General features: G+C 36.3%; 1 protein-coding gene across 1 annotated transcript; it reads left to right on the forward strand.

The window, feature by feature from the left end:
- The first annotated feature begins 32,134 nt into the window (after positions 1-32,134).
- LOC149779879 (uncharacterized) lies at positions 32,135-39,896 on the forward strand. Its single transcript, XM_089936563.1, has 7 exons — positions 32,135-32,270; positions 32,533-32,790; positions 33,212-33,392; positions 34,789-34,839; positions 35,429-35,470; positions 36,909-36,959; positions 39,447-39,896. The coding sequence occupies exons 2-7, from the start codon at positions 32,533-32,535 to the stop codon at positions 39,458-39,460; spliced, it is 597 nt and encodes a 198-aa protein (XP_089792689.1). The 5' UTR covers positions 32,135-32,270; the 3' UTR covers positions 39,461-39,896.
- The last annotated feature ends 17,324 nt before the right edge of the window (positions 39,897-57,220 follow it).

Consider the following 57,220-nt stretch of genomic DNA (forward strand, 5'->3'; position numbering starts at 1 on the left):
GAACAAAACGGCTGATGAAGGACGAGAAACTTCAGGTCACCTAACGCTTGTTTCGCCAGTGTGCAGACTCAGATCCAGCACCTATTGGAACGGAACTCCCTCCCTGCCTTCTGTACGTCTGACATCTGAAAAGTTATTAAAACGTTCTGGTCAATGTAAACGGAAGTTAATATCAGCAAACACTGTAGCAATGTAATGGTGCAGGATGATCCAGTTATGCAACAATGAGAGCACTCTATAAAGGCAATGCAAATAGTAATAGGTAATCACCAACATGCCAAACATTACTCTATACAACTGGGCAATATAACAAAGTAACGCGTAATTCCAACTGTACCTATCTTAAATAACAGCTATTCAAACTATTGACCAATACCGGAAAAAGCAATGACAATAAAAGCAGGTAAATGTTCAAATAAATAATCATAGATCTTCATTTGCCTCTATGTCGGTTTTTATGTTATCTTTTGGGTGCCTTCCGTTCTTTCCGTATTACCAAACCACAAAATTCAAACGCAATTGGTTCATTTGGTTTCTGGTCCTTATGGTTTCCATGGTTATATAACGACGTGTAGTGAACTTTCGGGAGTACTGTCCTTGACCAACCATCCACGAATATCTCAAAACCACCAGTTGTCCATAAATTTACCAGTTGTGTTACTGTCCGGTCCCTGGATCGTTACAAGATAACCACAGCTCCAGAGTTTTACCAGTATTATAGGTTATTACTATTGATTCCCATTTGGAATCACGTCACAATTAATACTTCCAGTTCAGTACCCACAAATGTAGTTCTAGTCTATTTTTAGAACAATTTTTCCTCTCTCATTTTGGTGGTGATAGAAGAGTTTTATTTATGCATTTTTGGTAGGGATTTAAAGGTAACTGTTTATTCTTGATAATATGAGCTCAGGGTCTTGATGTCTATGTATATTTTGGCGACAGTGCACAGTGAGTAATAAGGCCTTGGTGATGATCCCGAAGTGAAATTTGTGTCCTGTTTACATGCTGCTATGTTGACAGTCCAGCATCTCAAAAAAAGAGCAAGTCAACCTTTGACAAGAACTTCACCGTGAAGTCATCTTTGAAGGTATTTTAGATTAACATATGATTTGCATTGACTGTCACACAGTGGAAAGGTCAGTACTGAGAAACAAATGTAGAGAACATATAGTAAAATTAATTGTGTTCTATGGCCATTTAGCGTTACGATCGTATGCTTTTCAGGGGAGATAACCTGACTAAAATTGTAGCTACAAAAAAAGCTCCAGTTTCTGCCCTTTCCATCCATATTTACTTAAATATTAAATGAAGTGGCCACAATATTCACTCTTTTTAACAAGTTTTAAGCACAATACTATTAAGGGTGTGTTGTGTCTTACTTTTCCACTATCTGCCTGACTGTCTGTCTACACGCCTTTCTCAAAATACCTTGTCATTTCAGGTAATTTGATACAGTAACTGTAATTATTTATTCATTAACTTCTTACTTGTTAACTATTTAATAAAGTTATTTGTTTAGTTATCTGAACTGCAATTTATAAGGAATAATAGATTCATTTTCTTCTCTCCACTTTAATCGCATGCACCAATTTGCACTCACAAATTTATATTTGACATTCCATTTCCTTCCTTTCTTCTATCGCTTTCTTCAAGGAGACTAGAAATCAAAATTTTCCTTTTACGTATGTAATTCTCTACAGATTTTAATTCGACTGCAATGTTTATAAATTAAATATCGTAAGCGGGTAGTGATTATATTGCGTGGAAGATACCACGATTCCGTAAATTGCCGAGTTTTTCCGAGTTTTGATAAGACGACAGATCACGTGGTACCGTGACGCTATACTAGCCAGTCCTCGAATACAAACATAAACATTGGCGAGCGAGGCAGACAGGAGACCACATTTGGGTTGCACATTCAAAAGTTGGAACTGCAGTTTGATATAATAGTTTATGTACTGTACTGGTAAGTGCTAAAAGAAATTTGTTAGGCACAGGCCCCGGGCTGGTGACTTAAATAAACTAAAGTCCTGAATGAAATTCCACAAGCCCGGACAGTTCATGCATGTCAATTCTCAAGCCGGGAGAAAAACCTCCCGATTTTGGGGGTATTTCCTCATCTATATCCCGATGTCGTAATATCTCTCAATTTTGCGCAGCGAAGTCCCGATTATTACATTATGTCTGTCAATTTTCATTTGTCAGAAGAAAAAACCCCACCCCAAACCATTTTTAAATATAACGTATGCAATCCACAGTCTAAACTGCCACACTGCTGGCATAGTAGCGATATGACTGAAAATATGTTAAAGCTACGTTAAAAATTCAAATCACACGCACACACGTCTAAACCCGGCACTGGACGAAATAATTAATATCATACAACAGTTTTTTTCTTCTTTTTTTCTTCTTCAGTAAATAGAACGTGAAGATTAAACATTATTCAAGTAAATTTCAGATTTTTTAAACAACTACAACAGTACTATAGTAAAAAAAAAATAATTAAAAGAATAAAATTGTCACCAATTAGCTTAAATGAATGATCACGTTAAAATTTTCTCTGCAGACAAAATCGCATCTCCATTTCCGCCAAAGAAACTCGGCCAGTTAACACCTGACATTCCTCTACCGTATATGAAAAGTTTAATTACCATGATTAAATTGCAAGGAATAAAACAAAATATACCATGCAGTATATGTGGCCCTAAAGAACTAATTCTGAATAAATATTTTATTCAGCAAACAGTGTTACATGCATTAAGACTTAAACCAAAGGAAATAAGGTGGGGCATAAAACTTGAGAAAAACAGTTGCCACATGTACGGTAACTTGTGACTGCAGATTTGAACTGTTAAAATGAAGTCCTTGGCATCGTAAGTAACAACAAAATAGGCATCGTTTATTTGGTAATCTATTGCTGGTACTTACACGTACACACACTGTCGAACATGGTTTCTTTGAAGTATGTCCGAAGGGCAGTCCTTTTCACAAGATCAATGCAAGGATAAGGATTCTGTTCATTAGTCACACCGGCTTTATTGTTTGCGTACTTAAATCAAAACTTAAAGGAGACTAGAAATCAAAATTTTCCTTTTACGTATGTAATTCTCTACAGATTTTAATTCGACTGCAATGTTTATAAATTAAATATCGTAAGTGGGTAGTGATTATATTGCGTGGAAGATACCACGATTCCGTAAATTGCCGAGTTTTTCCGAGTTTTGATAAGACGACAGATCACGTGGTACCGTGACGCTATACTAGCCAGTCCTCGAATACAAACATAAACATTGGCGAGCGAGGCAGACAGGAGACCACATTTGGGTTGCACATTCAAAAGTTGAATCTGCAGTCTGATATAATAGTTTATGTACTGTACTGGTAAGTGCTAAAAGAAATTTGTTAGGCACAGGCCCGGGCTGGTGACTTAAATAAACTAAAGTCCTGAATGAAATTCCACAAGCCTGGACAGTTCATACCTGTCAACTCTCAAGCCGAGAGAAAAACCTCCCGATTTTGGGGGTATTTCCTCATTTACATCCCGATCTCGTAATATCTCTCAATTTTGCGCAGCGAAGTCCCGATTATTACATTATGTCTGTCAATTTTCATTTGTCAGAAGAAAAAAACCCAACCCCAAACCATTTTTAAATATAACGTATGCAATCCACAGTCTAAACTGCCACACTGCTGACATCGTAGCGATATGACTGAAAAATTGTTAAAGCTACGTTAAAAATTCAAATCACACGCACACACGTCTAAACCCGGCACTGGACGAAATAATTAATATCATACAACAGTTTTTTTCTTCTTCTTTTCTTCTTCAGTAAATAGAACGTGAAGATTAAACATTATTCAAGTAAATTTCAGATTTTTTAAAGAACTACAACAGTACTATAGTAAAAAAAATAATTAAAAGAATAAAATTGTCACCAATTAGCTTAAATGAATGATCACGTTGAAATTTTCTCTGCAAACAAAATCGCATCTCCATTTCCGCCAAAAAAACTCGGCCAGGGAACACCCGACATTCCTCTACCGTATATGAAAAGTTTAATTACCATGATTAAATTACAAGGAATAAAACAAAATATACCATGCAATATATGTGGCCCTAAAGAACTAATTCTGATTAAATATTTTATTCAGCAAACAGTGTTACATGCATTAAGACTTAAACCAAAGGAAAAAAGGTGGGGCATAAAACTGAGAAAAACAGTTGCCACATGTACGGTAACTTGTGACTGCAAATTTGAACTGTTAAAATGAAGTCCATGGCATCGTAAGTAACAACAAAATAGGCATCGTTTATTTAGTATTGCTGATTGCTGATGCTTACACATACACACACTGTCGAACATGGTTTCTTTGAAGTATGTCCGATCACAAGATCAATGCAAGGATAAGGAGTATGTTCATTAGTCACACCGGCTGTATTGTTTGCGTACTTAAATTAAAACTTTAGCTATTTTGCAATTTAGCCAGAACTGACCAGAATATGTAAAAGGGGCTTGTCATGGGGGAATAATAAGGCGTATCACAGCGAGAAAAGGCACGTCAAATGGGCGGTCGCACATTGGGGCAACGGGGGGGGGGGGTCAATAGCCCCCCCCCCCCGTTCTATTGTCAGACAGTTAATTTGAAACTTTGACCTTTTTTTTTTTAATCGCTGCTTTTTAAACTGCCCAAGGAATAGTTTTATATCAGTTCCAATTAATACAGATTACCGTTTATGCAAACTACATGTATACAATGCATTTTTTTTAACAATTATTTTTTATAAGATTACTGAAAATTGTGTTTTCTCGAAACACGACAGATTTAGAATCTTATTTTTAGCAAAGCTTCCATTTGATTAAAATCAAATCTAAATTTCACCTAGGACAGTGGTGATTTGATTTAGATTGTGCCGTGTTAAGGCATGTATGTCAACATCTTGAAAATACATTTACTCATTTCACCAGCGCGATCAAAGTTTCCTCAGGCAAACAATTTTTGTTTCGACAAGCCTGACGGGCACCTCACTTTGAATACAGGATGGGCCGGAACTAAAACCAGAAGGGGCCCAGGGTGTCGGGCTATCAGATTTGTTTTTAGTACTGCTGTTTTAGATAAAAGATATGTGGATTGATTGTTGCATTTTGTGGTCACTTACTCGTCCTTCTGCCTATTTTCGTAACTCACACGTTTAACTCTTTTCCCAGGATTTAAAATGTCCAAAGGTATGTCTGGAACAGCGCCAACTTTTAGTCTAGGCCTAGCATTTACGTATCTTTGAGCTGCTATTTTTTCATGATCCCTCTCGTAACATTCCTTTGAGAAATGTAACGAGCACATAGTGCTGTATGGTGTTGCTTTGAAATCGACTCGTTTGTAATAATGCACCTATTCTTTCATGATGCCTTTATCTTTCGAAAAAGAAAAAAAAAATATATGTCCACAGGCTTTTCTTAATGTTCCATTACACCCGTAAGCAACGTAAAACGGTATTGTCTTTTACTCTGGCAACTCCCACTTGAGCTGCTGGAGTCGCTACTATGACGTCACATCCCGAAAGTAACCGAATAGGCGCGGAAATTTTGCATACGAGGTCACGGAAATTCAGCTCCTAGAAGATAGGCCAATATTTAAATATTGGCATTACGGTCGCAGATGATACTTCAGAATAAGGTTTTATGCTATAGTACTTTTATTATTATTCTATATTTCCATTGGTTTCTGGTCTCCTTTAAGCTATTTTGCAATTTAGCCAGAACTGACCAGAATATGCAAAAGGGGCTTGTCATGGGGGAATAATAAGGCGTATCACAGCGAGAAAAGGCACGTCAAATGGGCGGTCGCACATTGGGGCAAGGGGTGTGTGTGTGTGTCAATAGTCCCCCCCCCCCTTTTATTGTCAGACAGTTAATGTGAAGCTTTGACCTTTTTTTTTAATCGCTGCTTTTTAAACTGCCCAAGGAATAGTTTTATATCAGTTCCAATTAATACAGATTACCGTTTATGCATACTACATGTAAACAATGCATTTTTTTTAAAAAAAATTAATTTTTTAAGATTACTGAAAATTGTGTTTTCTCGAAACACGACAGGTTCAGAATCTTATTTTTAGCAAAGCTTCCATTTGATTAAAATCAAATCTAAATTTCACCTAGGACAGTGGTGATTTGATTTAGATTGTGCCGTGTTAAGGCATGTATGTCAACATCTTGAAAATACATTTACTCATTTCACCAGCGCGATCAAAGTTTCCTCAGGCAAACAATTTTTGTTTCGACAAGCCTGACGAGCACCTCACTTTGAATGCAGGATGGGCCAGAACTAAAACCAGAAGGGGCCCAGGGTGTCGGGCTATCAGATTTGTTTTTAGCACTGCTGTTTTAGATAAAAGGTATGTGGATTGATTGTTGCATTTTGTGGTCACTTACTTGTCCTTCTGCGTATTTTCGTAACTCACACGTTTAACTCTTTTCCCAGGATTTAAAATGTCTAAAGGTATGTCTGGAACAGAGCAACTTTTAGTCTAGGCCTAGCATTTGCGTATCTTTGAGCTGCTATGTTTTTCATGATCCCTCTCGTAACATTCCTTTGAGAAATGTAACGAGCACATAGTGCTATATGGTGTTGCTTTGAAATCGACTCGTTTGTAATAATGTACCCATTCTTTCATGATGCCTTTATCTTTCGAAAAAGAAAAAAAAAATATATGTCCACAGGCTTTTCTTAATGTTCTATTACACCCGTAAGCAACGCAAAACGGTATTGTCTTTTACTCTGGCAACTCCCACTTGGGTTGCTGGAGTCGCTACTATGACGTCACATCCCGAAAGTAACCGAATAGGCGCGGAAATTTTGCATACGAGGTCACGGAAATTCAGCTCCTAGAAGATAGGCCAATATTTAAATATTGGCATTACGGTCGCAGATGATACTTCATAATAAGGTTTTCTGCTATAGTACTTTTATTATTATTCTATATTTCCATTGGTTTCTGGTCTCCTTTAAGCTTGTCAACATTCGCCGTATTACACAAAACTCGACATTTAAATGAGAATTCGGAACATAAACTTGGATGTGGAGTTGTTGTTTCCAAATAAGTATCAGCTCGGTCAGACTTTCCATAAAATAATCAAAATGAAACGATTGCACCTCAACCACATTACAAACTTTGTGGCAGCTGTGGAAAATAATTATAGAATTAAAGAGTTCAACACTGCCAAGCAGACCAAGTCCAAATCGGAAAAATGGTTTCCGGCGATATTCTAGTATAATTCCATGATGGTCAAGTATGAGGATGTGTTTCCGTTGGGGATACAACTTCCTGTCCTGGCTTATCCCATATGATTACAGTAGGTTCTAAGAGGGGAGAAGTGGTTCTACGGATAAAGAACCATGCAATCTGCACTTCTTACGGAATAAAACGCAAAAACACTTGGATGAAATCGAGGCCATACAGACACATTATTACAGGAGGAGGAATGGATACACTTGCGCAAAATATCCCGAGGGGGGCAGGGTCAACAATGAAAGCTAAAGAGAGCAGCAGGTCAGGACAAACGTTCCTGACCCTTAGTCTTAAATAGAGAGGCATGCAGCTTAGGAGCTGGTGTGGAGAATACAAGTCTGACTATTCAATCTTGATTTTGAGAACAAGATGCCGGCTTTACCAGGTGACCCGTCGCACAGGGAAAAAAAAAAAACGAGGGCATACCAGATCCGGAAAGCAACCTACAGCCTATGCTGATTCAACGAATTTGAAGGACTACATTTTGACATGAATTTTGAAATAAATAAATGTGATGAAATGTAAAAGCCATAGAATTAGTTTCAAGACTGAGGGACACAGCACACATAAATCTCATCGATATATGACCAGAACTGCTTCGAAGCTTTCTACATATTATATCAGCTGTTACGTTAATAGCTAGGTTTGATCGCATAAACCAATCAGACTTGTATAGAGCCCAGATGAAGAATAGAGTACGACAAAAGGCTGAATCCCTTTCTAAACTAGCTCATGATATGAAGAAACCGCATGGGCTACACGACAGCACCCATTGCGGTTCGAGAACAACTATCTAGAGACATGCTATGTTGATGCATTAAATGGAAAACAGTTGCATTGGACAGTCTACCAGGATAAACCCAGAAACACCGGTGATGCTCTACAGCTGGGTTAGAATTCGAGGCTTTTCAGAGGGGCATGGATAGACGCACTACAGCGCCTAGTTGTTGTTATTGTTTAGGGTGTAACGCCATTTTTCAGCACACGATAGGCTATACATGGCGGCCAGTAATAATGTTGGAGGAAGAACCCGGGAAAGAACCGCCGACCCTCGAGAAGCTACTGGCAAGCTTTCTCACATACCCACACTGGCCGAATCCGAGATTCGAACCCACGCAGACAGAGGTGAGATGGCAGTGATCCGTAACGGAGAGCACTTCGGACCATTTTGCCACTCGATGCCCCTACAGCACCTAGAAGGTTAAGAATGTAACACGAATTAGTAGAAGAGGCAAGTTTAATTAATGAGTAGAATTGCTCTGAATATGATATTATTGTACGACTGGCCACTGTTGTGGAGAATGGGTGTTAGAAAATCAGACCAATACCGAGACAAGTTATCAAAAGCAAAGGAAGTTGCCATTACTGTACGAAGTATGGACACTCGAAGAGAATATCCCTAAATATAGAAGTATTTAACAGAAATGAATATATCTGGTATTGAAGGTATTGTACAAAAAAATCTAAGCAGGAATATAATTTTCTTTAAAACTGTGGATCCAGTTTTAGCTGGGGATGTTGATCAATAAACTCGGAAGAGTCTCTGATATGAAACAATCTCCTATCTAATCATAACGGGCTTTTCTTAAAAGCAAGCTTAAATATCGGTGTCTATTGCCTTGTTGACACTGGTCCACAACTGCAGTGTTACATCCAAATATATATTATCGTATAAACACGTCATTGAGATTTCAACTCGAAAAGACTTTGAAGACTTGGAAATTTTCGTAACCTCATTTGGAAGTATAAATATGATCATAAAATACATGGTAGATGCTACCTACACCGCATGGTGGTTGCAAAAGTGCGAGAACCACTTTTAATTGGCTATTGTTTTATCTGAAAGAGTAAGTGTCAAAAAGATATGGGAAAAGGCAAACTTACAGATGGGCAGTGAATAAAATGCCAGCTGGAAAGTAAATTGATATATGTTATTAGAGTTGCGCTTAAAACTTCTGCATTCCACCTCGTACATGAATGAATGTAAATAAAACTTGTAAGTTTAGAAACTTAAACAGTCCTCACAAGACCAGGTTTACAGGGACGGGAATTCTAGTTGCCAAATTGGAAGTGGACCCTAACTAGTGTTATGTCCCATTAAGACTTGTTAGCAAAAAAGATTCGTTACAGCGTCTGTATACTCACAATAACGTCGCAGTAGGGAAACCCAGTGGAAGTTACCTCAGAAAAACAGACTAAGCCTTCGTGACGTTTAAAAAGAAGCAGAATAAGTAAAATTTGCTAAAACAAGGGATAGACTGCCAGAGCATTTGCAAGTATTACTAACCTCGTGTAGTGTTAACTTATGCGATTCACAATTAAGAAATTAACTGGAATTGGATGAGCATACCATTTCAGTCGGGAACAAAATTATCTAGGCCAGACGGACAGGAACTAGCATACGTAAATACTGGTAAAGTGCCGTTAAAACCAAACCATCCTTTGTACATACTTTTTTAAAAATAATTTACGCATCTCATTTTTACACCATTTGCGTTCATGTGAACATCATTTACACCGCAAATCTGAAGAAATTATACACATCCGTTTTCTGAACATATATATATTGCTTTGCCTTAAAAGTGTAAAGCAGCGAACAGAAAATACACAGGTAAAACTAGTTTAGTTTATTTTATTGTGTGTTACTATGTTACTATCTGAGGCCCACTGAGAACCACCTCATTCTCTCTACCCGCCACTAGATAATAAAAGTAGATCGACTTGTTTAAAATTCTTCCAGCAATATAAAGCTTTGCACACGTATCCGCAATTGTCGTAGTAGCACATAATTATTGAATTAATAAAGGAATCAATCATCCTATGCATTTCTATTATATGAGCAGATGCAAACAGAGCAAAATTGTCATCTAGGTTGTTAAAGTCTCAGTCACTAAACCTTTTTCCGTCAATCTTTTATTCAAGTAATTCACTGTCTTGGCTCTCTTTTCATTTACTCTGCATGTTTACTCTTTCTCCCGATGTGTATCATGTCTAACTCTTAACTGATCAGCACCATGCGGGTCACATACCTTGCAAATTTATCTACTTCCTGTATTAGCTCCAATAATTGCTCATGCAGGTACCATGCAGATACCATTTATTGCGCATGAAACTGCACATAAATGGCTATTCTCTTTTCATGTCATTTCAGGCTACGCATGCTACCCCAATATTAGACGATAGTATATGTTGGTCTTTATCAGAGTGGACAGCTCCAGCTTCCTCACGTAAATCCAACTTGTGCGCAATTCATGATATTATCCCAAAACCTTCAAGTCTTGTTGTCATGGGTGAGCACACTGGTGGACAGTACATTCGCAGATAGAACCGTTCAAGTTGGTAGAGAATTGGTCAGATTCAATATCCGGCTACATACATTTATGGAGTGGCCGAAGAAAAGAAGAACGACGCGAATTTGGTGTTGAGTTGCCCATCAAATCGAAGATAGCAAGTTTACAAATCTTGCAACTTGTGTAAATGACTTAATAATGCATATGTCTGGACGGAAAAAGCACATAAAACTATCATCAGCGACTATGCACCTACCATAACCAACCAAGACGAGATTACACGGTAATGTGTGGTAGTTCAGATTCATCAGTCTGCAAATAAAACTGAAGGTAAGCAAAACTGACCCTGCTCTATGCATAAGTAACGTGGACAAAGTACAGACGCCATAATAAAACGCCGAACCATTCATACGTGGATTGCTTGAGAAAACTGATAAAGATAAAATGGCAGGACAGGGTTCTTGACATTCCAAGCGTCCACACTCTGCTGATGAAATCAGAGAAGATCGACAGGACATATCTTCATTATGCCATACAAGCAACTACCAACGAAAATCTCTTACAGTGAACTAAAATCATCCTTAAACTATTTCAGAATTTACCGCGCGCTTTGGTAAGATCTCACACGTGATCATTCGACCTGGTTATGGCTCGTCCATACTGGGAATACAGACGATGAGTTGGGAACTGCAGAGACAGTACATCAGCGCGAGCACCCGAAATGGAGCCGCAGATATCCCAAGCGGAATCTCCTATCCAGGTTGTCAAAGATTGTTCATAGCACAAACAGGCCTGGTCAATCACTTAATTCCCCACATAAAACAAATCAGTTAGTGATAACATGGTCAACACACCAGCTATGTTTTGTTGTTTATATATGTCGATAAAGACTATATTATTTAAGAGTGACACATTTTATACGAACTGTTTAATATCTTGATGCAAGTGGTCCCTCTTTGTGTTTCATTCCAAAAATACCAATTATTAAGATATTCTTCTTTTGTAGATTGTTTCACGAGATTCCTCAGTACTATAATGATGAAATTCGTTCCCTACAGATTTTTTTATCATCTAATGAAAAAGTCACACGTTGGTTGTTTAACTCTAATCCAATATAAATATCAACATCAATGTTAAAATAACTGTCTAGTATCAATATACAAGTTGACAAATCTGTACACAACTCATGTTTCATTAACTGAATGATATATTAATCTACTAATTTATTCACACACACGTGATGAAACTGGGTTAAGTTCGCAACTGTTAACTAACGATTTTGTTGTCGTTTCATTCTTTAATCAACTCATACCAATTAGATGTCCTCTATGTACCTCAACCTATATGACATTCTCGGTATGTATGTATGTATGTATGTATATATATATATATATATATATATATATATATATATATATATATATATATATATATATATATATATATATAGAGAGAGAGAGAGAGAGAGAGAGAGAGAGAGAGAGATTTACATCTGTATATGCCTCTTGTGACATTTAAATGTCTTACTTAGTTTTGTATAATATGTAAAATATATTTATGAATTCTCTGGCAGTGTAAAATCAGTTAAGAATCAAAGACTTCTAATGCACATACACACTCATTTATTATTATTATTATTATTATTATCATTATTATTATTATTGTACATAAGAGTTCAAAAGCTATGTTACATAAGAGGCAAATGGCTTGTGTAGGGAAGTTTAATGCAGATGTGCAGTCTGTTTAACGTGATTTGCAGTCGGTTAGCAACGACTGCGTCTACATGTGGGTGTGTCTCTACGCACGTATGCCAATGCCAGCATCATTTTTGCATATTTTGCATTTTTGTGATTTGCACACACACACACACACACACACACACACATATATATATATATATATATATATATATATATATATATATATATATATATATATATATATATATATATATATATATAAAGAGATAGAGAGTGTTTGTATGTAGGTAGAAAAGTGCGTAGGTTTCTATGTCCGTTCACCAGTACTTATGCATGCATTCGTATATTTCGTGACTCAAATGTCCTAAATTATTTTGTGTGGGTACTTTTCTCCCAAGTTACATAATTTTGTTCGTTTCTGACTGTATAGTGAGATTGTAGATTTGCAAAGTAATGATCTTACTACTGTGATCAACCTGCAAAATGTATTGCCAAACGATTATAAAAGTGTCTGAGTATTGTTATTGTGTGTGTGTGTGTGTATTAAACTGTCTGCTTTCCAGTTAAACATTTACACGCAAAATTCGGCATTCTTCTCTTAAGAGATGTTTGTTTGCAAAATACATATACAACATTTTTGAGGGAAGAGTCATAGTATAATTTTTAAAAGAAAAATTTACGTTTCAGTGTCTGAATACTGTTTTGGTAGAAGATAAACAGTTGATGTGAATTACTGATAAAGTACATATTGCACTGGTTACTGGTGACTCTAAAAGTCGCATCTGTCAATCGCCACCTACCTTTAGCTTCATGTTTTGGAAGAGAAGCACGTTGCTGCAGTTATCAGTCACCAACAATCTTGACAAAACTTCCGTCATTCAGAATAAGGAAGCACGAGAACAAAGTGTGTCCGATAAGATCATTTGAAAATGTAGGATGGTGTTTAGGTAACTTCAAAAGGTTCAAGTCGATAAAATCTGTTTTCATTATCCGCATTGATAGCCATGTTGATGCATAATTCATTGTTACCTCATTGGTTGTTGTTTGTGGTTGTAAAAAGATCCAAGACTTTTGACGAATATACAGCTTTACTAGCATATCTGAGGAAAACAACGTGATAATAAGCTGTGCAAAACAAACTGGTACTGAAAACGATACATTTCTAGATGCGAGAAAATTTTTGTATTGTTTTTTTATTTTACATATTTTACATAGTTTCATACAATGCATTGATCATCATAATAAAGACCCATGTGTTGAGAAAACGGAATAGGTTTAACCCCAAAAAATCATATGTTTATTGGTTTTACAGTCGGATAGACAACATTCATACGCGTGCATGTTCATAAAGATGCCTGTGTTTATCTCCAATTTTCACACAGAATCAATTATCGAAATATAACTCTAAAGTATATTGTTTTCTTTTTGCTTGTTTTTAAAAATCATTTTCAAACTTTGTTTTATAAAAAGAAGTTTATAAAAGATGAAATGTGTTTACACTTTATAACCCTGTGTACACAGAAAACTCCCTCGATTGTAGAAATATATTGAAAGAATGTAATAAATTCCTACCAATTTTTTCTGTCAAAAGTAAGCCTGACTCGAAAAATCACCTCGTACATTTCGTACATATATTGTGTGCATATATCTTCACGATTAGAGAAACACAGTTTAGATGTTAAAAAAGAAGCAAATCTAAAAACTTTTTTGATTTCAAAATAATGTATCAACTAACATCTTCTTCAATGCTTAATCTAAAAGCATGCTTTAAAAACAATAATTACATTCCCATATCAAACAACCGTAGTTTAATGTTAACCATTTTCCATTGTTTACCAATAGTTTATTTCCGAAAATTTATCTACTTTAATATAAGTTAAAAATTGCTGGTAAATAATATAAACCCTGACTATTTATGAATTTGTAAAGTATATTAGTGAACCTCTTTTTATTTTATTTTATTATATATTTGGTTCCTGACATAATTTAAAGTGAGCACATTAATAAGAAATGAGACACATAATACTGAAGTACCTTTTTAACCCACCTTTGATTAATAACAAGTGAATAATAAGTGATCCCCTTCCGAGACAACCATCAGAACAAAATCGAACAACTAAATACTTTTTCCACGGAGCAATGCTTCTTTGGCACTTAAATAAAATGGTGATATAGATATTTCGTTTCTTCATTTACGTGTGTGACATAGTTTATTTATTTATAAAGAACATAGCTTTCTGATAAATCTAAGGATTTCCAGTACATGTACACACGTTTATCAGCAACCCCCTTCCTGTTTACAAATTTAAACCCATCCTCCTCCCCTAACGCTACCACTACTCGGTGGAAAGTAAATTGATCTATCCAATAAAAGTGCGTTCTGTTTCATGCAATAAAGTCCCATATTTTATAGTATTTTCATAAAGCGTCTTATTTTTGTTGTGATGGAAATGCAGCATAACCTAAACTTAATTAGTTTTGAGCAAGAAAGAAAGCAAACAATCTCGCTTAACTCTCGTATTATAATTTTAAAATTTTGACATAAGCGAACACATACATAGCTAGGTTAAAATTACAAGTGATTTCCATTCCAATCTTAAACTTATGCGCTTACATTTTCATGATAAAAAAATGTTAAAAGAGAAAAATTATTACTTCCTAAGAAACAACAGTGAAACATTTTGCAAAATTAAACATCACAACCATTAAAGAATGATGGGAAGAAAAGGGATCCCGGCGGAGAATATAACATCTAATTAAACTTTAGTTACTATTATTGCGACAAAAACAAACAATGAAAGGCGTCAATGTGGTACGCGCAACGGTAAACAACCCACCTACGATCAGCTCTAGTGTTGGCAAATGTAAGCGTAGAGCACGTGTTTTCGCTAATTAGATTTCATTTGATCAGGCGATTCGTGCCTTACTAACACCTGTACTGCACATGAAAAATTGAAAAAGACCAAACAAATTTGAAAAAATACCAAAAGGGCATGGGTACTTCGCCTGCAGCTTTTCTGAGGGCTCCAAGTGTGTACATCCTATGATCTGCATTATTAGATGTATCTATGATAAACGTCATTGTTGGACCAGCTGATCTCGCGTAATCATCACTGTATTTAGCGAGTCCAAGAATCATCATGGCAATGTCAACATTATTGAGAAATACTGCGATTCCTTTTCCATCGATGGAATAGCGTAAGCTGTTAAACAACTTCAAAATACCATTGTTGACAAATCCAGATTGTACACTGGCACTGTAATCAGTATTACCATTTTGTATAAGTTTCCACTCCATTTCTAAGAAGGCCTCGCACGGGGAAAAAGCTCAGACGTGTCATGTACCTGTAATTCTATTTTGTTTTGTTGAACAAGGACCATAGACGGCTATAAATGACATTGAAATATTGAATATCTCCTTTGCTCTATTCACCAACTCACGCGCGTCCATGTCAAGTGTGGGATCTGGTGTATTTTTAACTGATCCATTATTTATAAGTTTTTTGATTTTGTCTAATACGTTTCAAATAGGCTTTATATTAACGTATTTGCAATCGCTGAATCACCTATCTGCGGTTGAGCGGTTACCGAATCTGACAGTCCTTGCTGAGCGGAATAATAATTTTACGGACTGGTGCTGTACCAGACGACAAAGTCACAAGTACCATTGGTTCCCCCGCAAACAATCCACGAATAACATCACCAAGACCAGTTCCATAATATGACTGCAAACGTGTTTACAAAAAGGTTAACAACATGCATTGGTATTACACGTCCATGTACAAAATTCCTTATCTGGTTAATCTCTATTGAGCAAATGTACTGATAATATTTCACCGCAAAGATCTATAATGTGCCTGATATGATCAGCAATGATGAATCTTACATGTGTCAACCGATTACTATGACATGAAAGGTACACCGGTGACCCGGTTGTAATGGACATCAAATCAGACGTTCCAACACTTAGTGAAAATCCAAATAATATATAATTCTGAACAGCTGTGTCTGTCGTTGCAGACACGCTTTCATAATTGCCACTGATGACATCGCAGATTAAATTGATTTGAATCGTTTAAGTGATTCTGACAATGTGAGGAGGCGCTATATTATATCTCATGCGTAATCGTTTGTCATCTGGAATCTCGGCAGGCCAGCCTTAGACTGACTTGATTTACGATCGCTTCTGTGAGATTCATCAGCGGTAAATGTCACATTAAACTCAGATTTATTTGATGAGATTCTGGTCATCAAGGTTGTTTTTAAAACACGTTTCATCGTAACATAAATTTCAAAACACAAACCGTCTTAGAATTCATTATCGGTTTCGTAATATACGTCATTGACGTGTTTAATGAGTTCATGTATCAATGCGCGAAATGTTTCCCGGTCCATGATATTGTTAGTGAGCAAACGGTAATTAATATATATGACCACATTAATGATTTTTGGTGCACTATTGCCAACGCGAACTGATCCCACAAGTATTTCCAATCGATTAGCAGGGTCGTTATGGTCACATTGTCCGCCAAGACATTCTTTCGTTTCGAAATGTTGCTTTTGCTCAACTTTTACTGCCCATTTAACGTGTTCTTCATTTGTGCGAAATCTGAGTTTAGGTTGTTGATCTATCCACTTCAATACTTGTTCGTATTCTCTTTTAAATGTGCTTTGTTCTTCTGGAGTTTACGCAGGTGACATACGTTTTGGTTTGCGTATAGTTACAGGTATTTCTTCTTTATGTGTTGGTGTATGTGTCTGAGCCTGTGAAGGCATAGGTAAATATTCGTGTGCGTTTGCGGATATTAGTTGCTCTCTTAACATTTGTTCTAACTCATATGGACCTTGTTCTGGATCGTATAAATGTTTTCATTGTTCTGCACATGCTCCTTCCGCGTATTCCTGTGTATATTCAGGCTCTGGTGTATCTGACACTTATGCTTGTTTCTCAATGGTTGGTGGACGTACTCGCGACGTAGAACCTTGTTTTGTTGAATGTATTTCATGTATGAAATTTTCGTCACTTGATTTACTTAAGTAATTTGCTTAGATAATTTCTCCAGCCTGAGCAATACTATGTATTCATGATAAAAAAAATCAACTACCTTAGACACTTGTCTAAACCAAGTAAATTCCCTGCACAATCAGCTGATGCATACATTTTGTATAATCTGTGTTGGTTCCTTGATCACAACATTTATCTAGGCGTGGTATACAAAAAGATCTGCACCAACGTGATTTTCAAAGATCCACTGGCGCCCGTATTGATAAAAATTTTGCTTCGTTGTTTTCATTATTTACTCATACGTGGATAGTTATGGTGGCGGAAGCTTTAGAAGTAATTCTTTCATGGTTTGGTTTTCTGTGATCTTTTCGATTTCTTCCATACCTTTTTTTATTTCTTTACTCGCCTGAGACAACAGTCCTGTAATATCTGCAGTTGATCGTGTTACTTTTTAAAATGCGTGATGCATTTAGCTATTTTAAGAAGTTGTACCCGGTTTTTCTTCTTTTCGCGTTAGCACTGCAAATTGTTCCGTTGTTGCTCTTCTTGCTTTTATAATAACCTCGGCAAGTCCCACAATTTCCTTTGCTGGTTTAACCTACTGTGTAAATTTGTGTTTGAAGCGTGCTGAGAAATTTTGTTGTGTTGTTTGTCTTGACTGTAACATACCTTTGACAATTTTGCGGCCTTCTATAACATTACGAATCGATTATACAGAGTCACTTTCGTACTCTGCTATGACATCACTGGCATAAAGAGACATTTTATACCAGTATTCATCACCGTCATCATCAATACCGTAACCCAAGAGGTCGTTGGAGCACCACAGTTGACTTTATAACCAATTCTCTCCATCTTTCCCTGTTCTCTACTGCTCGTTGGGAATTACCAAACCCCATACCTGTCCACTCTTTCATACTATCTTCCCACCTCTAATTCTGTCTGCCTCATCTTCTGCACCCCCGCACTGTGCTTTGCAAGATTGTTTTTGCCAATGAAGATAATCTTGAGATATCACCGTACCAATTCAGTTTAAGCTTTTCACAGTGGTCAAGAGGTCTTCATGGGGTCCGATGGCTCGTTGGATTCTGCTATGGACCTCTTTGTTGGTAACATGGTCAATGTATGAGATTCCCAATATATTGCGGTAGCATTTCATTTCCAAGGTTTGAATCCTTCTTTGTAGATCTGATGTGAGCGTCCATGCTTCACAAACATACAGAAAAATGGATATGACAAATGAGCGCATCAGCTTTCTTTTGGAACCAAGAGCAATGATGGTGTCTTTCCCTATTGGTCTCAACCTTCTTATTGCTGATGTTGTCTGGGCAATCATGTAAATTAGTTCGGGTTTGGAGCCCTCATTTGTGATAATTGCTCCCAAGTACTTGAAGCTTGAGACTGTTTCCAGCTTCTGTTCACTGACCTTTATATCTGCACTGATGCCATTGATGTTGTTTGTCATCAGTTTGGTTTTCCCGGCGCTAATCTCTATTCCGTATGATGTGAAGGTTCTGTCGAGGCGCTCAGTCAAGTCAGCCAGTTCTTTTTCACCTCCTGCTAAACCATCAATATCGTCTGCGAATTGAAGGTTAGTGAATGTTCTTCCTCCGATGCTGACAGTGCTCTTGTGATTTTTTCAAGGCATCCTCCATGATCCTTTCCAGAAAATATTGAAGAGTATGATTATTATGATTGCTAAATTGTTGTGAGACCTTTTCTGACACGCGTTCGCGTCCAAACCTGCAAGATATTTGTTGTTTTGGTCCATCTATCAAAGTGATAGTGAGAAAACTACATGAGTCACTTTAGGCACGTGTTCGTATCATTGAGTCAGATAGATCACATCGGTGTTTTTCTGTCTATCTCGTGAAAATATTCCGTAAAAGATTGATTTGGTGTTCAAGCATTACAGCATAGTACAAGATTACTTTCACTTGAATCAAGGTCATCAATGGTTGATGCTTCATCAGTTATGGAAAGAAATCAACTGCTACGCTTTGTCACTTAGTACTTTTTGAACATCTTTGAGAACATCATGACGGTGCAATCACTTATAAGCGATCCTATGTTAACCATCTCAAAATTATATTTAATAACTGTTGAGTTTTTCCTGATCCATTTGGATCAATGATCAATGCACGAACACAAGTTGAAAACACGGAACTGTTTCCATCGGAAATATGCCTGGGTGGTTTAGGTGCTGCTTTGCCAAACAAATCAGTGACGTTAAATTTCTTTTTTCGTTATCCCACTGAATAAAATTTGTATAAAACAATAATGCAGTTATGTCATCATATTGTGAGCTATGTCGCATGAAAACGCATACCGCAAATCCGTCTCTAGTTCAAACACTTAATTATATTACTGGCGCTTAGGGCTTAAAAATTCGGCGGTGATGTCGCTGCTGCAGTAACACAATTACCAGGACCACTATGGAGTAAATATCCTGGATACAATTAGTGTGCGATTGTTACGCTTATTGATATACGGCATGACTCTAGCAACCAACCAAAGCCCGGTGAAGCAATTATTAAACGTGTTGATGCTGGACGTTACCGACATGGCCTTGTTAATAAAATATCAGACGACATCCTTGTACGTCTACATGTCAACGTGCCGACATAGATATATTATATGACTTAAATGTAATTAATCCAAGACTAGGAGGTAGGAGAGCGAATCGCTAAATGTATCATCAAAGGGATACAAAGATTTAGATTGTACTTTGAGACAAAGCCTCTCATGGACAAAAGTCCATCCACTCGAGGTAAACTATATTGATATAATGGTTTCTGAGAAGATTATATCCAAAATAAAGTTCAGTCCTATTGGAAATACGAAGGCGCTGTTGAAAACTAAGCAAGTGCGGTAAAGGTCCAAGACGGAAAGCAAAACAAAACTAAGATCATTTGTTCATTATCTATTAGGAAATACTGCCTGGTTTTCGTTTCGAGTACCATAATTGTCAATTATATTTATTCGTTTGTTATTCAAGACTGATATGAAGAATTTTCCCAAACAATTTACTGTGATTAATAAAAGGTATTTTCCAGATTAATTTGACTTCGAGTACCCTTGCATAGACTTTTAATGATCATCTCCAACCAAGCATCTAGCGTAATGCCCTCTAACCAAGCATCTAGCATAATCCCATTCAACCAGTTTCTAGCATAATTCCTCCAACAAGCATTTAGCAGTATCCCATCCAAACCAAGAATCTTACATAATATCTTCCATCCAAGCATCTAGCATAACCCACTCCAACCAAGTATCTAACATAATCCCGTCCAACCAGTGTCGAACATAATCCCCCCAAACAAGCATCTAGCATAATCCCGTCCAACCAGTATCTAGCACACTCCCCTCCAACAAAGTATCTAGCATAATTTCCTCCAACCAAGCATCTAGCACACTCCCCTCCAGCAAAGTATCTAGCATAATCCCTCCAACCAAGCATCTAACACACTCCCCTCCAACAAAGTATCTAGCATAACCCACTCCAACCAAGCATCTAGCACACTCTCCTCCAACAAAGTATCTAGCATAATCCCTCCAACCAAGCATCTAGAATAACCCACTCCAACCAAGCATCTAACATAATCCCTCCAACCAGCATCTGGCACTATCCCGTCCAACCAGTGTCGAACATAATCCATCGAAACAAGCATGTAGCATAATCTCCTCCAACCAGCATCTAGCACAATCCCCTCCAACAAAGTATCTTGCACACTCCCCTCCAACAAAGTATCTAACATAACCCACTCCAACCAAGCATCTAACATAATCCCTCCAACCAGCATCTGGCACTATCCCGTCCAACCAGTGTCGAACATAATCCATCGAAACAAGCATGTAGCATAATCCCTCCAACAAAGTATCTAACATAATCCCCTCCAACCAAGCATCTAGAATAATTTCCTCCAAACAAGCATCTAGCATACTTCCAGAATCAAGAATTAAGTTCAAAAGATTTGCATGCAGAAGAATCATAGAAATTAAGCTTGCTTTTACAAACACATTTCAAATTCCGCCATTGACAAACATTTTACAACCCTTAGCTTAATTAACACAAGACATTTCATTTCATGTAATGAAGGTACTGAGGATTTCTTCATCAACATTGATATTAGAATCTACTGAACAACTTATATTTAAACATTCATACATTTCTTTAGTTTCTTATTCAAATTGCCGTGTTGAGGTTCAAGCTTGTTTTTAATTTCTATTAAAATATATTTTGATTTCCTTCGGTGACTTTTTCAAAGCTCATTCCTGGTAATATTATTGTATTGTTGTGAACATTGATATATTCATTCATAGTTTTCTTGATTCATCTGTACTTGGTATATGTTAAACAAAATATTGTCCTTTAATATATTCTATTCTTAACCTATGGCATTCACTTTCAAATAAGGGTCTATAACATTCAGGTTGGGTAACTCTTTTGCGTCTAGTTTCAACATTTTGCTACTCGATGTTCTGAAAACAGAAGTTCGATAATAAGATTTAATTCGTTTTTGTTTACTGAAGCAAAAATGTGCTGTTTTTCTGTAAGACGTGACAATAATTCACTCAAGCCGTTGGAATCTATATTGGCAAAAGATTATGATTTTTTTCCTCATCCAAGTGCTTTATAACTAATTTAGGTATCTGATGTGGATTACATTTTATCACACCGTTGAAACAACTAGGAAGTTTCAATGCGGAATGACCGTAAGTAATGGGTGACTCTAGCTCCATAACTTGGAAATCCTTGATAAATATTAAGATTTCCTGGCTAGAAATAGCGCTGTCAGTGATAGATACGTTACGAAAATGACCTATGTTTCTATCTCTACCACACCCACCTTCCATGCAATATTAAAAGACTATAACCTTTACAAGTGTCTAAGAGTTTTCGCTATTAAAATATTGCCTTGAGTAACACTGGTTTAAATTTAAAGAGGAAACTTTGTTAAATTAATATGTAATTGTATTGTCGGAATCAGCCAGACACGTCTTAACCTTTACACTGTCATTCACATTTGTTGTTTATGCATTCATATCTTCCAATACAAACACACTAGCATATTAACGAGTAGGTTTTTCTTCTGCATCAGATAGTTAAAATTCATCATCAGTTAAAAGTTTTGAATGTTCAGGTTGTAAATAAACAACACCTAAGGAAAGCATTAGTGATTGATTTCGTAACTAAAAGGTGACTCTCGGGTAATGGCAATTTTTATGCCATGAATAATACTCTTCTTGATCGTATTTGCAACGGCCAAATCAGTTCAACACCAGGAACAATCTCCAGATGCTTCTAGAATCGGGTGATGAGAGATTTGTGGCATTGCTTTTACTCCAGTGTTTACTAAAACAAATTCTGATGTCTACGCTATGCAAAATTCTCGTCGTGGACTATTGCATTAAGTTCAATCAAAAATGTGTTTATCAAAACCTTAAAAATTTCACCAACCATACTTATACCCCCTACACCCACACCAACAAAAAACTTTCAACAAATCAAGTTATCTATTGCTTGTGCGCTTTAAGATTGATTTTGGTATACAATTTCTTGTACTGTAAAAGTGTGACATAAGCACACATCCTATTCAGGTTATTATGCAATTCATACTCGGAATAGTCGCACTATTCGAGCCGCCAATCACTATATATTTGTAAGGATTGTACGCATTAAAAATATATTGATATTTGAAATCACTGTACCTTTCTTTGAGTCATTCTTTTGACAATCGCACAGATACAACTGTATTTTGAGAAAGTTCATACCTTTCCCCGTCTGTTGCTCGTCTCGGAACTTTAAGCCCCGTTAAGATGTCCACCCAATGCCTCTAATTGCGAAAATCCACTCTCGAGACCACCGACTGTTTTCCAAGAGTACTGATTATTTTATCATGAACTCTGTGCCATTATTTCTTACCTCAACATAATGTACAATACTTCTCTTAGTTAAAAGAGTGGCCCAATCAAAAGAGACAAGAAAATACCAAAAGCTCTTCCCAACCTACCGGCACTACTCTTCTTCACGCCACAAAACTATGAAGTGCTGACACAGATCCTGCTGTTGAAATTTTGTTAGATAAATAAATAAAGTGTACTTTGAAATAGAACACAAAAAAGCTTTTTTTTATTCATTCAGGCACTGGTGATATTCATTGTTAAAAGCAAAATAGTCATATGCACGTCTGCATCTAATTTTAAAAAGCCACTGGATTTGGTAAAGAAGTTCTAAAAAAATAGTGTGGTCTTCTTAAAATAGCACTATTTGGCATTGCTTTTAGCTACATCTAGAAAACTAAATTGAAGTAGTATACTAAATGTCTTTTGTCATATATAGTGTGGCAAACGCTTTTTTTGTATTTGCTTTGAATTTGTTTTCTTTTGTTCATTTTCTGAAACTCAACTTGTGTTTCCTATATTTTTGCATCATTACCTTTTGAATCATGGTATTGTAGTGGATAGTGATGTATGTTAATCGCATAAATGTTTCACGTTGATGTAATCTAAAATATAAAACCTAAGCTTGAATAAGTAATATCCTGAAAAATACTTGGGGCGGAGACTTTGTGTCCCATTGTGATATTCTGCAGGCATTTGTTTTTCGTTGACATATATTGTTTATTGCGAAGAATAGTGATGCGCATATATTGTACAACTGATTCACAGGTATTGATGTACTGCACAAAAAATATGGATTAGTAATGCCCAATGAAATATAATTAGTGGTGGAGACTTTGAGTCCCATTGTGATAGTTTGAAAGCAAGCAAGCCTGAAACAAAGGAATACTTGTTTGTTTTGTTTTTTTCTTCGATGTCAAAAATTCTTATTGGCCAGATGCTGTTTTAGAAACCATATAATTGCTATGTACAAGTCAGTTATCTCACACTATGGCAATTGTTTGCACGTGGCGCTCTTTGCTCCGTTTCGACTAATTACCATATGTAGTAGAATTTATATAATTTAATACATATATATATATACACAAATTAATATATATATATATATATATATATATATATATATATATATATATATATATATATATATATATATATATTAATTTGTGTGCGTCATTATCCAACCACCGTTATGTTTATTTTTCTATTTATTTAAAATATACAAATTTCTTCCCATATTGTTTTTAATTACTATGGTATCAAATTAGCCAAGCGGATTAATATTACAGTGATTTATTTTCATGAAAAGGAAAGGTTATGTGAAGGTCATAGGCAAATATTTTTGACCATTGTATGTACCTGGAATTTTATTTAAAAGAAAATACCGATTGATTTAGAGTGGGAGCTAAGATGTCAAACTGGGAATTTGGAAAGTCTCCAGGGTACATAATTATGTGATGCTGCTTGTCATTTAACATGCCTAGACATCGAGAAACGATCTTTTTTTATTGTAGCGGAACTGGAAATTTATTCTCATATCATACTGGCTGGCTATTGAAAACAGAAGCATGCTGTATGTATTCTTCTTCTCTTTCTTACCTACGTTAAAGTCAGATGTTCTCGTTGATTCTCAACATTGCACATACATCAGATATTTATATTGTCCTAGACATAATCAGTGTTGTTAATCAAAAATATATCCGAGAAGCAAATGATATTTTTTAAAGATGCGTGTTTTGTAGGATAGAACATAGTGCGAAGTGCTTCAATTGTTTTCTTTCTTAATGAATGAAAATGAATGTAAAAAATTGATGCTCTTTAAATATGGATACTTCTAATTCCATTGGACATTCATTTCTTAATGTTTTTCAATAAATTGTTTAAAAAGTCATATTACATGATCAGGTGCACGCCCGTGGGAAGTCCATAAAGAAAGTTAAGAACAAAAATTATATTTAAGCCTTTTGACCAAAAACTCAGGCAAAACAGTATTTCCATTTATTTGTCCAGACTTAAGGGTCTCATTTCAAGGCAAGTGTTCAATCACGAAACTAGTGTAAGATTTGCATAAATCACCATAAATATTTATCTGTTCTCATCATATAGATCCAAATCCATGCTATTTTTACACTTCATGAGGCTTTGAAGTATTGAGGGACCTATTGCAATGTTGGAATGTGGGAGACGGTTAAGGTAAGAAGTGAACATGATCAAATTTTCTTGGTATTAAACTTGGCTTCCAAACGTTACTATGGAAACAATGACGTTCAAATGTGTCTCATGTGCATTGACCTTTTACCCCGGTTTTTAGTAAGTTTCTGTTCGTTAGAAAGCAGCAAGAATGATATCCTCTTTCCCTGCAAGGATTTGAGATAATGCATCATACAAAGTTTGTGCCTGTTTGTGTCTTGGCGAGATGATTGTGCCAATCCAATATTCTAGATTCTAGAATCACAAGCACATAAAGGAACACACCGTAAAACAGATATGCCCCCTGTCATCAAGAACCACTTAATCCATGATGCAGTGTCTGCTACTTTTGTCCCAGATGTTCTTCTGTAGTCAGTGCATGTAGTGCACGTAGATGTGCAAATGTTGTTTATATAACAAACTATGCAGATATAAATGTAGTTCAGATAAGAACCTACGTCGAAAGAAAATCTGTATTTAATATTATTTTAACAGATGTAGAAAGTAAAACCAGCGATACTTAGAACCATTTTTATTGTCGAACGCATAAAAAGATGTTTATTAAACTCCACATAGTGTGTGAATTGGGCATGTTATGGAATTTATTTAAATTTATTTAATTTGGCGTGATAGGCATGGTCTCTTTGTTTTTATAGCCTACAGTTATTTCTCAAGTCTGTGTTGATAATATTAACTTTAATGCGCTTACAAGTTTCTTAAGACTGTGGTTTCACATAACAACTATGTTCTCAATTCATGCCAAAATAATGCAACAAGCCCTGGAATATCATTTTACGTAGAAAAGTAGCATCAAATAAAGGAGATTTTTCTTTTATTAACATTACTCAACATTTCAACATAACCTTGTAGAATGAAAAAGACTTAGTTGATATATCTAGCGTACAAATATGAACAAATAAATCCAGCTAGTTACACAGCGTAAACAACAAACGTTTAATTCTCTAAAAATGAACAAAGACATAAAACTGGAGATCAAAAACTGTTCTATGGTTCATTGTCCTAAATAAATACTTCTTAAAAAAAAAATAAAAAACACATCTAAAATCTCGAATATTTGGGTGGGTTTTTTTTAGTTACTTTAAAGCAACAGACTGTTGCATGTACCTGAATATAAAACATTTAAACTTTTTGCGCTCTGTTTGAGATATAATTAGCTTTACCATAATGGAATTAATTTTGCTCATCCTACCAACTTTCAATGCAAGGTCGTCCTTCTGACTCCCAATCTGTTCCTAAATTAATGATTCTTTCAATATTTACCTTTAGTTATCACCAACCTCTCTGAGAGCCGAAAGTTACTGCATTTGCCACATTGGTTGGAATACTTAGGAAAATGAATGCGATCAGACGATAAGGAAAAGGAATGCGATCAGACGATAAGGAAAGGGAATGCGATCAGACGATAAGGAAAGGGAATGCGATCAGGCGATAAGGAAAGGGAATGCGATCAGACGATAAGGAAAGGGAATGCGATCAGACGATAAGGAAAGGGAATGCGATCAGACGATAAGGAAAAGGAATGCGATCAGACGATAAGGAAAGGGAATGCGATCAGACGATAAGGAAAGGGAGTGCGATCAGACGATAAGGAAAGGGAATGCGATCAGACGATAAGGAAAGGGAATGCGATCAGACGATAAGTTTTGAAGACGCTTCAGTACAGACTCTTGCTACCTGAAATCAAGAACCTGACGGCATTTTAGATTTTTGACGCAGCCGACGTTGGTGGTAACAATAGTAGTATTAGTAACAGTAGTACACAATTCTTCGAATTGATATTAGTCTTAGAAAAGTCAGTCTATTAAAGTTGGAAATGACGTTTGAAAATTCGGATAGTAATTATCATGATCAACATTTCCAGAACTTTTAAAAACATCTTACTACCCTCTGAAGTTGAGCAATCTGTATAAAATATTTGCAATTCTACTAAAAGAAAGTCATAAGATGCTATAATAGAAGATAATATCATATGAGATCCTATTTATATATATCAAGCGTTCCTACACATTTTATTTCACAAGAATGCTTACATGCAAAGATCAGATGCTTGCAACAAAATTATTGGCCAAAAATGTTGGTTCTAAGGCTGTCCATTTATAATCTCAGTGCAAATATAATTTATCTATGTGTGTGTGTGTGTGTGTGTGTGTGTGTAGACGGAAAAGCATGTCTCTTCTTTCAAACGATTGTACATAACTCATTAAAAAAAACAAATCCTTTCTTTTAGCTGATTAATCTGTCCGTCTCATTGTGATTTTAGGGGCATATACTAGGGTATGCTAATGTATGTGCCTGTCAGTCTGTATACGAGTATGAATGGTCGTATTCTCTCTCTCTCTCTCTGTATCACGTTTATGTTAAGTGTTTTTATGCAGTATGGGGGATGTATCTGTTTTGGAGAACTCGCGTCCAGAGTCTAACCTGCTTCTTTAATGTCACAATGACACACGCTTAAATACACGAAAATACATGGTTGTAAGGTTTTCTGCTTGACAGCATGTCCTTGTAAGTAAGAACATCTTAGTAACTAAGTTCCAAATCTTCATGAAACTAATTAGCTATTTTTAATGGGAACTGTCGAAATGTTTCCTGTCGTAAAAATACCCTGTGTTTTAGAACTAGTTTAGTCTCAGCTATTGTGATCTAATGTTCCAGAATGTTTTTTGTAGCCACCGACAGTTTCGTAGGTTACGTTTAGTCACGTTCATTTCACTATTGTTATGAGTTGGTCCCCTTTCAATGTAGCTATTTATAACATCAGTAAAATATATGCAGACTTACCGACAATGCCAAGATAATCTAGGGTATAGGCAATGTTTTATATCTAAATCTCAGACGCAAGCATCAAACCACTAGGCCGTATTCTGTCCAAGATGTCTCTTTTCCTGTTTGATCGATAGAAATGTGAGTGTTTGCTGTTAGTGAGAGACTATTGTTACGATATTATGCATCATCTTTTTAATTTAAATATAAGCTTTTTATAAGTCGTTTGAGACTGAAGTTATATTTTAAATCCTTTAATTCAATGGTTAGTACTAAAGTACATGTACACGTCGTTAATGTGAATCTTATTCATTCATGGTAAGGCCAATCGCTATGGTGAAATCAACAACCTAAGTAGGAACCCCGAGTGGTCGAGTGGTCTAGAGCGCTCTCCGTTACAGATCGCTGCCATCTCACCTCTTTCTGCGTGGGCTCGAGTCTAGGATTCGGCTAATTTGGGTATGTGGGAAAGCTTGCCAGTAGCTTCTCGTGGGTAGGTGGTTCTTAACGGGTTTTTCTCCCGGTTCTTCCTCCACCATTAGTACTGACCGCCATGCATAGCCTATCGTATGCTGAAAAATGGCGTTAAACCCCACAACAACAACAATCTAAGCAAGTCAAGAATAGCACGCGAGTATGAATGTGAGTCATGTAAACAAAGCGTGTACCATATATCGTGATATTGTCCTATTGGTTCAATGATATCTGAAGGTCAGAACATGACTGGTTTATGACGACTGTATGAGTTAATCTGAAATAGAAAGATTTAATTGTTCGAGAGTATTGTAAATCAGAGATTGTTTATATGAAACCCAAATTGACGCTATATAATGACCGTACGCACCATGTATGGGACCGTCCATAAATGACGTCACGCACCTAGGGGGGAGGGGGTCACACATTTGTGACGATGTGTGACGACGGAAAGGAATTTGTGTAGGGGTCAAAAATCGGCCAAAATCGCGTGACATCATTTGTGGATGGCCCCTATTCCATTATAGCAGTTATACACAGCGTCAGTAAGATTCAGATATAGATATTTGTGAATTACATGCTGGATATAGCAGAGCCGAAACTCAAGGATCGGAACATTTAATTTCACCGGACTATGTGAAACTTTACAAAAACGTCAGTGAGAGTCTACGTTCATGGGATTATATTGAAATAAAAGCATTTGGATTAATAATTATGATAAATTCAGTGGTCTTATCACGGCAACACATAATCACTAAAGAAGCTTTGTTCGGATTACCTTAGAAAGGTTTCCATATTAGCGAGAAATTGATAGTACATTATTGGGATTATTATGATTACATTCTTGTAATTCATAATATACATTTTTTAAATTATTTCACTATGTTTGATTTTATATTTTTTAAAAATAAATTTATATTTTGTAAACTTTATTGATTGTTGGGTTTATCTTGTCCTGTTACGTAAGTTTAATCCCATTGACGTAGCATTAGCTGTATAAAATTAGGTACTAATCCTCATTACTTTATTCCATAACTCTACATCCCTACCCTTACACATCTGTTTGCGAGTGTGGGTGCTTGTTATCAGATGCAGGTACTTATCAGTAGTACTGTGAATCAATTAGCAACAATGGGTGTCAGTTAGCAGATGTGAGTAATGGTCAGTAAGACTGTGTGTTGTCAGTACCCGTTGATGTTGGTCAGTAGATGTATGTGCTGCTCAGTAGATAAACGACGCTAGTCAGTAACACTTTGTATTGGTTAGTAAGCATAGGTGTGGATTAGTAGATTTGAGTGCTGGTCAGAAAGACTGTTGGTAGAAGATGTATTTGCTGGTCAGTAGGTATAATCGTTAGTCAGTAGATGCTGGTGCTTTTCATTAGATGTTTATGCTGATTAGTTAGGGTAAGTACTGGTCAATGAGAGTGTGTGTTGTTCAGTGCATTTCTAATATTACCATTATCCTGGGACTCAAAAGTATCCCCAAAAATAGTCTTATGCTAAATTTCCCTCCTAATCCAAGTGCCACTTAATGTTATATCTATGAACATTTATAACATTTTCATTCACTTCCTCTAATAAATACCTCCTCTCCTCAACCAATTGTCTCATTGTAAATTCCTCTTGTACCCCAAATGCCGCTTACTGTTATACCGTATGAACATTTAAACATTAGAATTCCATTATATTCCATGAGCAGCTTTTGTCAAATGTTAAATTAGCCTTGTACCACAAGCGCCTCTTCCGTTCCCGAGTTCCATCCTATAATACTATTATTTTACAATACGACTCATTATGATTTGCTTAACTTTAAAATACTTAAAACAGATTTACATACTAAAATAAATAATTAGTTGTGTATATGTTATATTTTCTGTGAACTAAAGAAAGATATAAAAAATAAATAGTCTGGTTCTTTTATTTATTTCTTAAAATCTGCCAAATGTTGTCGTCATTTTAATAATACATTTCTACCTGGGACTAATCTAGTAGCACATTGTTAATGTCTATATGAGTGGTTACAGTGTCCGCTTCGGGAGGTAGCAAGTTCGTACCCCGGCGGAGTCATTCCAAAGACTTATAATAATGGTACTAGCAGCTACCTCGCTTGGCGCTAGGCATTAAAAGGTTAGTGTTATGACTAGTCGGCTAGTGTCCGAATAATGTGACCGGATGCTCATGATGGCCTAGTGCCTGTCATCACTATAAACTACCACACTGCACGCTACAGTTGTTAGAGCTACGTTATAAATCCAAAACCACACAAAAAACAAACATCTAAATGTGTGTAAATAAATTTAAGTACACTCAAAGTTTGATAATAAAACAAGTTTGTGTCAATAATTTTTAAATTTTTCTTGTGTCGGTGTAAGATGATTTTCAAAGTAAAGTGTTATTTTTGAGGTAGCAAGCTCAGGCTCTGTGGGTATTTCTATTAGACCTCTTTGAATGTTTTATGAAAGGTATTGCCTGGTGAATCTCTCTCTCTCTCTCTCTCATATATATATATATATATATATATATATATATATATATATATATATATATATATATATACATACATACATACATACATACATACATACATAGAAAGATATATGACCTATATGTTTCAATAGATGTGGTTTGAGATTTACTTTTTGTACAGAAAACTAATGCCAAAATTAGATAAGTGCAGAAGAATTTGGAAATAATTATTTTTATTTTTTAGATGGGAAGAGCATATTATTATTACGGTTATTACTGTTTGGTGTCTTCTGAAACAATTACTTTCCTTGCCCATTTTCAAGCAATTATTTTTTTTGGGGGGGGGGAAGGGGACAAAGTTGCGCTGGCTGCCAGAAGAATTTTTGTATCTTATGATCACATGAAATTTAAGTCAGTGTCGTGATTTAATTAAACCCAAATTTACTTGTTAAAAACGCACAAAGAAAATGAAGTGCTTTCTAATTGTGTGACCAAGGAATAATGTTCGAGACAAAATTACTGAGTTCTCAGTGAAGTTTATGATCTGAATCTGTTTACGTCATTTAAATACATGTTTATCGCTTACCTCTATCGTCTTAGCACTTATGCAATTATGATTCCTCTTGATCAAAACCAATGCCTTGAAATATCAGTATCCAGTAATACTATTTCTCCTTCTGATTGGTTGATTAAATGATCGATTGATTGATTGATTGATTGGTGACAGCTACTCTTTTGGGGTATACACTTATATTTAATATGCGTTTTTATTTCATTTTCGAATCTGTACAGGTACAAGATAGCTGCGTATAATAATCATTCTGCTGCGAAACTGGAGGCAAAAATGCATTGTCGGGCGAGATTGTCCTACTATTGAATAAATCCCTTTGAATGAAGACTAAAAACAACTCTTTCAAACAATTCTTTAAAATTTCTAAGGGCCATAGACTGTAAATTTCATTGTAATTGGCTACAAGTGATAGACCGACAAAACAAAACAACATTCAATGTGATTCCCGATTGGTTAGTTGCTCGATTGGACACCTATATAGGTCTGCCGTTTTTTGTTCGAACATTCAACTGCATTTAAAATTAAAGATCCTTGTTCTTGACCGGACCAGGTGTTTTTGTGCCAGCAAATCTTGATACAGAACAAACGACATTGAGGTAATCTAATTTCAACCAACACACACACACACACACACACACACATATATATATATATATATATATATATATATATATATATATATATATATATATATATATATATATATATATATATATATATATATATATATATATGTGTGTGTGTGTGTGTGTGTGTGTGTGTGTGTGTGTGTGTGTGTGTATTTATATATCTGTCTACTTGCCTATCGGTATACTTGATGTATGTCTGTGCATCTGTGTGTATGTTTTTATTGTACAGATGATGGCTTTAAAAGTGATGGCAGTGATATTGGCAGCACTAGTTGTCCTTGATCTAATTGACAAAACAGAGGCCTGGATCAGGATCGATATCAGAATATCATTCAAGAAAAGGAATTCGGCTTTATTTTGCCCAGACGTGTATGGCATAGCATGTAAAACTGCTAACGTTGACATTGAACAGAGAAACAACATTGACTTTAGTGGAACTGGATGCAAAGTCTACTCGAGCAAAGCTTGCGCAAATCAGAAGCGTGAGGTATATTACCTACTCTCTTCCATCTTTTCATTTATCACTAAATGTTTTGATGATTCACAACGGAGGTTATTATATATATGTCTATATTTAAAATATTTATTAAATATAGAGTTAATACTTGGCAGTATAATATGCAACTGAATTCATGTAAACTTCCAAAATATTACCAGATGCATAGAACCGTTGATCACACAAAACCAAGAAAGGCTTTTTTTTTTGCATTTTAAGTTATAGTGGTTTATAGTAGGTAGGAAAGCTAACGTGTTTATAAAATCATTTTTAATGATGCCGTCTTTTAGGGGTTGTCCTTGTTAAATTACTTTTTTGGGGGTGGTTTTTCTCAGCCCCAGTATTCATTGGAAAGTCCATTCTTTATTCACATCAGATATCTGCGTTACATTTGTCATGAAACTCTTTCCAGTTGTCGCCAACCACGGCTGACGGACTGAAGTATGTTCCATTGCCACCCCAGTTTGAAAACTACGACACGAACGGTGATCAGAAAATAGCATTTGAAGAATTTTCAGCACAGATTCTCACTCGCTACCAGATTGAGGATCCATTGTCACTGAAGACAATGTTTGCTGCTGCCGACGTTAATGGTAAATAGAATATATATATATATATATATATATATATATATATATATATATATATATATATATATATATATATATATATATATATATATATATATATATATATATATATATATATATATATATATAGAAACCATGACATAGTTCATTTAATCATGTAATTCGGATTTGAAGGACTAAGAAAGTACAATTTGAGAAAATTCAAGATGCAAAACCAAAAGTATGTTTTTGCCATTCTTATTACCAGCTAAAGAAAACATGTTGATGCCTTGTCACTTGCATTCTCCTTGTAGGACCCCAGCTAAGTAAATTACATGTATGGTTACTATCGCTAGCCTAAATCCGAATCGTTATATCAAAAACGTTAACGTGGAAAATTACAAAGCAAGTGGTTTATGACAGTCGCTTCAGCTAGTGGAAATAAAAATTCTTCGTCGTCTTGGATTATTGGCTCTGAGAACCTTACTTCAGTTGCATTTTGTCTCTAATTTATTACTCTGACTTATAAAATGGTGCGTCTCTGATATATATGCAATAGTTCTTGGCTTCAATGTGCTTTTCTATGCCATTTTTATTGACACCAGAGAGCAATGTTCATAGTCTTAACCATTCTGTTTGCTGAAACATACGAACATTTATCCTAAATAACTGTTTAAATGATCAGAATGTATTTTCAATACTGTTTATCTCACGTTTGTTGTGGACATTGCGAATATTACGTTCATTCGTTTGCATGTTTGGAAATTTCATATGTGATTCAGTTAATTCATTCACATTGTTCACTTTATGATCTCTGCTTTCAAGTAGACGAAACGGCTTCTTTAGTTGATCTAAAAACTAAAACCTCTGCTACATGTGCGTCGATTGTTTACAATCAAAGTAGTTCCTAATACACTATACTAATTTTAGACATACATGTCATGCAATATAAAGCCGTTCAGTATGGAAAATTACTGCACGATTCTGACAATGTAAATTTAAGGAGATAAAATGAGCATATGATAAGAGTCGATATTTTGTTATAGTTATTTAAATTTTACAAAATATTGCTCATACGGTTTGTTATTTTTGACATTATATTGTAATTATCATTTTAATGCTAATAATATTGTTCAGACAGTTCCATATTATTCTGAATTATTATCATATAGTTATTTCAATGCTAAAACATATTATTCATATAATTTAGTATTTTTTAAATTATATTGTTACTATTTTCCAATTGCTGAAACATATTGTTCATACAGTTCGGAGTAAGAATTATTATGTTGGGTTTTTTTAATAAACGGGTACAGGGGAAAATATGTTGTTTTATGTTTCTCAGCCACATGGGTTTAAAAGGTAAACACACCTACTAATATGATAATCAGTCTGACTCTATTGACTCCTATTTTAAAAGATGATGGAGTTTTGGAACAAGACGAATTTTTAACGGCACCTTTTGTTCAAGGTAAGTGCGATATTTATGTCTTGTTGTAGTTGTTTTACTATATGTGTGTTTCTGCTCTTTCTTTCGTCACAAATGAAAGTATGTCGCATGTCTTATAGTTCAGTAGTACTTTAAGATACTGTTTTACTTGTGTTGTTAGTTGTGTCCCTTCTACTCTAAAGGAAATTTTGAAGCTAGTTGTATATTTTTTTTTATCCTCTGCAGTTTGTATGCCATTTATGCATTCAAATATTGGGCATCAATACTTACGTGATCTTCAGCTTCGTGATCTGGTGTTGTACTCTTAGTCTGTGTCATTCCAGAAAGTTTTTTTTCTCCAATAATTAAATATATTTAACATAAAACAAATTAAAATATTTCAGCAACATATGTTTTTAAACGGCGAATCAAACAAGGATTTCACATATTTGGGCTAACATATTTAGATGTGGATGATCACTGTTCCATCTCAAATGTATAATTCAGCTAGATAGCTGTGTTTAATAATATATCTATTTTTAAAGATCTTTGAATGTCTACCTATCAACCGGACGGAAGCAAAAATAATTTTCTCACTGAGACATTGTAAGATTTTTTTCTCTCACTACAGTCACAGTACACAGCAGAGGAAAGGATATCCCAAATGAAAACGGTAATATAATAAAACGTAAAGATGTGATATGCACACCATGAAAATAACATATCAAACTGTTAATATTATTATAATAGCGGTATAAAAACGACCATGCGCGAAGATGACCGGCATATTCAATTAGTCTGTAATATCCAGGTTTTCTCTTATATAGTCCACTCGGGTGGTGTAACCAAGGACAAGATAAAAGGATATCCAAGTAAACATAATGAAATAAAAGCAGGGGGTAAACAAGGAGGTTTGAGAGAGTATTCTGCGGTGAATCATTAACAAAACGTTACCTCAGATATGTTATTTAAAATGTTGGAAGAAAATTGTCTATTGTGTCAAGAACGTATTTTCTAAATGATTAGAATTGATGAACAACAACTTATTATTATTTTGTACTATACCAGAGAACAACGGCACAGATTCTGTGTTCATCTTATTATAGTAATACAAGATTAAATTTCTGGATCGTACATTTTATCTCCCAGGCAGCATTTTCCAACAGCAATCATGAGAATGATCACATATGTCCATGAATTATTCTGATTTAAACTATGATATATTTTCTTTGACACTTTTCCCTTTTCTTAAAGTTCAACAAATGGAGAATTTTTTACTTCCTGTACCCACATTGTAAGGCAGTCTATCTATCATTACCATTATCTACTCAGACTATGATGACATGCCCGTGTAATTGTTTCATGGAAGCAACAACAGGGAACTAGCCTGAAAGCAAACTTTGCTATCTGGTAGAAAAGGCGAAAATAACTGAAATTATCCGAAAAGACGTAACTGAGTCTGTATACGGTCAACTTGGTAGATATGTATTTTGTTTATCATATAAAAACCATTATAGCCTTCATTTGAGATTACCTTTTAGTGCCTCAAACATTCGTAAGTTATTCTTTTACTTCAAGCATGAACTCGCTTGAGAAAACTTTCCTCTTACTGAAATTGTGCAAATAATTCCAAAAGGTAACATAATGCCTTGACATGGTTCTATTTTGCCTGGCGTAGATTAATTTGTGACTGATTTCTTTGCCCTTTTTAATGATTGTCCCCTTTTTAAGCTGTATCACTCCACCGAGATGTTCCTAGATCGAGTTTTGTAGGAAAACCATCAGGTTTTCCAATTGATTTAGCATGAACATTCGCGGTCAAATTCTGGCATAAACATACTTTATTTACTTTAAGACTGTTAAATGATTCCTTGCAAATCCCCCCATTGCTGCAGAAATTTACAATAAGCGAGAATCTCTTATTGTCCGGTTTCGGTTTGTAAATAATATATTCTCATAATTGATTTTCCTTGAAAGATTAATGTAATCATTTTCTCATTAATATTTTTAGCATAGCTATACTATTTCATTCAATAAGTGTACTTCCCAGCCAGTGTCAAACATTAAAGGAGATCAAGCGATGTTGTATGTCTCTTTGGATTATATTTCAGGGAGAAATGCTATTGAGGAAAAGTCAGAGTATGAACCGTCTCAAACGTCAGGTAAATATTTTTTTAAACTGCGTTCTTCATGTATTCCTTCTTTCGTGCTAGAGACGTTCAGAAATTATTCGCTGTGTGACCAATATACACATTCCGAAGAAAACATTGTGCTTTTTACTGTCAAAGCTAGAAAAAAATGGTTCGAAAATAATAATAAAAATGTAAAAATTATAGACCTACCATATCTTGTCTTATAAATTATTTAATATATCTCTACTAAAAGGCAGAATACCAATGGTTTGAAGATGAAAATGCACTACACGACCCGCAGTACTAGTGAGATTGGTCACAGGTGTCATGACAACATATAAATGAAATAAAATTCCACTTCTTTAAAGATCATTTTCTACTCTTTTTTTATAATAATAAGCAAAATGGAACATGTTCCCAGTTTGGATTGAAATACGTGAAACCTAAATTGTGAAAGCAATGGGTAGCTTAGTATACCTATGGCATCATTAACTTTCTTTGAATGTAAGCAGGTGAAACTTCTATATTTTCTGAACGATATTCAATTGACTGGCATTGTAACCGAAAGATAAATAAAATTTTGGAAGAGAAATGCTGAGAACAAATGCCAGAAGAGCGTTAAAAAATGTTGTTTTCTTATCGAAATTTACACATTTGCTTGTTGGTAAAAGAAAACAACAAATCAAAGTACATCGTCGGGAATTGGTGGCTTGCTTCACCGTACCATTTCCCGTTGATCTGCGACAACAATATCAAAATTTCTCAGACATACCTATTGTGTATGAAGTTACTTAGGCAGCAACTATTCTGTTTATAGAATATTTGTAGCTCCTGGTTCTCACTCTTATACAATCAAAACATAACGGCGACAGACGCTATGCTGTCAAAGATTTACGATACCGACCCCTTCTTTATGGTAGCCAAAAATTGCAGATACCAGTATTAAGAAACCACGTTAGTTATAAGCAAAAATATTGGGCCAGCTTGCAAATATATCAGTTATTATAGACAAATTTGTTTTTGTTGCATAACGTATTTAAATAAATATCGCTTTCGTTTCCAGTTGTGTGTAAACGGATTTAGCAAGCTGGCTGTATGGCCGATTTCAAAAGACTTGATGTTGTAAATTTGTCAAATCCAAAGATGATTTAATTGGAAAACTTTTACTGGCAGAATGGATTATATTGTTTCCTATCAATTTATAAACTATCTTAAAGTTTGCACTGGTCTACGTTGTTTTTCAATCTAAGAGCAACACAAAGCCACTGGGAACACCTCAGTATTTCCAAAATTCTTTACCGGCTAAGGTACAGTATATTACCGTGTATTATGTTAATTTGACGACTTGCGTTCAGCAAATTGTATGGAATACATTTAATGATTCAATCGAGTGCACAGACGACTAAACACAGTCTATTAAGTACTTCGATTCCATTAACAGAAGGAAATAAAAAAGATGACGACAAAGAGTCATATATAATATACGTATCATGGCATATACGCTCAGCAGGAGTAAGTAAGGAATACATGAATATGTTCCTGTACATTGTTTTCCTACACCAAAACGCTATATATTACTTAACACGCGTTTTAAATATATTACATTTAATTTTCTAAATTCAAGATAAGTTTTTGTTTTCTTTGAATATATAATCTTGAAAGTATAGTGTAACATTTCAAAGAGCTTCTGATCATGTGACTAAATCACATGTTGTATTTTCTTTTCCTTATTTAGAGTCTGTTTTCATTCGTTGCTTTTTTCTTCACTAATATCTAGCTGTTTTGTGCTGATGACTGATCATTACGCTTAACTCTTAACCAATCAAATAGCTTTTCCAAATTTTTGGGAAAGTTTTTTTCCGGTGTTACACGTCACTTGAATGCCTTCCCCAGCCCAAATTCCAGAACTAGGAAGCATCTTATATATAACATTGAAAATAAAATATTTTCTAATAGCTTAAATATTCGAACAACCACAAAAGGAAAACGACATTTCCATCAATGGTAATGTTAACTATCATCCCGTTATCATGTGAAGCGTTTCTGAGTTCCACAATGTCCACGTCCAGTTTGAATTTAAAAAATACTGGTGAAATGTTTTGTGTGGCCAAACGGATAACTTGTTATCGAACAGTTCTCCAAAGCGATGGGAGATTTTAATTATGTACTCTAAACATTTTATAAATTTTAACTTGAATTCTCACTAAGGAAAATACGCGTGTTACCTGTCTATAAATATTGATCTTCCTAATCAATAAAACGAACTGCCAGCATTACATATCAAACACTATTTCTATTTTAGATGTATATAAAAATACAATTTCTGTAGTATGCGGATTGTGAAATCTGAATCATCTAGCTCGTATTTTATCTCAGCGGATCACACTTAATGTTGCACGTCTCGTGCGAAACGCCTATATTACATTCGGACTTAACAAACAAATAATGCTTTTATGTTAGTCGCTGTCATTTTTAAGATAAAAAGTTGATCCTGGCGTATTTCTCTCCTTCTTTCAGAAAATGAGCCATGAAGATAAGATGGAAAATTTACGCACGAACGACACGGAAATAAATGAAAATTGAAAATGGAGATCCATTTCAAACAAATTATAGGCCCTACTGTAAAGCAATTTATTTTAATGTTCGTAACATATGTCACATTTTATCAAAAGAATATTAAAAACTTTATCAGTTTAAAATTTACAGATTCAGCAATATTAGCTGTCATTTTGGCATATGCACATATTAACCGTTTATCAGATTAAATAAGCTGTCAAGTGTAGATATTTTTCATCTGTGAAAGGGGTAACCATGCTGGTTTTCTTTCCCTACAAACATATATGCAGATACAACCATAAAACTATTGTTTCAAATACAGACATACAATTTTCTTTAACGTAGCTTGTTTACAAATAATAATTTGTACATGTACTAATTGCATCTTGTAATAAATGTTCTATGCATTCAGTTATTGAACTTCAAAAGTTTATCCTAAGTATAAAATCTCTCTATTTCTCTCAAGAGAAGTACCTGACATATTTTGTGAGTTTGAGCGATTCCGAAAGATAAAACTAGACAGGGAATTTCTTCATATGGATGGTTTCCCTGTAACACATAAAGCACGCGAATTGTTCGGTTAGTTCGAGATACATTTATGCAGTATAACAATGTACCATACTTACTGATTACTTCTTTTATATGGGAAAATATGAACAAAGTTTTATTTCGAGTAATACTGCAGGACCTTGGGAGTGAAGTATTACGCCGTAGAAACGAATTCATATTTTCCCATACAAAAGCAGTAATCCTTTTATTATATACTCATTTCGTTTTCCTACCCATGTCTTAAATACAAAGGAATACACTGCCAGAAACAAAGTAACTGAATTTATGCTGTATTTCAGAATAATACACATCCGTACATTCATCAATTCACAGAAACAATATTAATGCGCACATAGCACCGCCCAGCAATTTGAACTTCATTGCGCCCACGACATTAGTTTTAAACAAATTTCGTTGTGGTCTACTTAAAAATCGAAATTTAAGTCATATTTTGAATGAGTGCAAATTGAAAAAAAAACTTTCCCAATTGGTCTCAAATGAATGGAGTTTGTTTTTCTATTGATGCAACTCAATTCTGATTTTCTGCTTATGATGGGCTGGATATTTTGGGTCAAATCAATGCAGTAAAAAAAATATGATTTCATTGGGAATCTAGTCAAAATTACAGTACCATTTTGATGTGTATTAGGGTTTCCATGACATGGGTAATGTCATTCGGATTTGCAGAACTAAGGAAGTCCATTTTTAGGAAATTCAAGATGCATAAATATAAGTGTATAGATTACCATTATTATTACCAGCTAAAGAAGATGTATGTGTATACTCTGCCACTTGCATGATCGATCTTGGAGGGACCCTAGCTATGATCTGTATCATACAGTATAATCTTCTATCGCTAGCCTAAATTCGTATCGAACTAGTTAAACGGGGAAAATTGCAAAGCAGCTATTGTTGACAATCATTTTAGCCAGCTGAAACAATACTTTTTCTTTTTATCGTCTCGGTTTATTGGCTCTGATGTTCTTAGCTTCCTGAAGAAGAAAAAAACTTTCAGTTGCATTTGTTTTCCTTGAATTTAGTGTTTTGACTGACTTGTAAAATGATACGTCTCTGATAGATAGCCCTTGGCCTCAATATGCGATTTTATGTCATTTTTATAGAGCACTGGTAATAGTCTGGACCATTCTGTTTGCGAAAGTTACGAAGCCTTCTCCTAAATAATGTTTTAAATTATAAAAATGGTGTTTTCAATTACTACGTCTCTCATGTTTGTTGTTAACATTGCAAATATCATGTTCATTCAATTGTTTGTTTCAAAATTTCGTTGGTGACTCACTGAACTAGTCCACGTCGTTAACTTGTATCATCTCTACTTTCAAATGGATGAAACACTTGTTTAGTTCATTCACAAACAAATCTAATCAACCAAAAGCGCCTACGACATGAGTGTACATGGTTTGTTTACAAAGTAGTTCCCAATACACGATACTATTATGAAACACACGTGTTGTGCAGTATGAAGCCGCGTAGTATCGAAAAATATTGCACGATTCTGACAATGTAAAGTTAACGAAGAAAACAATGAGCACGTAATAAAATATATTTCAATAGCACGTTGAAAAGACAGAAATAATAGGCCTTAACTTCTACTGGTAATTGGGCTTCAGACCCAACGGTTTCAAACACTTCAAAGTTTAGTTTCATGCACGGTTTCAGACACCTATCCGCGAAAAAGAATGACTGCTTATAATAGAAACTACTTATTTTTTCTATAAATTTTAGCAATTAAATCAATGTCACGTGTGTCTGATTCAACATCGCCTCATAAAAGAAAACAATGCTGCAATGAAAGTCTTTCTGGTTGATGCTGTCAAAACCGATTACTTCTAACAAGTTCGCCGGAGACACGTATAAACATACACACGCACGCACACCCCATTTCAATATGCATTGGTTGAATTATTGAAGCTCCGTCAACTTCCATTTTTGAATTCTTTTTGTCTTTGTAATTGAATAAAAAAAAATTAAAAATCAATTTATTTAAAACTTTGAGTACAAATCGATTAGGAATGAGTTATGTTTTTCAATTTAATTTTTTCCCCCAATTTGACTCAAGGAAATGAGTGTATTAGCTTTCTCTTTTGCAAAATGAGACATCAACATGTCTCTTTTCATTCAGAAGGGCTGTCGCCGACTTCTTCATAATATAAGTGTTTGATGGAAAGTAAAATAGCTTCACCATGTGCATTATGACAATGTTAATAGTTAATATATTTTATGAAGAAATTTCCTTCTAAACTAAATAACTATCGTTCAGCTATTTAGGAATATAATGACTGAACACTAATCTTTTCATGGGCCATATCTTAATATAACAAAAAGAAATTACATGTGAAGCATCGCATCAAAATCTCTCGGAAGTGAAGTTAGTAATTTGAATTCGAAGAGTCTGAGATGAATTCACTCGTAAATGAATAAAATATATGGATCACTCGTACATTCCAGATAATGATACTGAATAAATTTAATTGAAAAAAGACAGGGTGATTTGTAAACCCTCGTCTATCTAATTTAATGATCGTAGACAATTTATTAGCTTGCATTAGGAGCTAGACATTAATTAAAGCAGAAGGGTCGGTGTAATTGCAATTCACTCCGCATAGAAATCATATTCCTTTAGCATCAACAGTATGCAGAATTCCATTTAGCGAGACGTATAACATTACCTTACGTTGAATTTTTTTTTACATACATGACACCATACTTTTAGTGGACATACAACCCTCACCAGCATTGAATATTTCCTATATGACTTTATCTGTATGGCACCCTATAGCTGGAATATGCATAGACAGAAAACTAGAACTTTTGTCTTGATTTTGTGCCAGTTTTTTAAAGGGCCAAACGTTTCGTCACAGCGACATTCTGTGTGGAAGAGTTAGGAAGGTGTGTGTGTGTATGTGTGTGTGTGTGTGTTATTTCGATTTTTAACGTAGCTTTAACAATATTTCAGTCGTATCGCCATTATATCTGCAGTGTGGCAGTTTATGGTGAGGCAGCTGTTAGTACCATTTTTATAAGTCTTTGGTATGACTCGGCCGGGGTCCGAACCGGTGACCTCCCGCATCCGAGTTGTACGTTCTAACAACTAGGCCACCGGAGTAGTTCGAGTTAGGAAGGAAGCAGATTGACTAAATTGTGGGGTATGTGAAGTTCCATCCCACATAATCATTTACGTGTAATAACAGCGTGGTCTAGAATAACCGCGACACAAGTTTCATTCTCCTAAATATCTTTTTAATCTATAAATAAAGAAATGTCTTCGTAAAAGTGTTAATCATTTTTTTTAATTTAGTAAAATGAAAGCTATAATAAAAATGAATATTTATACTTCTTGACGTTTTCTTTTAAAGGTATTAGTGATCAATATTACCATATCTCTCCTCTATAGAAAATGTGTCAGACTTTCGAGTTCGTAAGGTTTAATTTAGTTTTGATGTAATGCGATTTTATATTAAAATGTTGTTAGCAGTATATCGGATTTGTTTCCATAACAGTCTAATTTATGTAGCAAAGCAGAAAAAATTATTTCCCTGCAATGAACAAACGTAGCTTTCAAGAAGACCTTGCACAAAATTTGAGGATTCCTCTGTAATATTATTGCAAAGAAAAATATTTTTGATAGGACTTTGAAGTGCTGGCCATAGTGAAAAGAAATATTGATTTTGGCGTGTAGTGTAGAGGGGATATGTAAGGTTGAAAACACATCTCTCCTAAGACAACCAGCATCGCAGAGACAATAGAAAGTGCGAAATAATCGTTGAAGTGCCAGGACACAGTGAGATGATGAACCATATCAGTTTTGGTAATTATTTTGCGTGTTGGAGTAATATGGAATATGATGATCAACTGCCAAAGAACCTTATTTTACGATGTCTAGAAACACAAAATTAACAAATGTTGAACCAAAGCTATGCCCAAACATAATTTTCTAATTTCTACAATTTAAAATTCTAAGCCACAAAGAGACACTCACCCGCCGAGTTGATTTACCATGTAGATGCAACCCACACATTTTTCTCGCCTTATGGGTCATTCGGATGTATTGGCGACACCAAAAAGTAATAATAAAAATTAAATTAGTTAAATAAATAAATAAATAAGTAAAGAACAAGAACATTAATTAAACATTTCCCCCATATAACTACTATTTCTGTGCACATTCTTCAGTCGCTAGACAAGTTTGTAACGAGGATTTTGCCATCGACAAAGATAACAGTATGTCAGCGTGAAGAAAGCGACCAGCAACATGCGCCATCTTTCTACTCTTTATGTAGCGTGAAAGCAATATCAAGCATACTACTTCCTATTTCAACTATTTCGGCTATTCTAAACTTATTTCAAGATATAAATCGAAATTGCCAAATGTGCTATTTACAAAACACAAAGAAAAAGAGGATAAGTAATGATGCTCATATAAGAAAAAGATTGGTTGTGGATATTCATTGGCTTATAGTAGATGTCAAATAAAACTTTAATATTCTTTAATCCAGCCCCTATTAAGAGCTCGGGCCAGATCCACACCCTTGGGTGGCTTAGGCCACCAAACCATTAAGGAATCACTATCTTGCCAATATCCCAGGTCGCAGACCATCAGACAAAAGCAATGAAAGTGATATAGGATTTTCTGTTTCTAGAAATATAGAAATATGTATAAAAGAGTACAACAGTTTACTCAGATATGGGTGTCTCGAGGCACAAATAAGTTCGCTTGACTAAAACTAGGAAATAAAGATCTCTGTGGGGAAAAATATTGGCCAGTAATGCAGTGCCGTCTTAAGGCATGGGCACACTGGGCAGTTGCCCAGGGCCTCACGCTTCTAAGGGCATCATGCTGCCCATATTGTTAATGAATATTGAAAGATCTTGGCAATTTAATTTGCTTTAAAAGTGCAGTGGGAAGCACGTTTCCCAATTTTAAAAAATAGTGATATCTAGCGGAATTCATGTGGGTGAGTAGGGCCGGTAGGGGGCCCCATTGCATTGCTTTGCCCAGAGCCTAAAAAGTTGTTAAGACGGCCCTGCAGTAATGTCGTTTTTATGGCAGATTTTAAAATGCACTCTTGAAACGTTGACTGATTATAGGATGTGTGCGAGATGAGGTGTCAACCATGGAGCAAGAGACATAAAGAGAGCAGAAAGCAGAGTAAAGTTTTAATAAAGTTATTTGTGAGATTTTGCCAAGGCAAATCCATTTAGGTATTATAGATAGTATGTATAAAAATGTATTTAACCATTGCAAAATAAAATCCATTGAGTTATTAGGGATTATAGGTATAACACTGTATGTGAGCACAACAAAATAAAATCTATATAGATTTTAGTTAGCTACTTCGGAGCGGGAATATAATCCAGTATGAATATGACACATTGGTCGCTCTATACCTGAAGAAGTGGGCAACAAGCTCCGGTTCCACCACCCCATGAACTGGATGGCGGTTTCCGCAACCTGATCCAGAGCATGGGCGCCGCAACGAAACCATTTTTGCTCATTCTTTGGTTGGAAAAGTGACCTCTACGCGCTGGGTATTAGCGACGACGTTAGACCACACACTGTAAACCTATCGCTGCTTGCTACCACTGCAATCACTGAAGGTGAAGCTATGTATCCAACATCAGAATAGTGACGCTACACCTGGATAAAATACCTCAATCGTATGTTATACAAGTTAAACAAAGTCAGGAAAAACAAGTACGTCTACCACTGGGCTGACCTATTACAATGCCACACTAAAGATATCTGTCGTCTAAGCGAAAAGCCACAATGCATGTATTTACCAGAGGAAGCTAAGAACATAACAGTCTTCCAGAACCAACACATCAAGATGTGTGTCCCGTACGTCATCCATGTGGATCTCGATGAAATGAACGTCCCTGCGGAAGGCTTACCATCAATCCTCATAAAATCAGCAATCAGAAAATCTCGGACCCGGTTCAGTGTAGCTTCTGTTTTCCACTGGGATGCTGTATCCAGGGAGCCATTATTAAACGGAGGAAATGAAGCTGTCGCCACATTTATCCAGAATTTTCAGCGTAACCCTGAAGAGATCAGCAAGATGCTCCAAAATTCAGCGGTAATGGTGTTCAATGAAGACTTACCCAAGACTGCGTGGGAGACCACTGCCATATTGCTGGGAAATACAGTGTAGCCGCCCATCAAGCATGTAAATTCAAGCCACGCATCTACTCAGACAAATCTGCAGATTCTTGATAGTCATCAGTTTAACAACAGCAGCCTCAAAAAGCGGGCTGTCAACATCCCTAACGAGGTTTTTTGCACCACAGCACATTAAAATTTCCTCCGGGCTGGACAAATGGAGCACAACATTGACCTGCTTCGATGAGCGTCTACCAATATGAATGCATGAGCAGCTGAATGAGATTCGAAGAAACACATCTTCCACCGGTAAAGGCCTTATACTTCCAACTCATCATTACCTGTATAACTGAAAAGGGTTATGAACAGGCCAAGAGCGTGTGTGAATGTAGCTTTTTGCTGAAAAACCATTAGCGACGAGAACGACCTTTACCTTAAGATCGATGTGCTTCCATTAGCGGACCTATCTAAAGCATTCCGCGACACCTTGCTCCAAAACTATGATATTGACCCAGCTCACTATTATAGTTCACTGGGTACGAGCTGAATGTTTTGAAGAACACTGGTGTTAAGCTTGAGCCACTTGCAGACATCAACATTAAATTGCTTATTTAGAAGAGGACACGTGGTGGAATTTTGATGTTGGCCCACCATTATGCGAAAGCGAGCAACCCAATGTGTACAACCCGTGGAAGCGGCTACGACAACAAAAAGCCAAACAGCTGGATAGTGTACCTTTATCACAAACATCCGTATGGCTTGGCCATGGTGTAGAGTTTGCCAACTGGTGACTTTTGGTGGATCGATCACAGAAGAGCTACAATTTTTAAATAGACCTCGAGTATCCAGATGAATCAGTGTGGTTTGGCGAGCAAACGGCGTTGGTGTATGAAGGGGGTTGAGTACGTTTACTGAAAGAGCCAAACTCGTTCCAAGTCATAAAAGCAGCTATACGTTGTATACTCCAGTTATAGACCAATCTCGGAATGCGTGTAACCAAGGTTGACATGATATTGGAATCTGACCATGCACCATACACAGGCTTTTCAACCAGAGTTTGAAAAAGATTTCTTCAAGCTGATGAACAGCTCATTATTTGGGAAGTCCATGTAAAACATGTGGTAGATGGTCCAGAAGGATTTCGAGAAGCCTAATAGACATAAACTGCGGAACCTTATTGCCGGCTTTTCAGACACGGATTTTTTTTAAAACCGATAACCTCGTTGTCATTTAGTTTGCAAAGACCAACCTTTAGTTAAACCGCCTAATATGTATATGGAGCCAGCTGTCCTCGACCAAAGCAAATTCCTCATGTACGACATTTACTAAGCATATCAAGGTGCTCTATGTGCTACTCTATACACGAACGAACACCGACAGCCAGCTGCTGAAAATTGAGACTGTATATGTATATCGTGTCATGACTGAAGATGATGCCTCTGACCATGGTCAGTGCATACTTGTACTGCTAATGAGTCGGCCCGCGATTGTCGCTGTCGAGCGGCAATAACAAAATATTGGCCTAGCGCATCTCAGTTGATGCATCAAATTGCGGCCAGGGGATTTTGCGCATTGCTGGGAGATGAATCTGCCGCAAGGTTTGTATTTTGAGCTACACCATAGCAACATCTTGTGAGACTTCAGCGGCTTCTGATTTTCCGCTCCCGCGCCTCTACTTAACCTGGTGGACTGTAGACTATCATCTTAAGTTTATATATCCATGCGTTCTATGGTTCAACTTAGCATCGCACAAATTGAATTTGCCTGACATCAGCTTACCGACAAAGACGTCATTAATGTATTTTGCATTGCTTTCTAAATAAAAAGGAAACGTCACGAAATAGTTAGCGTTTCTGACAATGAACAGTCAGGAATTTCCCCAACACTATTGATTATTACATACACCCATTCTGTTTCATGAAAGAAATACAAAGCCTCTCGCCAGTTAGTACGGCCTCGTTGCCCTTTAAGTGCCAGTGTTACCAATTTTAGATGTATGGCCCCTTTTAAGTTTTGACTGACACACATGATGGTTCAAGATGTATATTCAAAATCTGTACTCTCCATCGAAATTGATCTGCGTTGTCTATAAATGTATATAGCATTGTATGATAGTTGATTGCATAATTTAATGAAATTATATTATGCGTGATTATCCTATACTGTTTGTTAGTCGGTGTCTTTTTTAAATAGTGTTTGCAGATTATAATAATCATTAATGGCGTTGTTGATCATATTTGCTACAAACAATTTCATGGACATATTAATGAAATTAGCGTAATTTTTGCATTGCTTGGTATAATCGCTGTCTTATACGTGGCTTGCATTGCCAGTTATGTTGATATTAATTCTATTCCAAGAATTGTAATAAAGGACATACATAGTATGCACCATGGGTATAGCAATAATCTTGTACATTGATTGCGTTCCTGGCCATGTTAAATCCTAGAAGAAATTTGACATTCCGGCTATACCAATTTTCGTTTCTCTTTTATCTGAAGGACAGCTTCATTCAAGAGGAGTATATATACTAACCGCTGTTTTGTTGAGGAAACCTTGAATTTTATGCCTCCATTTATGGCCTGATTTGTCTCTTAATTATTGAGATTTACCTTGAATAAATCATGTCTATTTTTGAACCTGTTACACGTTTTTCTTTTACTAATAACACGTAATGAAATGTTAATATGACATGGTTTACCTTTCCATCTCCATATCTTCTTACCCTGGGATTTAAACGATAAATGACTACACAGGTAAAGTATAACCTAGCAGCTATTAAGAACTGGCATTTTAAAAAAATATCCGTAATTTAACAACATGGTCAAAATGAATGATTTTGTTGAATCGTTGAAGATATTAAAATCGCGTGTAGTAAATGTAAAACACGAAGATGCAAGATAAAACCTGATTCCATGACTCGTATTCCAGAGAGTTATTTTGACACGTATTTCAATTTGTTTACAAGGGCAATATGTCAAAAGACCTAAAATGTTTGAATACTAAAGAGCTATTTGTGATTCACGTGATAATAAACCATTGTTGTAAAAAGTAGTACAGATATAAAGATGGGTAGATACAACTTCAAATTGCTACATGCAAGATAAGACTTTGAAAGCTATCGTCATTTGCACGCATTGTTTATCAGATTTACACAAGCAAATAAATTACGGCATGACAGTTTACAAGGGTAATTAACCTTAAGGCTTTTGGAAAGCAAGCCTTTTATTGAACATCGTTTTTTATTAGCAGTAAAACTTAAGACTATTTATGAACTATTGCGCCTTGTCCCATAAATGTATCACTAAGTACCAAAACTGACCCACGTCGAAAATTAAATACTGCTCAGTATTTAGGTACGTTCTGGTCTCTTCTTTATTAAGCGATGAATAAACTGATAATTTGTATTTGAATAATTCTCTGTATAACCAATTAATACATCTTGTAAAAAACCAAAATGTGTGACATCATACGATCTGATTGCATTGTCGTGATGACAATATGTATGTATGTGTGTGACCAGGAGGGACTAGATTCACTAAAGGTAACGTGCTCTGACTCCTAAAAGATAACACTTTTTTCCTTAACGAAACAATTATTATAAGTTATGTACTAAGAGTATATGACCGGTTGTAAAGAAAATGAATACCAACTTTAATCATGCTGCCCACGTTTCAAATGGACTTCTTTTATTAAGTTTGAAACAGTATTATGGCGTGTATAGAACGACTAAGAATATCCGTAATTTATCCTTAAAATAATTGATCGAAATATTTTTATTATATTTTTCAGGGTAAATATGGTGGAGGAAGCCACTCCTTCTATATGGTAATTATTAATTCAAAGTCAAACAATCGACTTCTGTATGTAAATGATGGCTGTTTTATGTAATATTAAAGTTGCATTTTCAACTTTTTGTCATATTTTGAAAATTTGGAAACAATTGAAGAAAACATCCAAAAACATTTGGTGTCCTCGACAATAAATTCTGGTATGTTAAGTTCGACCTTGTTCGTTGTGAGCTGACGTAAACCACCTACTTTGGGCCACATGGTAAAGAAATCACCAAGTACGACCATAAAACTACATGACTCTAGTTTATCAGTTAGAGTAACAGATTTTAAATTAGCATAAACTTTAACTTAACTGAGACGGATTAATGGAAAATGTAAAGTCAAATAGACGGTCACAGGAGTGCAACACTACATACTCCTATTACATCTGTCGATAAGGAATCATAATCTTAGAAATACATTAAATAATAATCACAAAAGCACCAAATGTATACAGATATAGAACATAACTATATATATCCAATATTCAGTGTATTAAAGATATACGGGTGGGGGTGGGTAGCTTCCTTACTCCACTATGAGCTCGGACGCCCAGTAACTTTCTAATTACACATTTGGCTGAGCGTGACATATAGCTGTTCGGACCTGGAAAAATATAAGGCCTGTTTTAATTGCCTCTCACCTTTATTTCTATAATGAATTGGGCAAAGTTTCGTTTCATTGTTTTTTATATTTATCGTCACCATCATCATCATCATCATCATCATCATCATCCGAGTTATCTCATAATTACATTTAAAAAGACTTCAAATGTTAAAGTTGCACAAATTATGAACTGAATAAGTAGTTCAAGTTTTATTACAGAACAACTTCCAAGATTTGTACATGAAGCGTAATATCCTGCAGAGGCAACAAATGAGTGACTTGCCAAGAGACACATTATGGCGGCCGACCCTGATCTGAGAAGGAATCGAGCCAGCATCCTAACGCTATGAAGTTGTGCAGGCTAACCACTAAGGACTATACTTACCTATTATGAAGAAACACACTTTCCTTCTACACACCATTCAAAAAAGAAGTTTTATCAATATTTTTCACCCATAGCAATCCAGTATCATTAGTTTGATTGATTTGTTTTCAAACATCTGAATACAATTAAGTGTGAATTACTGTATAACTCTTCGTCAATTTTCTTATCAAATTTAATAAGAAATAATTATACACATTAAAGATTATAATGCTTCTAACATATCCTTTAGTTAGACAATATCATCTGATTATTGAACTTGTTCCAACTATGAAAAACGGTAATATTCATAAAGTGAGAGAATAAGACATTACCATATTAGCTCTGCCTTTAAATTTCGCGAAAAGCATTGTTTCGTTTAGCATTCGCACATTTCATAAAGAGACAAATATCTGCTGACACATCCTTAAAAACAAAAACAAAACAATTAGTCGCAGAGCTATGATATCACTTAGTTAACCAGCACGCTTGTCCAAGTGTTTTAATACGTGAGAATAAGTACTCGAGCGAGCCCCCATGGATCTATAATACTTGTGGGGATTCTGGACCACATTTTCTTGAAGTGATCATTATGGGGAAATGGACTTTCTGTACCACTTTTTCTGCTAGAAAATGGGGGTTCTGGACCACATTTTTCAGCCCACTTTTGTTGGAGCTGCTGAGGGTTCTGGAAAGAGATGGTCTATCCAGGGTAGAAAACAAAACTGCGTTTTCTTCTTATGTGGACAAACGCAAAAGGAACAAATTGGGGTTCTGGAATTCTGAAGGTTGCCTAGTGATGAAATGTTTTCGATGTGTGCATAAGACATAGCTGTGATGATTAGTGAGTTTGGCTCGGTAGTGTCCGTGTGCGAGTGTGTGAATGCCATCGGTGGAGTAACGTTTATCATCAAAGGGACAGAGTCCTTTTTTGTTGATGAGCATTGAAGATATTTTGTGATGTTGTGATAGGAAAGTTCTCATGGAGTAGTAATGAATATATCCGTATAGTGCTTGTGTGTAATGTTGGTGTGTGGCGATTTTGACGGTGAAATGTTGGTGGGTGGCAATTTTGACAGTGATGGTTTTTGTAAACTCCTTTGGCCTTTTTCATGACGGTGCCATTGTCAAGGGGGATGCAGTACATTTTGGCTTGAAGTCAGATGAACTCCGTGATGGGTACGCCGTAAGTTTCATCTTTGAATTTGTATGCACTTTTTTTACTATCGTTACTGTATTTGGGATAATCGCAGAGATCGAACAGTACTCGGTGTTGATACAGGTCCGCGTAGACGTCGTCGGTGTGAATTTATTGCACGAGAGGATCTGTGTCGGTCCTGAGCAGTGTCTCCTTGTTTACGTATTGGTGTTTGATGAAGTCGTAGTGAAACTCGAGAGTGAGCATTTTGGAGAGATCGCGCACAACCGCGCCAACATAGACGGGTTTGTCCAACTTGATACTGGTTTTCCTGGATTCGATCGCGACGAGTTCTTCGTCAAAGATTTTCATGTGCAAGAAGGCATCGTTGGCCACGAGCTTGTCTCGTCGTCGAACGTCATTGACGATTTCAATTTTCTTGCGATGCCTGATCTTTTCCTTGGTTTTTCCGAACACGCTATTATTCATGAGTTTAAAGAAGTCTTTGTCGAACACCGTGGTGGCGCTGGCTTAATGTGTCGTGTTGTAGTTGATGTAGGATTTTATCCACGATGACTGACGAAACTTGAGTCTACGATGAACTTTTACAAGAGCGAGTCCGTGCAGGAAAGCATGTTCGAGCAGTCCATGAGGCAATTTATACATGGTTTTGTTGGCGAGATTAGGGCTATAGGTACCAGTTTTTTCACCTTGGCGTCTTCGAGTCCGAACTAACTCTTCTGCTGTAGTTGTTATTGAGACATCATCGAGTCGGTGAAAAGAATTTGTTTGTCGCAGAACGGATAATCGATGTGGGCGTCGTGGAGATGTTGTGGATATACAAGATCGACTTCGACGACGTATCTCAAGTTGTCGTGGTGTCTTCCATGTCTTTCCTCGATGAACTGCTCTCCGGTGATCCAGTGAAAATCTCCCACGGGAAGCGGTTGTGACATGGCCCATCCATAGAGGTTGCTTTTGTCAAAGTAAAGGATGTACATGGGTGGCTTTGTAGGGTCGTAGTGTTTCGTGTATTTTTTGTTGGCGAAGGCATGTTTTATGCTCATGAAGGATATTCTACCTCGTACCTTCTGCTTGGTGAACATGAACATGTCTGGATCGGTAATGAGTTCTAAGGTCACTCTGGATTGCTTGAGAAGGGCATCCTAGGAGACTTCCGGCGCGCAGAAATATCAGAGTGGATCGAGTTGGTAATGGTTCAAGCTTGTGTGTCTAAAATTGTCAAATACGTCTGAGAGCAGGAGTACATTCGTTTTGAGATAGACATTGTGATAATTGCCGAAAGTTTTACATCCGAATTCATTCCATAACTTGTTCGCGTATTGATATTCATAGTCTGTGATCCATGACAGGTGCAGGTGGGAATAAAAGGCGTCTGGGGATGGCAGCAAAGTCTCGACGAAATGTGAAGGGGCATTGATGTATTCGTACGGATAAACTGTTTGAGCAAATCAACTTTGCCTTCAAACCCTGTTTCGAGGTGTGAGAACTTAGAACAGTTTCTAGCGAGCTCTTCTAGCGACATCGGCATGAACTGGAACCAATCGATGAATCGGAAGGGTCCACTCGAGAACGACATGTACTTTTCAAAATTGTTGTGGATGCATTTGAGTTTCCACCCCAGCGAGAAGTTGTTTGACGTGCGGATGATTGAGTGCTGCAACGATAAAATGTCCGTCGTATCCTAGTAGCTTATGAGCGATCACCGGTAGGAAGACTGGATCTTTAAAGCGTAGATTACAATCAGCATGAGCAGCTCCTCGATAACGTCCAGTCACATGGCGTTGATCTCTGACCTTTTCATCATGTGGCTTAAAGTCCTTATCGCATATGTGTCATTGCTGCGCTGATTTGTTCTGGTGCAGTTGTTGTGGTATAAGTGGAAAAATCATGGCTTGATTTTTTCGGATGGCGTTGATGCGTTTCCATTCTCCTATGGGCTGCTCAAAGAACCAGGGTAATGCAATTCTCTTCGCCATGCTGACGATACGGTGAAGACAAATTTTTATCGGCGGAACAGCAGGTTTTATAGCAGATTGCTGAATCACCTGGATCGGATCTGTGATACTTTACATCAAATTTCTTACTCCATTAATATTAGGCAAGACTTTAGGCTATCCTTGGGCTGATAGACGTGTATATACATATAGCTCCGTCTACTGTTTCTTTAACTGCTTGTTATTTTTGCCTCGTCAGAGACAAATTTTTTAATCTCCTATGTATAATACCCACGTCGGCTGTTTCTTTAATTGCTTGTTATTTTTGATTGGTAAGAAACAATGTTTTATATTCTGGTTCAATTGTTTTGGAATCTCATCGTGGAGTTGTTCTCATCGGATACACCGTCGGTCATCTCAGTGGTAATAAATCCGATAATTGGTTGGACAACTTAGAAATAAGACCTGACACATAGCCAAAAATGTTGTTTTTTTTAGTTAACTATACATCGGTTAATCTGTACAGCAACCTGAGGAACTCCTCCCGATGCATGCAAGACATGCACTGCCTAAAAATGAGATCCTTATCGTAGACGATGTTGAGCATGCCGTGGTCTCAGAGCTCTATCTCTTGTGACGCAGTGAGCAACACCAGATAGTTTCCTATCCCGCCCATCTTGGTGAGCATACCACACTGATGTATATGTTGAGATGGAACGCGTTCAACAATGGCATCCTTGAGATCCTTTCGAGTTTCAACGATGACATAAGCAAGATATTGGGTCTGGTCAACTTTGCAGACGACTCGCTAGCAGCGCTTGCCATGTCCACGGGGGTAGCAAAGACAAAGTAGGCCCGGTGAGCCGCTGAATATACCGAAGACGCCGAAATGAAGATGTCATTTCGATTATTCGTCTTTCCAGACAGCGGTGGAATCAACCCCGTGTTGTTTATACACAGCGTGCATTCACATACTGCTTCCTCGTGACATTATTGCTGACCAAGGGTGGATAATCAGTCACGTACAGCTTAGCTTCCAACGACAAGTAGATGACTCCGGTGATGGTTTGTGTCCCTTGTGATCGGCCACGTCGTGGGAAGCCCGTATATGTTTGTGGTTCTCCATCGACGTCTCCCGGTACAGGTTAATGATGGTGTCGCTGACAATCAACAGTGGCTTATCCGTCTTATTTTTGACGCGAAACCCCTCCACGGTGTGCAAGGTGATCGGCGTATAATTTCCTGTGGAATCTCGGTTGACGTACATAGAATGATGGAGCGTGCCAAAATGATAGATTATAGTCGATCTCGTGTTTAGTCCGGTACTCACTTCGATACGCCTAGGATTCTGCAACGTCGTTCCGGAATCCGGTGATGACGTGGAAAGATTGTTGGTCACCTGGCCGGTTTCATCGTACTTGTTATATAGCGCCACATCCAGATCTGCCGAACTGCTACGCTACCAACGCATGCCCGTTCGGAACTGGAAGTCCGTTTAAAATCCTTCCACCTTCCACCCATATTCAGATTTCCTGTGAGAAATCCTGCGGTCAATGACAATTTGGTCTGCCTGAGTTTGTTCACGTGAAATCGTCGTGCGGCATTGGTGTCCGGCGGTAGGTAACTCACGTCGTCGAGATTAGTTAGGTTGTGGCCACTCTTGTAGAGATTTTCCTGCATGGAATCCCCGAGGCGGATGACTTTCTTTTGTCTGGTTCCTCTTGGCTCGCAGAAGAGTTACTGCCAGACCCGATCAGGATATCAAAGGACGTGTACGATATGGTGAAGGATTCACATAACTTAATTGTATATATAAAATGTACATCATTATTTTCAACACGAAAGCAAAAACAAAACCCCACCAGCATAATATTTTATGCCGAATTGCCATTACATGATCGTGGATCCGACCTGTCATGATAAAACGAATCTACTCATGAACATTGTCGCAGAATAGAAACCGAGTGGGTTTTTGGACTAAATGAATAAGACAAACACAATGTGAGAAAGATGGAAATTTATGAAATGAATTAATAAAGAAAAATATATGATGTAAAAATACAATGATTCTCTCACGCTGTCAACATACGATTGACTCAAATCACTCTACACAACATTCACACATTGAAAATAAACCAAAATATTAAATCAATATGAAGTACAGATCCAAGAAACCTCATGGACTGCAGATACGCTTCAAACAGTATTTTACACTATAAGAGAGATTCACATAATCTCGAATATGAACTCTATTAAGATTCAAAATAATCTTATGAACACAACTAAGATACAAAATAATCTTATGAACACAACTAAGATTCAAAATAATCTTATGAACACAACGAAGATTCAAAATAATCTTATGGATATAAAAATGCAATGGAACAACAATTGATCCAAACGTATGCTTCTAGACCCCTTGTACAGTCGCACGATTCATTGGGTTGGCCCACACTCTTATCGGCCGCTCGCACCCTTTATGGATCCACCACGTGTGCAGTCATACGTATACACACGTACAGACAGGATACAGCACAGTTTTAATTTGCTACGTCTACGTCCGTGGCACAGACATACGTACATACATACATACGTATCGACAGCACGCAGCCTTAAATATTCTGGAAACTCCAGACAGCTCTAAACAACTTTAGACAGCTTCAGACCGCTCTAGTCATATTCACATTCACATTGATAATCACACTTCACAGCGACAGACACAATCACAGCGACAAACACAATCAGCCCTATGGCTGGAGAACAATGGAGAGCGTACACTCCTTGACGTGATCCAAAACAACCAGTGTCGGTTTTTGAAATTGATCTTACTTAAATCCATAGGAGAGTGAGCAAAAGTCAGGGTAGAATACCCGTGCATATCATGTTAGTAATGTTACTTCGTCACAAGTAATCTCTGGCGAGGTACATGTTAATACAGTCGCTTCCCTGGAAAAACACGTATTCACGCTATATAACTTTGTACGCATGTACAACGAGAAATAGTCAAATAGTTCTAAGGCATAATCAAGTTATTTCGTTGCCTAATTCTGTGACAAACATGCTCCTGAACAACATATTGACGTATGATCGCGTGATTATTTATACGCTTAATCCTCACCAGGACAAACACAGGACGCCGTACGTGTTTGACGACATGGCCTCAGGAGTCATA

The sequence above is a fragment of the Sinohyriopsis cumingii genome, chromosome 16, assembly GCF_028554795.1.
Source record: "Sinohyriopsis cumingii isolate HCF-2022 chromosome 16, ASM2855479v2, whole genome shotgun sequence".
In the NCBI taxonomy this organism is placed as follows: Eukaryota; Metazoa; Mollusca; class Bivalvia; order Unionida; family Unionidae; genus Sinohyriopsis; species Sinohyriopsis cumingii.

What these genes read in the sequence shown, in the direction of transcription:
- LOC149779879 (XM_089936563.1), top strand. Translation starts at nt 32,533, where the DNA reads ATGATGGCTTTAAAAGTGATGGCAGTGATATTGGCAGCACTAGTTGTC. An exon ending in GCGCAAATCAGAAGCGTGAG is followed by an intron (nt 32,791 to 33,211) that starts GTATATTACCTA and finishes AACTCTTTCCAG; the next exon opens with TTGTCGCCAACCACGGCTGA. An exon ending in GGATATCCCAAATGAAAACG is followed by an intron (nt 35,471 to 36,908) that starts GTAATATAATAA and finishes ATTATATTTCAG; the next exon opens with GGAGAAATGCTATTGAGGAA.